This window comes from Tachypleus tridentatus, chromosome 7, assembly GCF_004210375.1.
Source record: "Tachypleus tridentatus isolate NWPU-2018 chromosome 7, ASM421037v1, whole genome shotgun sequence".
NCBI classification, from domain to species: Eukaryota; Metazoa; Arthropoda; class Merostomata; order Xiphosura; family Limulidae; genus Tachypleus; species Tachypleus tridentatus.
Genome location: NC_134831.1, coordinates 119,572,628 through 119,644,716, shown reverse-complemented (window position 1 = coordinate 119,644,716; position 72,089 = coordinate 119,572,628). Strand labels below are relative to the sequence as shown.

The 72,089-nt window shown below is 34.6% G+C and overlaps 1 protein-coding gene across 1 annotated transcript; it reads right to left on the bottom strand.

The window, feature by feature from the left end:
- Positions 1-33,110: 33,110 nt before the first annotated feature.
- On the bottom strand, positions 33,111-43,577 carry LOC143258093 (diuretic hormone class 2-like). Its single transcript, XM_076517112.1, has 4 exons — positions 43,447-43,577; positions 37,422-37,506; positions 34,179-34,277; positions 33,111-33,402 (listed from the first exon to the last, which is right to left on the bottom strand). The coding sequence occupies exons 2-4, from the start codon at positions 37,499-37,501 to the stop codon at positions 33,264-33,266; spliced, it is 318 nt and encodes a 105-aa protein (XP_076373227.1). The 5' UTR covers positions 37,502-37,506; positions 43,447-43,577; the 3' UTR covers positions 33,111-33,263.
- Positions 43,578-72,089: the final 28,512 nt, after the last annotated feature.

Below are 72,089 nucleotides of genomic sequence, written 5' to 3'. Positions count from 1 at the left end.
TTAGGTCAGAAAATACTTTAGGAAAAGAGAAACTCAAACTTAGGTCAGAAAATACTTTAGGAAAAGGACAACTCAAACTTAGGTCAGAAAATACTTTAGGAAAAGAGAAACTCAAACTTAGGTCAGAAAATACTTTAGGAAAAGAGAAACTCAAACTTGGGTCACAAAATACTTTAGAACAAGAAAAATTCAACTTAGATCAGAGAGTACTTTAGGACAAGGACAACTCAAAGTTAGGTCAGAAAATATTTTAGTACAAGAAATACTCAAACACAGGTGAGAAAATACTGTTGGACCAGAAATATTCAAACATTGGTCAGAAAATATTGTAAATAAGAAATACTCTAACTTAGATCAGAGAATACTATAGGAGAAAAATTAGTTCAACTTAGATCAGAAAATGCTATAGGACAAGAAATACTCAAACATAGATCAGAAAATACTGTAGGACAAGATATTCTCTAACTTAGACCAGAAAATACTATAGGACAAGAAATACCCAAACATAGGTCACAAAATACTCCAATTTAGATCAGAAAATGCTGTAGAACAAGAAATTCTCCAACTTATATCACAAATTACTATAGGACAAGAAATACTCCAAATTAGGTCACAAAATACTGTTGGACAAGAAATACTCCAAATTTAGGTAGAAAATACTTTAAGACAAATGAAACAGATGTGAAGCTAACTTGTGGTGGGCAAAGCACAGGTAGCCCATTGGGGTGGGGAGGGTTTACTTAAGAACAACAACTGTTTCTTCTTCGAACTTTCTAACTAAATTTGTAAGCTGATATATTTTCGAACATAAATAAATATATATCACTACTGCGTAGAAACAACTATTATTTAAGAGAAATATTAATTAATTTATTAACTTGAGTATTTGTTTTATTCCCTAAATACTTCCTGAACCAGGAAACACTCAGTAACAGTTGTACAAGTTGTGAACTACTTCCTGAACCAGGAAACACTCAGTAACAGCTGTAAAAGCTGTGAAATACTTCCTGAGCCAGCAAACACTCAGTAACAGCTGTAAAAGCTGTGAAATACTTCCTGAGCCAGGAAACACTCAGTAACAGTTGTAAGGTAAAAACTGTGAAATCACTTACTGAAATATTTATGTTTAGTTCAGAAGATCGAGATAACATCAAAAGATCATATGAGGTTTGTTTGTTCACAGTTGTGGATTACGTCATGAGATAACAGACTTTAGGCCCAGCATGGCCAGATAGTTAAGAGACTCAACTCGTAATCTGAGGGTCAGGAGTTCGAATCTCCGTCACACTGGACATGTTAGCCCTTTAAGCCGTGGGGCGTTATAATGTGACGGTGAATTCCACTATTTGTTGGTAAAAGAGAAGCCCAAGAGTTGGCGGTGGGTGGTGATGACTAGCTGCCTTCCCTCTAGTCTTACACTGCTAAATTAGGGACGGCTTGCGCAGATAGCCCTCGAGTAGCTTTGCGCGTAATTCAAAACAAAACAAACTATAAAACATAATGTTATTTATATGACTAAGTCTAACCCAGAAGAGAATCTATATAAATATAATAGCACTGTCTATTGCATGTATATGTAATCATTTCGCAGGGTATGGATGGATCTTCGCCAAAGTTGTATAAAGATTCAATAGAAAAGTGAACTTTTTTTATTGGTCCGTTTTACATTTTTTACCAGAACTTCGTCCCTGATTGGAAGATCTTCAACAAATTCAGCATCAATGTTTGGTGGGTTCACTTCGTCCCTGATTGGAAGATCTTCAACAAATTCAGCATCAATGTTTGATGGGTTCATGGAAAGATACATACAAACTTACGGTTTCACATTTTATGTTTTTATGGATGTTTTTGCTTACAGTTAAATATAAGGGAAGCAATTTTTCTTGACGTAAGATAACCTTTTTTAATTCACGTAACTTCCGAGTGGGGGACGCGTACGCCACCTAGTAGTTAATATTTTGTTTTAGAATAGCATTTTATTCATGATTTTGTTAAAAGTTGTTAACATTGAAACAAAAATAAAAAATGACGAGTCATCTGTTTACAAACGTTGAAGCATAATTCATATCTCACTTTAGAAGTGCAAACTACGGTCATATAACAAAGTGTTATCCTATTAACGTTGCATCAGTTAGCCAGTGTATGTTGGATAACGATTGTTTGTTTGTTTTTTGAATTTCGCACAAGGCTACTCGAGAATTATCTGCGCTAGCCGTCCCTAATTTAGCAGTGTAAGACTAAAGGGAAGGCAGCTAGTCATCACCACCCACCGCCAACTCTTGGGCTACTCTTTTAGTAATGAATAGTGGGAGTGACCCTCACGTTATAACGACCCCACGGCTGAAAGAGCGAGAATGTTTGATGTGACGGAGATACAAACCTGCGAGTCGAGTGCCTTAACCACCTGGCCATGTCGGGTCCTCACAGACTAATTCTCAAAATAAAAAGAATTTATTGATCGACCAGAAGTAGATGAATGATTGTGGGAAAGTAAGTGAAACACGTTCTTAATAACCAATCAAATGCTTCATCTTCCGACAAAATATGTCCCCCCCTTCCTGGTACAGCGGTAAGTCTACTGATTTACAATGCTAAAACAAGGAGTTAGATTTCCCTCGTTGGACTCAGCAGATAGCCCGATGTGGCTTTGCTATAAGAAAACACGCACACTTCGATAAAAAAAAATTGTGGTAGAGAATAACGGAACCGCTGCCAGCCTCAAACACGTGATCCTTCACTTCCCTGGTTGATTTTGTAAATAACAAAATCTAACTGGTTTCAGGATTTATTATTTACTTGCTTATTTTTGAATTTCGTACAGAGGTACACAAAAAAAAAAGTTTGCAAATATCCGCCTCTAATTTTGAACCTACAAATCAGAGAAAAAAGATCACTATTTGACACCTCCCACCGCCCATTGGTGGGCTACCCGAATACTGTAAACTGGTTATCATTATTATAATATATCCACGCCTCAAAGTTGACTAGTTTGTTTTAACGACGACGATTATCGAACCACGAATCCTTCGATTAACGGTTCTTTTTAGCTGAAACTTTATTCAATGTAACATTCCATATTTTTCCTTTGTCATATTTTATTAAGATATCATGTTCTGTGCATATAATTATATAAACATATGTACATATATATAACAACATTACCATACTAGAGTGATAAATGCAAACGTTTCGTGTCTCTGAACCAGCCAATCACAGAATACCACGCGATTACAGTGTTGCAACTTGCACATCTAGCTTACAACAGAAGATAAGTGACGTCATAACACTCTAAACGTTTTTTTATGTTGAACAAACAAAGTTTTTACCCAATGTTAATAAAATAAAAACAAATAAATTGATATAAAAAGTCACTATTTGGACAAACTGTATCTGTAGAGACTCGATATTATTGTAAGAAAGAACGTTTGTTTCTTATCATTATTATCCCGTGATTAATTATACATTTATTATCCTTTAATGGATAACTTTTCATGTGGTGTCTGTTAAGATTGCAACCGTTAACTTAGGTGAAATTAACTAGTAGCACGAGATATGTAAACATTATTTGCTAAGCTGTATTAGACCACGTGGTGAGACGTTTGATTCGTAATCTAAGAGTCGTAGATTCGAATCCTTACACATCAAACATGCTTGCCCCTTTTAATCGTCGAATAATAATACCACCTTCAATTTTACTTACAATAATAAATTAGAGAAATATCTCTCATCTAGCTTTGCGTGGAATTCAACAAATATATTAATAATTTGATTTTCTTCTATGTTTTAAGACTGATACGTCTAAATTGGCCATACACATTAGAGTCACTGAAATAAAGACATGTACAATTAAACTATTTCTGATAAACAAAAGTCGCTAGAATCGTTTTTAGCGCTTGTTTCCAAATACTTAGCGATTTCAGTGCTAGAAGACAGTAGCGGTTTCAGTTTAGATTGACTTTTCTCCTTGTGAGAGAAAAGAGGATAAAACAAATATTTGGCGCTATCATTTCTTTCCTATCCAGTTCTTTTCGGTGGCGATATCCGTCAAAAAGAACACTAGAAAGTATCTACCATGTATTTGTATATCTATTAATATGTAAAGTTATAGAGAGATTGAAAGTTTTTTAGATGTCATTTGTATCTCCTATATAACTTACAGTTTTATTGTAAGTAAATCATGAATGTTTATATTGTACTTCAAACCTCGTAACTAACTTTCCCTACTTTACTAGCTAGCATCAACCTACTTCCTTGTAGTCTTTACTAAATAATTCATACTAACTCACCAGATGTTCTTGCGATTGTTTTTTGATCAAGAAATCCGAGTGGATCAGGTACACACTAAACCTCTACCCCTTTGTTTGTTTTAAATTTCGCGCAAAGCTACACGAGGGCTATCTGCATTAGCCGTCCCTAATTTAGCAGTGTACGACTAGAGGGGAGGCAGCTAGTCATCACCACCCACCGCCAACTCTTGAGCTACTCTTTTACCAACAAATAATGGGATTGACTGTCACATTATAACGCCCCCGCGGCTAAAAAGGCGAGCATGTTTTGTGAGACTCGAACCTGCGACCCTCAGGTTACAAGTCTAGTGCCATTGACCACCTGACCATGCCGCGCCCTACCCACTTTGACTTTGGTTCACTTGCTTGATTTTGTTTAACAAATCCTACAGTTTTCTCCGCCCAGTCTGTTAAAATCTGTTCTTACAACATGTTGCCACTGCACGCTGTATAACTTTTAATAGGTTGTCGCATGCGCGAGTAACCCTTTTCAGGCCATTTCCATGAGCGTCAAACATGGTTTCTTTGCTTGTTTCTTTTCTATTTTTACCAGAAAATATTTCAAATTTTATCGTTCGTTATGAGTGTATAGTCGTGTTCTCTCAAACAGTTCCATAGTTACAGATAAAACGTGCAGCACTAATTTCGCATTGACATAAATACCCTTAAAAAACAACAACATTATTTCTAGATATCGATTTGCCTAGTAGTAATTAGGTTATACAACGAGGTTACTAGATTTATTGTGGGAAAAAAACTAAGGTCTAGGTTCATTATGCGTGTTAAAGTTTTCCAACGTGTTTAATGAAGCATTTTTGTTCAGATTTTTCTTGAAATAATCTATTGAATTATTAACAACTCTGTTTAGCAACATACAAATATTTACATAGTTGTGTTTATAGTTCGAGGAACTTTGTATGTTATAACGATTATTGGGTTTTGTGCTTTCTGCAGTTTGTTTGTTTTTGTTTCAGTTACATTTAACTGCCCAAGACAGACAAATCCTGCTACTGAATACATTTATACAGGTTTTATATAATTTTAGTATGTCTTCAGTTGTCGTACATAATTAGATCTTTGCAATATTTTGTATTTCAGAACGGCTGGTATGGGTATTAACAGTTTTATTGATAAGGAGAGAACTACGTTTCGACCTTCCCAGGTCGTCTTCACGTTAAGAAAGAGAGAGTTTGAATGTGACCATTTACGGACACATGTCTTAGGGACGAGAGTATAAACGAATACGGGATTGTAGGGGGAGTTGCAAGTGGATGTTAGGTTATTAATTAGTATTGGTATAAAGGTATTCCTTTATATTAACCCTCTATTTAGAAGTGAGTAATTTCTCGAGATTTGCAACTGTAATATAAATCACTTTCAAGAGTCAGACCCCAAATATAGTCTCCCATCATGTTTTCGTTATACGCTCCTTGGTAGCAGAGTTCCAAGTCCAGTATATCTTGATGGAAACGCTCGCCTTGCTCCATTGAGTGTGATCCCATGTTTTCCTTGAATTTGTCAAGATGAGCGTCAAGGTTATGGACTTTCAGGGACATCCTGTAGCTCATTTTGCCGTAGTTCTTCACCAAAGCCTCAACCAGTTCCACATAATTTTCGGCTTTGTGATTGCCCAAGAAGCACCGAACCACTGCGATAATGCTGCCCCAACCTTTTTTTCCCTTCCTACTGAGATTCTTGGGGAATTTTGTGGTGCACTCCAGGATCTTCATTATTTGTTATCCAACAAAAACATCACCTTTGACCTTTGCCTCAGACAACTTAGGAAAGAAGTCTCGAAGGTACTGGAAGACTGCAGACTCCTTATCAAGAGCTGTGACAGATTGTTTTATAAGACCCAATTTTATGTGCAATGGTGAGAACAACACCTTCTGAAAGGCCACTAGTGGCTCACACTTGACATTGTGCCTCCCCATAGAGAACTCGGTCCGTTGTGGCCAGTGCTTCCTGCTGCACCAAAGGCAAAGATAACAGGGAAACTTGGTAAAGCCTCCTTGGAGACCCATCAGGAATGCCACCATTTTGAAGTCTCTGATAACCTCCCAGCCATACTCATCATACTTCAAGACTTCTAGCAAGGTCGTGACGTTGTTGTATTCCTTTTTGAGGAACACCGACAGGTATTTACATTTTAAAAGGTATAAAATTTGTATAATATAAAATCTTACTATTCAAGCAAGAAAATATTGCCAGTCTTACCTTCTAAAGTTTTTTCTGCAGTGGTCGCAGGTAAAATGACGTTTGTCTTTTGTTGACTTCACACATTTTAACAGATGCTGTCACAGAGTACTTTTTCGCTCTTGTTTTGATAAATTAGCCACATACATAGCAGAGTGCGTCTGAAGAATAATGCCTTCTCTGATAAAATCAGATAGGTTTATGTGTTCACTTAGGCAGCTAAAGCTAAACGGAAGTGGTGGGTGGTGAGCCCCTGTATATATATTACTATGGAGAGTTCTAGAAAATTCTGAAACGTTTTTGAAAATTCTCGTAAGTTCTACAGCATTCTAGAAAGTTCTTGAAAATTCTTGTAAGTTCGAGAAAATTCTCTATCAGCTACTCAGCACTGAATCTACCCGAAATGTTCTGGAAAATGTTTAAATTTGAAAATTTCATTACCCAGGTCACAAAAGCAGAGTTTGAAGAGAAAAATAGGTCTCTTCCATTTACTTTAGACATAAGCAATTGGGAAATAACAATTTCTGCCCAGGAACAAGAAAAACTAAAAATTTTGTTACATAGTGTAAATGATAATTACTGCAGTACAGTCACACAGTGCCTTGTATATGATAATTACTGCAGTACAGTCACACAGTGCCTTGTATATGATAATTACTGCAGTACAGTCACACAGTGCCTTGTATATGATAATTACTGCAGTACAGTCACACAGTGCCTTGTAAATGATAATTACTGCAGTGCAGTCACACAGTGCCTTGTATATGATAATTACTGCAGTACAGTCACACAGTGCCTTGTATATGATAATTATAATTACTGCAGTACAGTCACACAGTGCCTTGTATATGATAATTACTGCAGTGCAGTCACACAGTGCCTTGTATATGATAATTACTGCAGTACAGTCACACAGTGCCTTGTAAATGATAATTACTGCAGTACAGTCACACAGTGCCTTGTAAATGATAATTACTGCAGTACAGTCACACAGTGCCTTGTAAATGATAATTACTGCAGTACAGTCACACAGTGCCTTGTAAATGATAATTACTGCAGTACAGTCACACAGTGCCTTGTATATGATAATTACTGCAGTACAGTCACACAGTGCCTTGTATATGATAATTACTGCAGTACAGTCACACAGTGCCTTGTAAATGGTAATTACTGCAGTACAATCACACAGTGCCTTGTATATGATAATTACTGCAGTACAGTCACACAGTGCCTTGTAAATGATAATTACTGCAGTACAGTCACACAGTGCCTTGTAAGTGATAATTACTGCAGTACAGTCACACAGTGCCTTGTATATGATAATTACTGCAGTACAGTCACACAGTGCCTTGTATATGATAATTACTGCAGTACAGTCACACAGTGCCTTGTAAATGATAATTACTGCAGTACAGTCACACATTGCTTTGTAAATGATAATTACTGCAGTACAGTCACACAGTGCCTTGTATATGATAATTACTGCAGTACAGTCACACAGTGCCTTGTAAATGATAATTACTGCAGTACAGTCACACATTGCTTTATAAATGATAATTACTGCAGTACAGTCACACAGTGCCTTGTATATGATAATTACTGCAGTACAGTCACACAGTGCCTTGTATATGATAATTACTGCAGTACAGTCACACAGTGCCTTGTATATGCAGTATATTATCCGACACTAGCTCAAGTTATTTATGGCAGAATATAAGAAACACCACCTGGTGCCAGCTCTTGCTTTATTCTTTTACCAACTAATAGTGAAATTGATCGTCACATAATAATGCCTCCACGACTTAATGACGAGAATGTTGGCCGACCGAGTGCTTCTACCGCAACCTTCATATTGTGAGTCAAGCTTCCTAACCACCAGGCCATGCCAATGCCTCACCAACAAACATTTCTTTAAAACTGTGACACTAGTTGATAAAGTTTCCTCCAACTACCTTGTGATGTCATATAAACTTACACATCTCTTACCTTTGAATGTGATGTGAAACCCTACAAACATCTATAACATAACTTAAAGACTCTTATGGGTCAAGTGTAGTCGTGATTGAAAGCTAATAACATTTAAATACTGGTTAAGTTACACTGTACTATGCAACATCATACCGTATAGGAACATTCCTTGTCAAAAATACGTAAACTTTATGGTATAGTGATTCCTAATGGTTGGTATGATTTTGCTTTTATAAAGAGTGCTGTAAAAATATATTATAATTTAATGACACGTAAATTCCAGATTCGAGCACGAATTAAGATATAATATATTGTACAACTGGTTAGTTGCTGTATGATATAATATACTGTAAGAAATAGAGCTTAGATCACAACACGAAACGTTCCAGATCCTTAAGACGTTTCTAAATGATGCCGTGAAGTTTAAGTTATGTAAATTGGGAAACAGTTTATAAAAATTTGAAATATCGAATAAAAATTGCAGTTTAGGTTGACTGATTGTTAGGATACGTTAACTAATAGTTTAAACAAACGCTGAATATGATGGTGGTCAGATCTAGGTAACCTTTAATCTGACACAACGTTGAATCCATTGTCCAGGTGATGCTTGTTAAAGTCGAATATTAATTAGTATTAGGCCCGAAACGTTGTTACTAATTATATTTTTCATAGATTTTATTAACATCGTATCTATTTATTAAACTTTTTCTTAGATTTTTGTGTAGTTTATAATTTAATATATTTTGGTTTTAGTTTCTGTTATGCGTTAAATAATAATCTACACTGAAAATCGGTTGTGTGCTGTTAAGCGCAAAACTACACAATTGACTTTCTGTGCTCAGTCCACCACCGATATCGAAAATCGGTCTTTAGCAGTGTGAGTCCGCAGACAAACAGTAGTACCACGAGGAGGCATTTAGCCTTCTGAAATAGACCACTGAATGTAACTATGTGTTTTAGAGTTAACCTTCTAAAATACACCATTGAATGTAATTATGAGTTTTCCATTTAATTTTCTAAAAAAATATCCTAGCCAAGAGGAAAGAGATTTCCTCAGTAAGAGCCCGGCATGGCCAAGCGTGTTAAGGCGTGCGACTCGTAATCTGAGGGTCGCGGGTTCGCATCCCCGTCGCGCCAAACGTGCTCGCCCTTTCTGCCGTGAGGGCGATATAATGTGACGGTCAATCCCACTATTCGTTGGTAAAAGAGTAGACCAAGAGTTGGCGGTGGGTGGTGATGACTAGCTACCTTTCCTCTGGTCTTCCACTGCTAAATTAGGGACGGCTAGCACAGATAGCCCTCGAGTAGCTTTGTGCGAAATTAAAAAAACAAACAAACAAAATCCTCAGTAAGTGCTGTACTTTACGAATCGGGAGGGGAGACTACAACAACAACGTAGCTGCAACTTTTAGTTCTTAAACTTGTTTCTAATTCATCTATATAATTAGCATTGTGTACAACGTACACGACTTTTTCAACGTCCTATCAAGAAGGACATTAGTTTGTGAGATTGTGAAAATGATATGTGACGATAATTCTTTTAGTATTCATTTCCGGATATTGTTACTCGTTCAAATTACGAAAAAAACTAAAATAAACTTAAGGAAATGTGTCTTCTTAAATTTATAACAGACACTACAGAAGGGATATTAAAATATGATTGATGAAGACCATTTGATATAAGACACCTGCCTGCCACTCTTGAGAAGACCCAAAATTACTCGATTTTAAAACACTAGGCCCTTCTTAATCTTTAGGTATGAACTTTAAGTATGAACCTCATCGTAAGAATATTGATTATTTTCCACTTGAAAATATCTTTAGTTATATTAATTATCTGTTTCAAACAGTGTTTTACTTGTCGTTCTTGATAATGGCGTATTTGGTGTGTAGAAATGATTAGGCATTTTATATGGTTAGGGTGTGTCAGATTTAATAATGTATATTTAATATATGTTGCCTTTTATCAAATACATTTTTTGTGCTTATAAATCTTTTTATTTTTTGTTATCGTTCAGCACAAATTGTCCTAGAAACTTTATATTCTCGTCATACTTGTTAATATGCGAGTGACTGGGAGTGGCCTAGAGGTTAGTTTCTCGAGCCTGTATTAGCTGTGAAGGAGTTATAATCGTAACAGTCAGTCCTGCCATTCAGCTAAAAGCATCCCTTTAAGCCCCCAGCATGGCCAGATGGTTTAGGCATTCGATTCGTTATCCGAGGGTTTCGGGTTCGAATCCCCGTCACACCCATCATCTGGGGGGGCGTTATATTGTGACGTGTGTATCCCACTATTCGTTGGTAAAAGAGTAGCCCGCGAGTTCGCGGTGGGTGATGATGACTAGCTGCCTTTACTCTAGTCTTACACTGCTAAATGAGGGACAGCTAGCGCAGGTAGCCCTCTTGTAGTAATACCCGAAATTCAAAACAAACCAAACCCTTTAAGCGACGAATGCTTTAAATGACTTTCTTCTGGTCGACAATTAATTAGGGATGGTTTCGATTAGATATTGGAGTCTACCAACTGACAGGTTGGTTCATGCATTGCATACGATGTCTTTATGATTGAAAATGCCTTGTACTCAAACTTGATGAAGAGTCTAACTGAATGAAGTACACGCAAACACGTTTTAAGCTATTAAACCAAACTTCTAAATAAAAATATAGGTTTATATTTAGGAAACGAACATCCAAAATTACAGCAGACATCACCCATGGATGTGACAACACTGAATCTTTAATGGGCCTGGAAAGCCAAAAGCTTTGGGGAAACTAGTTTTCTTTCGTTAGAACTCTGAGGTCGCTTAAAGTGATTGAAACAGAAGGCAAGTAGAATCAAAATTTAGTTTGGTTTTAACTTAGTTTTGTAATTACTCGTAAAACTCCCTTTCGGAAGGAAATAGAATTATTTAAAAAAGTTCAGCCAATGTTGAAAGTTAACTATGTTAGGTTGAATTAATTTTACTATTAGTAATCTGTTTTGAATGAGTATAACTTATGAACGCTAGATCGGAGCCCTTAAACTGATAGGTATGAACTGTGAAAAGTAGGAGATCTGAAGAAAAAATAGGACTGGGGAAATGGTTGGACGCTCCCTCCCCTCACAGGAAACGTCAAACACCTGACCAGTTTTCTTTTCAGGTAAGTATTGATTTTCTAACACACCGGACTCAACCAATTTTGTAATTAAGCAGTCAAGAAATGATGTAAATTATTTTTATAGTTAAGCAGTCAAGACGTAATATAAATTACTTTGTAATTAAGCAGTCAAGTCATGATGTAAATTACTTTGTAATTAAGCAGTCATGACATGATATAAATTACTTTGTAATTAAGCAGTCAGGACATGATATAAATTACTTTGTAATTAAGCAGTCAAGACATGATATAAATTACTTTGTAATTAAGCAGTTAAGACATTATATAGATTATTTTGTAATTAAGCAGTGAAGACGTGATATGGATTACTTTGTAATTAAGCAGTCAAGACATGATATAGATTATTTTGTAATTAAGCAGTCTTTTTCGTCAGCTTGACAATTTGTTTTATTGGAGAAACCCTCAATAACTGTAGCTTTGTTGCTTTTGCTTCTGATCGAAACGTTTTACCTTTATTACGTTATATTTACAAACATTATTATTATAAGGCTAGTGCTGGGCAGTATACTCATATATACTTTGCTTTGCGATTACTTAAAAGGCTTTAACAACGTCGCTCATTGAAAAAAAAGTGTTTGCTTTTGAGCATAGTCACATTGGGCCATCTACTGCAGTTACTGCGAGAAATCGAACCTAGGATTATAGCGGAGTAAGACTGTAGACATGACGCTGTCTCGTCGGGGGAACAGCCATTACAAGGCTTTCAGTTAGATGCAGCGTTTTAATCACGCAACTAAAACCAGTGTTAAAATAGTTATCATTGTTGTTATTCGACACACACTGGGTAACAATTTGATTGTTGTACGGTCAGACGAATTGCAGAATAGAAATTTGTTTTACAGTGCGCAACCTGAGACCAGTCTGACCATGCACTAATGAAACGACCCCGTACTGGAAATGGAATATTAACCATAATTCCAAACTTGCTATGTGTACCGATTAGAAATTTGGGTTTGTGTTTTTGAAATATACCAAAAAAAGTTATTGATTTCTATGAATTTATCCAAATGTATGTGTGTATGTTGGTGCGTGCGCATATATAAACTGCTCAAAAAATTAAAGGAGCAAGTCCGTTTTATTATATAATTTATCTCGATGTTCCAAATGTGATAATATTTTTATTTTTAGGTAATATGCTTCATTTTAGTTCCACCTGTATACATTTTTTAACGTGTGGTGATGAACGGTAAAACATGGAGAAATACATTTTTTTAATGACCAATATCACTGAAACTGATATCCCATAGGAAACAATAGTTTAACAGTTTACATGCGTTTATTCAAGAAATGTTTGAAACATTCAATATCTAGTGTGATCTCCAAGCGTCCACTTGCACAATGTTACAAGCGGAAAATCGCTCTCCTCACTCTCGCACGTCCATCATCACGAGGCACAGTGAATCTGCTTTCGTCTGTCCACAGCACAGTTACCCATTGAGGAATTTCCTAGTTCAAGTGCTTACGAGCAAACTCCAACCCTTGCTGCACGGTGTCGCGCTGTCAGAATAAAACCCCTTGCAGGCCGTCTGGCCCTAAGGTGTCCTTCGTGCAGACGATTGCGGACTGTTTGGGTCGACACACGGGTTCTTGTGGAATGCTGAAGGTCATTTCGCAGTGACCGAGCCGTAGCTAACCTGTCCCGCAGAGCGGTAGTCACCGATGTAGCGGTCGTCTCTGGCTGTTGTGCAATGATGACGGCCTTGACCGGGCCTCCTGCCATAAGAGTTCGTCTCCTGGTAGCGTCGCCAAAGTCGATTGATGACGCTTGGTGACACACCGACGCGCTGTGCTACCCTCCTTTGGGTCTGGCCACCCTCCAGCATCTGGACCATCCTGGCCACCTCGTTCTCTGTCAGATGGCGCCCGTCTGCTTAGGTACACGAGATGAAGGTACACACTGACAAAACGAGCCGCAAAATATTCATGTTAGTGTTTCTTTCGAGATTTAATGATGAATGCACAGTTTCACGTAACAGCCTTATATAGGATACCTTGAGTTGTATTCTCCTCGAGTGAGGTGAGTTTCGTTTGAGTTGCTTCAAACTTCACTCGCAAGCTTAAAAAATACACTTGTAGACAAACGGATATATTTTTCATACATAAATTTAGTTAAGATAGAGTATAATAATCTAACTGTTTTCTGTTTTTCTGTATTTTCTTTCAGAATGTTTTTTTACTATTCTGGAGAAAGTCAAATATTCCTTGACTTTCCTTATTTTAAGTTGATGTTTTACTTTAGTTATTAAACCCTAATTTCAAATAGTCTATTTTTAACGGTTTAACTGTTTTCCAAAAACTGTATATTCCACGTTCAATGAAATTTACTTTTGTCTACAATTTGTATTTCTAATTCTATTGTAACTTTCTATGCTAGAGACTCTGTACACGTAAAATTAATCGCTGTACATGGAACGTCCTTCAGGAGCCAAGATGTGTCTTTACACTACAGTTCGCTGAGAACGTCCTTCAGGAGTCAAGATGTGTCTTTACACTGCAGTTCGCTGAGAACGTCCTTCAGGAGCCAAGATGTGTCTTTACACTGCAGTTCGCTGAGAACGTCCTTCAGGAACCAAGATGTGTCTTTACACTGCAGTTCGCTGAGAACGTCCTTTAGGAGCCAAGATGTGTCTTTACACTGCAGTTCGCTGAGAACGTCCTTCAGGAGCCAAGATTTGTCTTTACACTGCAGTTCGCTGAGAACGTCCTTCAGGAACCAAGAAATGTCTTTACACTGCAGTTCGCTGAGAACGTCCTTCAGGAGCTAAGATGTGTCTTTACACTGCAGTTCGCTGAGAACGTCCTTCAGGAACCACGATGTGTCTTTACACTGCAGTTCGCTGAGAACGTCCTTTTGGAGCCAAGATGTGTCTTTACACTACAGTTCGCTGAGAACGTCCTACAGGAGCCAAGATGTGTCTTTACACTGCAGTTCGCTGAGAACGTCCTTCAGGAGCCAAGAGGTGTCTTTACACTACAGTTCGCTGGATATTAACAGTAAATTCAATCCTAAACTCCCAAAGAGGGTAATTTTGTACGTATCTTTTCGAGACAAGATTTGTTTGTTGATTGATAAGTTGTTAAATAAAACACAGTGTACTAAAGTCTACATACTAGTCTAAATGTACCAGCTGGTAGTAAATTCAGTGTTTATCAATAAAGCTACATTATCAGCATCATTGATTAATTATTTGTCAATTTATTATGCTTCTGCTATTACCTCCTTATATTTAGCTTTCAACTGATATAAGAACAATTTCACCCGAGATTCTGTAGGGAATATCAAAATATCACGATAGTCAGCAGTGGGATAAGCAAACAGGAACAATTTGAAAGCAGCTACAGACATATTGTATTCTGCTTGCAGCACAGTATGTACCAAGGTGGTTCTAAATTGTTCCTGTGTGTTATTTGGATACTTATACGTTTCTTATGGTTGGTCGTTAGGTTCGTGATGCACTGACAGATTTCAGTTACCTTATTACTTCAAATCACTTGTAGCCCAAACGCTAAAAGAGTGCGGGAAATTTCAGTTCAAATTAAGATAAAACGGATTTGGTAAAAGATTTTTTTTCAACAAAAATGTTCTCCACTGGCAAATTAATATTAACTTAATATTTCCTTACAAACGTCACAGTTTTTAAAGGTTTGTCGCTCCTTGGGATTGAGAGTACATTTGAATGACTGAGTGTACAATTAAAGTACAAATGTAACTTTAGAATATCTAAAGTGTAAACCACTAGAATTATTCATGATGTGCTAAAAACACGTGGGTCCAAAAAGTCTCGATAAAACTGAAATAGAAATTCTTATAACCCGAGCGCTTCCGAAAAGTGGATCTTTATTCTTCAGGGGAAATCTGGGAACCACTAGAGTTATTTATGTGGCTCATACAAATTCTACTCGATTACGTAAGACGCTTTTTAAATTGCCTGTGGATAGATGATCTGTTTGGCTATAGGGTATCTAATAACACAGAAACACTTACAAAACATTTATATTATAATTAAATGTAGTAACTACATCTGAGCCTCATCATTGTTTTACATATAAATATAATTATTTCATACGTTGTTATTTCTACAGATGTGAGTGTTATGACAGATATGAACAAGGAAATACTCAATATATCAGAGTAAGTGGACCTGTACGATGGGGTCCCGGCATAATCAGGTGTTTAAGGCACTCGACTCGTAATCTGAGGGTCGCGGGCTCGAATCCCCGTCACACCAAACATACTTACTCTTTCAGCCATGGTGGCGTTGAAATGTGATGGTCAATCCCACTAATCGTTGGTAAATAGGTAGCTCAAGAGTTGGCGGTGGGTGGTGACAAGCTGTCTTCCCTTTAGTCTTACACCGCTAAATTAGGGATAGCAACACAGATAGCCCTTGTGAAGCTTTGCACGAAATTCAAAAACAACCAAACAAACCTGTTCAGTAGCAAAAGGTATAAAACCAGTTCAGTGACCTGAGGTCCAACGAAAATGAAACTCCAACTGGTAAATGTCTCGGACAGTTTGACCAAAACACTTGCATGAACTTTCCTTGCCTTAATTTTAGAAATATAAACCCTCTTTGTAAACTTACTGTTGCGTGACATCATACAACTCAAAACTAACATTTTGAACTAAAAACGTTTTAAAACTACTTTTTTATTGTAGGAATATTTATTAATTAATTCATTATGTAGTTTCAAGCCAGCTGTTAATCAATTGTTTAGAAACGTTAACGTCAATAATGATAAAAAACTAATTTATTAATAAATAAATGAATAATCAGTGTTATATTAATTCATACCTTATTAATGTGAAGTTAATAATAACTACCATTCACTCGTTTACTCTGAGTAACACCATAACATTTGTTGCTCAGGCAAACCGATAATTATAAAGCGTCAAGATATGTTTTTTTATTTTTGTTTTGGTATTTTGAGCAAAGTTACATGAGGGCTATCTGCGCTAGCCGTCCCTAATTTAGCAGTATAAGACTAGATCGAAGGCAGTCTAGTCATCACCACTCACCGCCAACACTTGGGCTACTCTTTTACCAATGAATAGTGGGATTGACCGAACTTTATAACGCCCCCACGGCTGAAAGGGCGAGCATATTTGTTGTGACGGGGATTCGAACTGGAGACCCTCAGATTTCGATTCGAACGTCTTAAACACCTGGCGTTAACAATATTACTATCAATATTGTTTTCCAGCTGGCCTAATGAACACTGGTGTTCAACAGAAAGGCCTTGTCGGCGTTCGATATAACTGTTGTAGTGTGGTTAACATATAATGTGTCTTGCGTCCATTGATAAGTTTTTATAATTAAGAGAGAGCTATATTTTCTAGAGATTGTTATTTCCATAACTTACTTACTCAAGTTTTGATACAATGAACCAGATTTATATATATTCATAACTATTTAATCATAGTTGACCCTAATGTATCCTGTTTTTGTCTGCTAGCTCCACATTACATTGTCTATTTTGTAAATTAACTTCTGTTTTTCTCTATCATTTGTTAGGTTTTCCAATGCACTGTTTCTGTAGACATAAAAATGTTGTATTTATAACCACGTTTCAAAGGTAAATTTTTATTAAAGTAACACAAATGTTTGTACGAAAGCTTTCTTCAAGGGGTAATGACGATATCGTTAACCTCTACCCGGTGAAATCAGTTGACACTATTGTTTTGGTTTCTGTCTTATAATGTAATAAATAAAAATAACAAAAAAATCAAATTTGAATAACCAGAAGCTGTGTTGGTTCTGGTATATTTTATATAACCAGAAGCTATTTTGATACTGGTATAGTTTGAATAAACAGAAGCTGTGTTAGAACTGGTATAGTTTGAATAACCAGAAGCTGTGTTGGTTCTGGTATATTTTGAATAATTTTTATTTGTGTTGGTTGTGACAGAACATTAAAAAATCAAACAAGTGTATAAACCGATGTTATTTTTTACATAGGTTCTTGTTAGAAATAATATATATATATATACACAATATTGTTGACAGTTTGAAGATAAAAGTGGTTCTTGAACCAGAAATATCGAAGTATGAAATTAACCACCAATATAAATATGAATTAAAAATTGTGATTAACGTTGTTTTAGTTTTAATATCATTTTTATATAATTTATCACAATTTATCTCATTTGTTTAAAGTAAAGATTCGCTTTGTGGAAGCCGTTTGATGAAACTACTGAACGGTGAATGTTAGTTATGTAGAAAATTAGTTCACTTGAATTGTGATAGAGGCCAACACAGTCGCCGTGAGCTTAGTTATCTCGTGGAAAGGAGAAAATAATGTATAACAAAATAATAATAAAACTGTGTTACCTGTCATACATTCACGTTTATGGTGTAGTGTGTAAAATTACATAAGACAAAAACAATTAAAATATTTAATGCATGTTTTTAAATAATATATTTTGCAAAGAATAGTTAATGTAACAGTAAAAGAACCCTGTTTATGGCGTTTCCAGTATTTTCCTGTGCAATGCTACGTACCAAACTATGTGCTGTGCAATGCTACGTATCAAACTATGTGCTGTACACCCATCTCGAGTAATCGAACCCCAGTTCCCAGCTAACGAATAGCACAAATATTTTTCGGGCAATAAAACTTATTAGCAGGGGTGTAAAAGCGTTTTTGCTACAGAATGGAGCAAATCTGCTAATAAAAATAATTCAGTATATTTTATACATTGTATTATCTGAGTATTACATCTATGTTTCCCCCCTTAGGTTCAGCGGTACAGAAAATATGATATTCGATATATGGTAACAATTGTCAAATAGTCTGGTTTAGCAGGCAAAGCTGTTTCGTCAATAACATTTCACCAGACCTTGAAATCAGAGCACATCAACACTCCGCCGCTCTTGTTCATGTAATGCTTTTAAACTGTCACAAAATTCGTTACGCTGGGTTTTCGATGCGTAAAAAAGACAGCAAAATGTTGATCTCCGGTAGCTTTGTCTGTCGCGTGGACCAATCAAATGATGGACACTATAGAAGTATTCGACTGGAAATAACTTTCCGGACGAGCTCGTGGTTTAAATGCGATGTTAAAAGACAAATGTGAACGGAGGGGTGTTACTTAACATAGAAGTGTTTTATCAAACGTTAAAATTCAGCAGTTTAATTGAAGCCTAAGAACATAATTTATGGCGTAAATATTGAGATTGTTATGTTAATTAAATTTCGATGAAATGTGTACTAAAGAACACACACATACGTACGTCATAACAAACACAACTGCAAACAAATTATACTTATTGGTACGTTATATATGTCACAGGTTATAATAAACACTGGTACAAACACAGTCGCAAACAACTCACACTTATCAGTATATTATGTATGGAATAGATTATAACAAACAGAAACAAGTCACAATTACTATTACATTCTACGATATAGTTCATAGCTAACCTACACACACGTACAAAATCAAACCAAAGAATACATGGAGTAGCTACCTGCTTCAAAGACCTACAGACCAGATGATTATGTTAAGCATTACAAATAATATATCAGTGAACATTGTAATTTGTATCAGACAAGTCATAACAAAATTTGTTAGGCATAATTATTACGTAAAAAATTATCCAGTCATAGCTTAAGGTGCATATATGAAAGTGTACGTTTCGTAGAGACAGTTACACGGTCATAGAAAGGTTAAAAACAGTTATAGAATCGCTTTTAACTCATAACTACCGGTACTGGTGCACAAATAAAATAGTTATTGTTACATATTCTCACATATAAATGTCTTAGTTAACATACATAATTCATGTATAGCTAACAGATAGCAATGAGTAGGATATATATCTAATTAAAGGTAAGGCAAGGAACAAGTGACTTTTCATTCGTTGTAGCTAAGTAAAAATTAGTACATTGCTTTATCGAATTTATTTCAAAAACTAAATAAAGTGTTTAGCAACCAATGTAGATAATTAAATATTTCTGTGGCGTTTACTGGCTTGTCCATGGCTGAATTATTTTGAAGGATGAATAACATATCTCAGGGTCGTCGTGGTACTATAACAATGAAAGATGAATATTGGTTTTGCTCATTTATCTTACAGCTGACGTTTCTCAGCCTTGCTTTTGTTCGTTCTGAACATCTGTCTGAGGTAAGTAGACTAAACTACATTCCATCTAATAACGCTGGTGTATTTAAAGTATTAAGGAATAACCATTATCTGAAGATGAACGAAAGTTAAACAAGAGTTAGTTGGGAGTTTGTATCTTTTCCTGTCATCACTGCTGTAATGCGGGAGAAACGCTTTGTCAGGGGTAAAACTTTGCATTAAAATGAAAATATTCATTCTGTATTCACTGCAGTGCTGTAAGATTAGCTCAATTTTTGTCATCGTATTTTAGCTAATTACCTTTATTGTGTATGGGAATAATATATTTAGGTGATACTGAAATAGATAAAAATTTATACCAACGTTAGAAATTAGTATGAATTACTCTCCTTTTGGTTAACAATGAGCAAAAGAGAGATCTGAAAAATGTGACCGATTCAGTCAGCTATTATAGCTATATGAGACGTGTAGTAACATATGTATATATTTACAATAGTACGATTCAAGCTAACGATGATTTTATCCAGTAACTATTTACGTTAACGAAGGATCAAGATAAGTGAATCGAACATCGCACGAATTAGTGATTTGTGAGATAGTTTAAACACAGACACCATTGTGTATCTAATTATACGTTCTCTCCTCACAATTTGAACAAAAGATGAACATTCGAACAAATTACCATAGTAAAATGAATCAATTTTATATTTATTCAATGACGTCTAACTTACCAGGTAAATCTCCGAACTTGTTTTTTTAAAGCTTAACGGCGTCTTTATGGCACGTGTGCTGAAAGTGGATCAGGTGTGGGCTAAGTGATAACTGAGGATAGGAAGGTCCAAGGTTCAAGACATAATGCCACTGAAAATGTATCGAATCTTCAGCTGCGGAAGATTTATAGCAGTGACAGTTAATCCTATTTTTGGTTTCGAACGAGACAAAACTATTACAGGGAAGGAAGTGCTACCAAAAACTGCTCTCCTTCAAGTCTTTAGCTCCAGTTCGGTGATATCTATACCTAGAATTTTAATTTGAGTGCTTATTTTAAGTGCGTTTAACATGCTGTTTAGGGTAATCTTTCATTAAAATACGCAGGCTTTAGAATAGAGTAAAAGTCTATGTCTTTTAATATTCTGAACATTATTGTATGCATTAGCAACAAATATTACTTGCGTAGAATACTTCAGTGTCGTTCATTATGGTCAATGGGAACCTACTAGAAAATGTCACTGAATTGTTGGTAAATAATAATTACTGTGTCTCCTGGAATCGGTTAAATTTGTCAAACTGTTGAAATGTAACATAGCGTAGTTAGTAGCAGTTTCTTTTAGTCTTCTTGCACAGTGTGATTAGCCTAGAGATTTCCAGAATACCTCGAGTACTATTGTTATTGAATTTGTATTTTATACATGACAATTTTTTTTAATATTTATGTCAAACTACACAAGGATTATCTGCGCTTGAACATCGCTAACTTTGAACTGATAGAATAAAGAGAAGACACCCAGTTACTAGTACAAGTACTTGTCCTAAACTCTTGAACTAGTCTTGTCTGGCCGAATATAGGGACTCGAGTACATTTTATTAAAACTGTTTTGGCCTCACTACGTCTTTATAGTCTACGTCGCCAAATTCTGTCATCCTCTATTTGATAACAGTGCATCTTAGTAACGACATTTCATTGTAATTTCATTACGAAATGTTCCGCAGCAAAACTATCATGTCCAAAGCACGTCACTCACCTCAGCTTGCTTTTTCTAATTCATCCATTGAACAACTACAAAACCTTCCCAAGATAGAAATACAAAAGTGCAAGTCCAGCGGGCATCTTAACTGATACTTCTTCGTACGAAACGACACTAATACCCGTTTTAATCTTCCAACTACTTGATATACAACGGCTGATCGGAAGGTATGACTGATAAACCCATGCCCTGTGCAAAACCGGTACTCTGTTGTAGCACAAAGGATCCATAACATAAGTCTGATAATAAACAGGCTTCACTTTGACCTCTCTACTGAACCCTAACTTGTCCTTGGCGCATTACCCGTTGATCGTTACGAATCCCTTCGAAAATATTTTGCGACATGCTGTGTATCACTTCTGGAAACTGACTAGAAGAAATGGTACACGAAACGTTACAGTTATCAAGGTATTCACCTATTTTGTATAAGTTTCGGCTAGCTAACAGAAGTTCATACTGTTTTTTTATACTACGCCGTCATTTCTTTGGAAATTTCGTGGAGCTAACCCTTATCGCTATTCCAGACGGAGATCACTGCGTTGCGCAATGCTTGGCTGAGACAGGTGAGCGTTCACGGATTCCTACCTTTCATAAGATATAGCAGAAATGTTCTATATGGCAATAATTTCTTTTTTATGTTTGATCATTCTTGTTCAAGTCGTCTTAAGAGCTACAAAATATCATAAATAACACAGACTACCAATCTCATCCGCTTAGAGATGGTTTAGATTTATAGCTTTGTACTAAAGAACAAAGTTAATGCATCATTGAAATATGTTCTGTTTTCCTAAACAAACAAACACCTGTATATCAAATGCCTTTATTTTTTATTTCGGTTAAATAACATTTATAGGAACAACAACAGACCTGCAACTACATTTGTTATTATAAGTATGATTGTTTGTTTGTTTTTGAATTTCGCACAAAGCTACTCGAGGGCTATCTGTGCTAGCCGTCCCTAATTTAGCAGTGTAAGACTAGAGGGAAGGCAGCTAGTCATCACCACCCACCGCCAACTCTTGGGCTACTCTTTTACAAACGAATAGTAGGATTGATCGTCACATTATAACGCCCCCACGGCTGAAAGGGCGAGCATGTTTGGCGGGACGGGGATGCGAACCCGCGATCCTCAGATTACGAGTCGCACGCCTTAAAACGCTTGGGCATGCTGGTCCCATAAGTATGAAATTCAGTGGTTATTTTAACAATCTCAAATAAATGCTTCATAATCAGAATTGGAGTAATGTGTTGCTAACATAATATTTAAATTAGATAGCTTCGTTCAACATTTTGTTAGAACGCCAATTTTAAAGACTTATGACACTCGTATTCGAGGTTTCCAGCGCTATTTGGGGACACATCACACATAGCCCCTCTATGTATTATTTAGTAACAAGTAACTAAGCAACAGACTCTGTGTGGTCTAGTGGTAAATATGCTATGATACTGGATTCAAGATTTTACGACTTGAGTCACATTGTCACAAAAACACGCTCCGTGACAACCCTATTTATGTCATAGTGAAATCTGATTTCTCAGACTGAAATATGACACTTGAGCGCTACTTTTTGTCTAGTTTTCCAGCTAAATCGTGGCGTTTGAGTACCACCTTCAATCTAGTTTCCCGGTTACAATTAGGGACGACTACACGCATGTAGCCATCGTCTAGCTTTGGGTGAAGAGTTTAAAACAAACAAATTATCAGTAACTCTATACCAATATCTTTGTCTTATATATTTTGGTAATTGTACTCATGCGCAGTGTATAAATGAGGTCACGTCATTAAAATCAAAGAACATTAAATCGACGTGGTTATTGCCTTATTATATATCTGTGCTACAACTGAATTCTAGTTCTTTTAATGAATATAGTTTCTATATTATAATAATTAGCTGATATAAACATTCCTCACGTTGCTATTTTACAGTTGTCTTATTTATATGTGTTGAAGTAAGATCTACTTCTAGCATATTCAAGCACTGAAGTCAAAATACATGATAAAATAAAGTATATTATCCTAAACTCTAACCGTTGTCTACTATCGCAACGAAGTCGACAGTTAACATATTTACTCGGGAATGTAGTATTTGGATTCTGATTGGTGCGTTTAGAAGTAATATTGATTCTGATTGAGCGTTTAGAAGTAATATTGGATTCTGATTGGTGCGTTTAGAAGTAATAAAGTACATATTTGTCTGGTGTTCTCTGTCGAGTCTTACCACTAATTCACCTTTCATTTTCTGGTAAGTAATAATATAAAATTGTAACAGTTTGTATTAGGTGTAACTAGAAGTTAAGTTCATTTAACGTCGTTATGTTTTATGGAGACATTAATTTCGTTGTGAAAACTGTTGTAAGAGCGTGTAACTAAATCTTATTTGAGAAACACTTTAAATGGGCACTTTAATATTTGATGTGAAAATATATATGTTGCATTTGTTTCTTTTATTTCCCAATGAAAATTTTCTAAAGCAAAAAAAAAACAAACAAACAGATCTTTGAAACAACCAAAAACATTTCGTAACGTTAAGTATCCAGATTATATAACCGTTTATAACTGCAATAAAGTAACTAGATGAAGGTATGCACCTGATGTCATTCAAACTGGGAATACGACATCTTTAAGTTGATTTTATGTAAAAGAACCATTAAAATTGTAACTAAAGTGGTAATATACCGTTTGGATAGAGCTGTAAATTATTAAATATAATCTTTAAACAAAAGGAATGAATCAAAACAGATTATCAGGTCTCACGACTTGACATTTCTGTGTACAATCTACAATGTAATCTTACCCCCCACCTTTTAGAAATCATAAACTTAATGATACACTGGGAAATAGTGACGGGTTTATGGTTGAGACCACAGACAGTGGGGATAACTTTAAATTAAAGTGTATATTCATAATTTATAACTAAACATAATCCATAAAAGTTTATTATTCAATAACGTAAGTTCTCAACAGTGGAAGAATATTCATGGAAGTCAGAGAGTTAAACTGTTGCTTAGAATCATGAGAAATATTTTGGGAATGTTTATTGGGCATCACGTGTTTTATTAGGGCCTCGCTTTGTCAGTCTTTGTTCTGTATGAAAACAACGTTATACGGAACCTGCTTTTGAAGAGGGGGGAACGTTATCTAAATCTTACGAAGTAAAAATCATTTCGAAATTTTAAAAATGCGAAACCACATTACTGCAACGTACTGAGTCCATCGTGTATTTTTAATGTATTTTCATTTTCTTACAAATTTTTTTTCCAGTCGACTTCAAATTATAGCACGTGAAGAATTTTAATGAGATCATCACTGTTACGTTTTGTGTAAGAAATATCTTACAACTGTTAAACTATGGTAATTTAATTTATTATTTACTTTTCAGTAGAAACATTTATCACGTGAGGAACACGCGTTCAGCTATAACGTAAGTAATTACTGGCGCAAAAGGCAAGAAACATATTATTTGGACATTTTTATAATCTCTTTTGTTGGTTACTGTAAAACGTGTTTATGGTTACTTATATGCCAAGAAATGCTATTTTTGCGTTAGCCAAACTTTTGTTTTAATGAACTTAGTCTGAAAGAAAAAGTCTCATAAACGGTATGTTTTATATATATCTTGTATATATGTCTATATATACATATAGACAATTTTTAAAATTTATTTCTAAGGAATAATTTGCATAATATTAAACTGTGTTTTAACTTGAATTTTATTTTTGTAGTTTTAATGGACTCTCGCATTATTCATTAAAGTGTTTTATCGAAAGCCATATTCTGCGCATGTTGCTGAAATTATTTCATGTTGTATTCTAATAACGATGCGTCTCCCAATGGGGTAGCAGTAAATCTGTCCTAAAAGTTAGGACGCTAAAATACAGATTCGATTCCTTTCCAAAAGACACAGCAGAGAGCCGAACTTGGCTTTGCTTCAAAGCAATCAAACAAACAACGGATTTCTAGTCAGTTATTGATAACGTGTTAAAATTAAATGATTTTATGTTATTGTTTCAGTATATTGTTACTTACAACAGTACTGTGTTGTACACGAAACGTATGTGTAACTCAGAAAGAAACACCGTATTGTTGATAGATTTTAACAATTGTTATCCTACTTGACAGCTGAAAGGACTGGCGCACTTTATAACAAATAATACTCCAGAGGGAAACATGCAGAAAATCAGAAAGAAACTAAGGTTCTTTAAGAGAACAGCTTTGATCACACTGGTATCGAATTCAGTCGTTTATTTATTTAAGTTGTTATTGCGGTAAACGACTATTAAATTGGATGGTGATTGGGAAAAAAACTCAATTTTAGAGAAAACCTTTAACAAGACTAAAAAAAACAAAACAAAATTGGACAATTAGAGTAAAACTTTTGTTTGGCAAGACTGTATTTTGTATAAAATAAACCTGGGATCGAGATTATACACGAGAGACTAAAGTAATATATAGAAACCAAAGAGAGGAAATAATGGGTATAATGTCTCGTTAACTTGGAAGTTACTGTATATTATTCCACAGAACATACAGATAGACGTAAAAAATGCGAAAACTCGTGTATTATGTCCAAGATGTACTACAGATCATGGAATGGGCTTTCCTTGTTATGTAATATAATGTGTCTAGTCTTCATTAAGTCCTCATAAAATCAACTTTGTTCAAAACCTGTATCAATCTCTTACACTGGTATTCCTCGCTCGACATAAAAGAAAGTGTATACTGTCACAGCGAAAGTAATACGGTTTTTCCACTGTCATTGTTCTAATTGCTTTAATTATCCATTGCATTAAAGTATTTCCGTTTTTTTAATTCGAAAGCAACTCGTAATAGCAGAGATATTTCTGAATTAACGACGCATGTTTCAGAATCGTGGAGACAATTCAATAAAACTGATCCTACGAGAGCTAAGCGAACGGAAGAATTATTTAAGGCAGAAAAGCAAGTTAACCCTGGCGATTCTGATGTGTTTTAACATCGAGAGCTTACAAGGTATTATTCCTCTTAGACCATTACGTATGTACGGAATATTTAACTGATGTTATAACTTAATGATATTACTCTTATAAAGTGCGTACTTTTAGAAACACGCATTTCAGTTATAAAATGTTTGATTGAACCACGTATAGAAGTATCTGTCTTAATTATATATTAAAAGAATAACGACCTTTTGGATTATTATAATGTTTAATAAACCATTTCCATACTAAAACATTGTCTTGCAAAGTTAAGATTTTAATTCTATATACCATATATACAAAAACGTTGTTAAAGGGAACAACTCAGTATCGTAAGACTTAGCTAAGTACTTTACAGGTTATGCTGTATGTTATAAGCGCTTTGTTTATTGAGGGATAACGAAACGTAGACTACAACGTTCTAAGATCGTAAACGCGCCCCCAATATACTGAGTTAAGTATTTTAAAACAAAACTATAGTTTGTCGGGAAGACTGGTTTACACACTGCACTGTTTGGTTGAGTCTTAGGCTAAGTTTGTTTTGAATTTTACGTAAAACTACACGAAGGCTATCTGATTTGGTTTTTGGGTTTTGTATTTTGCGCAAAGCTACACGAGGGCTATCTGCGCTAGCCATCTTTAATTTAGCAGTGTAAGACTAAAGGGAAAGCAGCTAGTCATCGCCACCTACCGCCAACTCTTGGGCTACTTTTTTACAAACGAATAGTGTGATTGAGCGTCACTTTACAACGCTCCCACGGCTGAAAGGGCGAGTATGTTTGGTGTGACGACAGATGGTTAAGGCACTCGGTTGAGTCTGATCTTTGTAGTTTTTGAACAGATTGATACACACATACACGAAGATTTAATTGAAATGACAAGAAAGTGACGACTTTAAGGATTTACCAAACCATAAAGTATCGTTAGATTTAAAGTAACTGTTTCTTTTCTTAACATTATTATTAATATCAGTGTTTTACGTGTCTTGACATTATTATTAATATCAGTATTTTACGTGTCTTGTGATTGTGTGACAATAATATTGGACATCAGAGAGAACTCGAAATTCTGTGTAACGGAAACAATAAAAACAACTGAAAACGTATTATTCGCATCGAACCAATCTTGAAAATAACCTGGTAATGTTCCAACTATAAGACAGCATCTTTGATTACGGCTTGTGACCATTTGTGCCGCAAACCAATTTGATGGTTTGCTCACATTTAGACTGGACAAAATGTTGTTGAAGGCTAGAAATAAAATGGCCACAATTTTTACTAATATGGAGTAATAAGTGTTTGATCATGGATTATTCATGTTTTGGGGATACAGAAATATTGTCCACAATTCGTATAAATATGGAGCAATATGTGGTTGGTCATTATTTCTTCACACTTAGTTGAGAAATGTCTGTGTGTTTTCTTATAGCAAAGCTGCAGCTGGCTCTCTGCTGAGTACACCAAGGGGAATCGAACCACTAATTTTAGCATTGTAAATCCGTAGACTTACCGCTGTACTATCAGGGGATAGTTGAGAAATACGTTGGCTACAGTTTATCGTAATTGAAGTAATAAATGTTTGGCTGTAGTTTTACGCGCATATATTAAAGTAGTGTTGACAACAGTGGCCTTCTAAACTAGATATACGTTGGCCATAGTTTGTATACAGAAGTGGTTGGTCACGGTTTTTAATAATACAAAATGATAAATGTTCGGTCATGGTTTCTTCTCGTCTGGATCAAAGAATCACTGGCCAATGTTTGTACAAATGTGGAATAGAAAAGTAGCTGCCTGGACGTCGCTAAGCAATGTAAACATTTGGCCAACGTGTAGAATCATCTAAGTTAGACACATGGATAATACGATATCAACTCTAAGATAAATATTTTAATAAAACAAGTGTTTGGTATTTAGAACATATATCTCTTCAACCACTTAACTTTCATAAATTAACCTATCAAATAACTAGAATTATTAACTATGAAAGATCAAATAGCCATAATTATGAGTTTTAAAAGACTAAATAGATAAGATTATTGATTTTGAAAGATCAAACGTGAACTAACATAAACGTGTCATGCATAGTTCTTTGCATTTCAATATAATATTAAAACTGTAACTATTTTTTTCCGAAGGCCCGGCATGGCTAGGTGGGTTAAGGCGTTCGACTGCTAATCCCAGTGTCGCGGGTTCGAATTCCCGTCACACCAAACATGCTCAACCTTTCAGTCGTGGGTGCGTTATAATGTGACGATCAATCCTACTATTCGTTGGTAATAGAGTAGCCCAAGAGTTGGCGGTAGATGGTGATGACTAGCTGCCTTCCCTTTAGTCTTACACTACTAAAATATGGACGACTAGCGCAGAAAGCCCTCGTGTAGCTTGGCGCGAAATTCAGAAATAAAAACAAATTTTTCTCCCTTTCTTTTAAAGACTATTAAGATCAAACTTGATTATTATTATTATTATTGATTTATTTGGAATTATAGAAACTTTAACTTACTTAATCAAGCCACGGCATTTCTTTGAAATTTGCACAAGTCTAGAAAACCCAACAGACGTATACCTCATTTTAAACACCCGCCCTAAACGTTGTCTTAAAATATAAAGACTAACACACGTTTAAAATCTTGTGATTTTCCTATCGAGTTATAACACTACTTGTAAAATCTTTATTCTAATAAGTGTTATGGAGTTAAAATGACTGCAGTTTCTATGAGTCCCTTAAGTATTTCTTTGAAAATTTAACTTGCTTCTCGTAATTTAGTGGTAATTTCATTATTTTAGAAAATAATTTCACTGTCTAAGAATGGACCGACATGGCTAGGTGGGTTAAGGCTCTCGACTCGTGAGTTGAGGGTTACGGGTTCGAATCTCCGTCTCACCAAACGCGCTCGCCCTTTCAGTCGTGAGGGCGTTATAAAGTATCGGTCAATTACACTGTTTGTTGATAAAAGAGTAGCCCAGAGTTGGCGGAGAACGGTGATGCCTAGCTGCCTTCCCTTTAATCTTACACTGCTGGGCCCGGCATGGCCAAGCGTGTTAAGGCGTGCAACTTGTAATCCGAGGGTCGCGGGTTCGGATCCCCGTCGCGTCAAACATGCTCGCCCTTTCAGCCGTGGGAACGTTATAATGTGACGATCAATCCCACTATTTGTTGGTAAAAGAGTAGCCCAAGAGTTGGCGGTGGGTGGTGATGACTAGCTGCCTTCCCTCTAGTCTTACACTACTAAATTAGGGACGGCTAGCACTGATAGCCCTCAAGTAGCTTTGCGCGAAATTCAAAAAACAAACAAACTTACACTGCTGAATTTGAGATGGCTAGCGCAGATAGCCCTCCTCGTGTAGCTTTGCGTGAAATTCAAAAAACAAACACTCTCTAGGAATGATTAATTATATAACTGTTTATAATACGGCTGCTATTCTGTTTGCATACTTGAACAGTTTCTGAAATATTTGAATTTTCCCAAAACGGCTGATATTTTTAAAATATTCCATTTCTATGTCACCTGATTCTGTTATCTTACCGAACCCTCGAAGTTGGAAAACAATAAGACAAAAATACTTCAGTTACGCACAGTTCATTGTTAAGGATTGAATGTGTTTTTATAAAATGATTGGTTTGATTTGTTTTGAATTTCGCGCAAAAGTATAAGATGGCTATGTGCGTTAGCCATCCCTAATTTAGTAGTGTAAGACTAGAGGGAAGGCAGCTAGCCATCATCACCAACCTCCAACTCTTGGACTACTCTTTTACCAACGAATAGTGACTGTACATTATAACGCTCCCAAGGCTGAAAGGGCGAGCATGTTTGGTATGACGAGGATTCGAACTCACAACCCTAGGATTACGAGTCTAGTGTCGGGCCATTATAAAATGTCAGAATCGCCAAATAGTGACAGATATCAACCTTTGAACAATGCGCTACCTACTGGTTAACTGGGCAAACTGTTAATAAGAGATTCGGCGATTCGCGTTCGTGACGAAAAAAACAAAGAACTGTTCTCCAAAATTTAAAGTGATGGGTGCATTATAAGAGCGAAGGACAACTCTCACTATCCTGTCTGACAAGAGTATGCCAAAAGTTGACGGTGGATGGTATTGACTTCCTTCTAGTCTACCACTTGCTAATTAGGGACGGTTAGCACATATAGCCCTAATATAGTTTTGCCCTTGAGAATTCCACTAGAAATACGTAATGTTACAGTTACAGATTAAAACGCGATAAAATATGAAACTAGTTTAGTTCACTTAACAAAGAACTGAACGTAAAACCTGATGGATGTACTCGGTTCAACATCAGTTGTAAAACTACTTATCAGTAACTTTGACGAGAGGCCCAACTATGGATAATAATAATAATGAGTTGTTATCCCAGTCACGGAAAGAACTTATGTACTTCAAATAAATTAATAAGTAATAACCATGAAAATGTAACTAATAAAGACAAAATAAATATAGATAATCTAATAGGAGTTTTACCCATTATGGGTACGCTACATAATATATTATTCAAATCAGGTAAAAGATTAAAACAACGCAAAATTATTCTACTTGTATTCTATTTATAATTGTAGTTTCTTAAACTCCTAATCTATATCTTATTAAAGATCTAATGACTCCTTACATTTCTTTAAGAAGTTAAGCTAAAACCTGCCATTATCGCGACGTCCTTTTCTTAACATGTTACCATGCTACATAACTAGCCAATGTGGTAGGCTGAAAAATAAACTTTATTTTGTTTTTTCTATTGACGCTTAGCTTACATTTCTCGAACTTGTACTAAAGTAGAGCTCTAAATTTCAAACATATCTTCTACAACCAACGATAGGTGGTGTGGTAGAAACTAAAATGCGGCCGGCCTTCTTGCGCCATCTTATTTGTCGATAACGTCGGTCGTTTATTGTTTTTTTAATATCGCGCAAAGCTACACGAGGGCTATCTGTGCTAGCCGTCCCTAATTTTGCAGTGTAAGACTAGAGGGAAGGCAGCTAGTCATCAACACCCACTGCCAACTCTTGGATTACTCTTTTACCAGCGAATAATGGGATTGACTGTCATATTATAACGCCCCCATGGCTGGAAGGGCGAGCATGTTTGGTGTGACAGGGATTCGAACCCTCAGATTACGAGTCGAACGCCTTAATCACTTGGCCTTGCAGGGCTCGATGACGTTGAGAAACACAATTATGTAAAACCACTGCTACACCAATAACCTTGATTTCTTGACTCAGTACTTTTATCCGTACAGATGACAACAATTCCAGTTTCCTCCATAACATATATTTTTATTGATTAATAATGGAAACACCTTTTATTTTTAACAAACTATTTAATATGACGACATCACCTTATAGTTACATTTATATTCTCGGCATGGTCAGGGGGGTTAAAGCGATCGAATCCCCGTTACATCAAACATGTTCGACCTTTCAGCTGTGGAGGTGTTAGGTATGTGACGGTCAATCCTAACATTCGTTGGTAAAAGAATAGGCCAAGAGTTGGCAGTGGGTGTTGATGACTAGTCACCTTCCCTGTAGTCTTACATTGTTAAATTAGAGACGTCAGGCGCAGATAGCCCTCTTGTATCTTTGCTCGAAATAAAAATAAACAAACGTTACATTTACATACTGACTTGTCACTTTATTAAGATTTACCTCACCTTCGAAACACATGTGTAGTGCATAACTTCAGGTTTTCAACGTGTGATATTTGACACTTTTGGCTGTTTCACAGGACAATGAACATAAAATAACTTTACGGATACTGTAATAACTGTAAAATGTCGTCACCTGCTTATCATGTACTTCCTGTTTATTAACAGTTGAAAGTATAACAATTCTGCTACTAGAAAGAGCTGGTGTCACCTCCGGCTGAAGACTGTCAGAAGGGAAAGCTGGTTGCACCCACATGTAAGGTGTAACTAATGTCAGGCTGTATTACAGCTGACCGGTTCTTTCAAATGATGACCAAGGCGGACTATCTTCAAGTGTTCTGATGGAAGGACATTACTAAGATTGTAATACGACGACATGGAACCAGCCCAGTAGCATTTCACCTTAGATGTAACAGAAAAGTAGGTTTTGTTTTCGCATATCATAAACTACTGTATGAATGATTAAGTAGAGATATAAAGACAATAGCATAAGACGTTTGTGCATTCTACGTTTCTTGTTCCGACAGTATAAAACAAGCAAACTAACTGAGACGTATGGAACATTCTTACAACAGAAGCTGTGATATCTTTAGAACAACAAATCCAACCAACAATACGACATTTCCACCATGATACAATGACAGGAAATGGCTCTACCAAGACATTAATGCAATAGTACGCTACACTCGAATTTCCAAAATTGGTTTAAAAACTATGGCGTTGACTTTATTTGGTCATCGCAATCAACTGCGGGATCGCAATTGGTTTGATCATTTCCTGGATTAATTGAACATCGCATTCACCGTCATAATTATCTTATGACATCTATAGAAAGTACACACAAAATATACTTCTCTACAGACGGACAACGATCACACAAGCCACCTTGTATCGTCTTGCAAGCTCGTCCACCTAGTTATTGTTTTCTTAAGATTTAAATTAATAATTTAATTTAATAAAGACTACTCATCACCGAGATAAAGATGTGTTGTGTTAGTTTAGAAAATCACTATAACTTTGTAAATAGAGATTCGAAATAACTCTGGATACAATATTCTAGTGCAGAAAGTATTTTATTGTTATAACGAGTACAACGATTCAAATATTCATTGTGCAAATTTCACTGCGAGTGCGTTATTTCTATATTTATATACTAGTGGCGAATGAACATTAGCGCCATCTCTACTGGAAAACATTGGCATTCCAATTATTCTTCTTCGCCGACGTCACGACGCCGTCTACCGGGTCCACCGGCAAAGTTGGCTGCCGCTAGTCCCATCAAATGTTTAGCAGCTTGACTTCCAGAAAATCCACGTGACAGTCCCAAGTCCAGGCCTCGTTTATCACTACAGTTGAAACATGCATTAAAATGTCATAAAAGATGAAACTGTGATTTCTTCCAAATAAATTACAAATTAAACATGATAAATCATGACACCATCTCATTCAAAATAAGAATACCTCGGATTTGTTTCACTGGAAATTGACATAAATATTTCTAAGGTGGTTAATCACTTCTTTTCGTTTTTCTACAACAATAGGAACAAACTTTGCAAACCGAGACACTCCAGCCGTTCCTTATAATTTCAAAATGGTTGTGACAAATGTGAAACAGTTTACCTTACATTAATACTGTTGCTGTTTCCAAATTAATTTTACTACTTTCTTGGTGATAGACACATATTCACCAACTGCTACAGATCTACCACAGTACCAGTAACTACGAAACTTGCCCAGTCCTGGGTTTCTCACCACGCAAAGAGGGAACTTTCTATAATGTTTGGCAGAAGAAGAGGACGTGTTATAGCAACGAGCTAGTCAAGTAGACCAATTAAATTCACGATTCTCTGTAACTGACGTTCTGATTCATTTATCATGGTATATACCAAGAATTTTTCTCGGAATACAGGCGCAAATTACCAATACAAAACGGGAAATATTGGGGCGACTGGTAACTCTAAGCAATACCTACGTGTTGAAATGGTGAATGAAACTTTATAGGTCTTCTTTCAAACTGGCATTTTTATGTTGTTAATTGTTATTTTGAAGATTATAGTTCGTTTTCGTTTTTAATAAATTTAGTTATGAAAGAAAAATGAAACAGCAATCTCGGGATACTTACGTTTTACCACTCTCGGAAGAAATCAAGCTATCCATTATTCCGGACAAAACACGCATCACTTCATCTGAATCATCAATTTCCACCAAAGCACGCCTGTACCTAAAGATTAGACAGTATAAAATTATCTAAAATCTATATGGCTAAATCAGATTTAAATATGATTTAAGCTATTATAATATAAATATAATTACAGTATAAAAATGGGAAAAGCTCTAGAATGCGCCACGGAACTAAGAAATATAGGCCTCGAGCTTCAATTTGATCTTTAGAAAAGAACCTAACGTAACGTAAGTAAAATTCGGTCATATATAAATAGAGATCGTAGGAGGCACTGGAGATTTTATCCTAAAATTATTGGTTGATGTTCAAGCAACATACAATAAAAGCAAATAAAAATGGTTCATGTTTTTTGCGCTGAAACAATAAAAACAGTAACGGTCTTCTAAGGTTTTACTCAAGATATTTTCTGTTCCACAGCACCCTTGTTTCTTTCAAGAGTACTTTGATGCTAGACAGAGAAATAAAGAAGCATAGTCCATTGGACTTATATATATTGGAACCTTTTTTAAAGTACTCTCGAACTAAGAAGCTCACTTTCTTCTGACTTTGGTCAATGAATATAAGCCCTATTAGTAAATCTAGCGTTCCCTTTTTGGACAGCTAAATAAACAAAACATAGAAGTCACGATTTCTTGGCACGCCTGCAGAGCAAATCCTAGCACACTTACTGGTATGCTATAAATTTCTTCCAGCAAAATAATCTTTTATTTTACTCGAGAGCTCTTGGTCTCTTCCAGTTACTGGTAGCGTCTTCAGGCTATATGTTGTGGTGATTGATTCACCACTCATACACGTGTTCCCGAGGCTTAGAATTAAAAGAATGGTGTACTATCATTAAGCTAACAAAATACTTGCTTTCAGAGACTAAGTGCCGCTAAATTTGTTTTGTTTTGAATTTTGTGCAAAGCTACACGAGTGCTATTTGCACTTGCCTTCTCTAATTTGGCAGTGATAAACTAGAGGAAAGGCAGCTAGTCATCCCCACCCACCGCCTACTCGTTTACGAACGTCGCATTATAATACCCACACGGCTGAAAGGGCTGGAGCGTATAGTGACGGGGATTGGAACCCACGACCCACAGATTGTGGGCCAAGCGCTCTAACCACCACACTATATGGATAAAATGCATGTACACCAAAGTACTAGTTTATGAGGCGAAGCCCCCTACTGGCATTCCCCGCTGGTACAGCGGTGAGTCTAAGGATTTACAGCGCTAAAATCAAGGGCTCGATTCTCCTCGGTGGACTAAGCAGATACCCCGATTTGGCTTTGCTACAAGAAAATACACATACACACACCAATGGCAAAGTGGTACGTGTTTCGATACCCGTCGTGGGCAGAGCACAGTAGTTCATTGTGTTGGTTTGTGCTTAAAAAAAAAAATGAAGTGAAACATTGAAACAAATACTCTTTTGTACATAACTCATCTCATTTGTGAGAAAATAATTTTTTTTTAAAAGCTCTTTTCAACTTTATTGTCTTAGTCTATCTGGAATCTTTGAGCAGTATTCAAGTAATAAAACAGTGCGTACGAAGTCAACGCACTATTTAATTTTTAAAATATACACCTTAACCAAACCAGTATGCTAGAAATATTTGTTACTTACGCAACGTAGCTGGCTTGGCTTTGAAGAAAGTAAGGCCTAGCATGGCCTAGCGCGTTAAGGCGTGCGCTTCGCAATCTGAGGGTCGTGGGTTCGCGCCCGAGTCGCGCCAAACATGCTCGCCCTCCCAGCCGTGGGGTGTTATAATGTGACGATCAATCCCACTTTTCGTTGGTAAAAGAGTAGCCCATGAGTTGGCGGTAGGTGGTGATGACTAGCTGCCTTCCCTCTACTCTTACACTGCTAAATTAGGGACGGCTAGCACAGATAGCCCTCGAGTAGCTTTGTGCGAAATTCCAAAAACAAACAAAACAATTGAAGAAAGTAACCGAATAAAATAACTAGAAAATCAAACTGCTAAAAAATATCGCGTTTGCCATCTCTATTTTATGTTGGTAAGAAGTGAAAACAGATTAGCTTACTAATTATGCGGAGTCAATTAGCAATTATTTGCTACAAGTGGTGATAAAAGAATAGAAACAAAATAAAATAAAAACTAAAACTTAATAATCAGAACGTATTGCGCTTAACAACAAATACACAATACTACGAAATTATAGAGATGTTATAAGATATTGGTTCACGAAACAGCTTAAGTATGAAATTACATCTGTTTATAAAATTAATCAGTTATTAGAAAGCACTGTTTCCTATAACGCTGGATATCTTTTTAAATAAATTGTGTCAAAAACACATTAAACCTAGCTGTGTTGCTTGACGTTTGCGTAATTAAACAGACTCGCGCCAAGTGCCTTTGACGTCGATGCATCATAGCTATAGTACATTTTACTCGCATAAGAGTGGAAAGTAAAATAAAACCGTTTAAAGTTTATGGTGAAAAGGCTTAATCTGTACCTTACTACAACGATTCTCTGTTGACAGTAACAGAACGAAATTTCATCCATCTTCTTGTCATCATGGTTTTAATATTTATAGGTCAATAATCCGTCTTTTATCTGTAACAGTTTCATCAGCATTTATCATGTGAAAATGACGCGTCCAAGAACAGGGACCTTATATTTTAACTAGTGGTGACACCTGTCTTACGAAATATGGAAGGTTTGTAAAATAATCAAGTTTTTTCCATTTCCTGCGTGTAATGCAGTGTTTTCATGCTTGACCAACTTTCTGATACGTGTTTTAATTTCTTGGCAAAATACATTTTAATTATGAACTGAGAGATTAGAAGGAAAGCATCCAGTGAACGCCATCTGCCCTGGGGTTGCTCTTCATAAACGAGGAGGGGTGTTGATTGTTGCATTATAACGCTCTCAGGGATGAAGCGGTCAGTAGACTTAACACCAGGATTCGAATCCGCGACCTGCAACTTATGAGCCGATCGTCATAACCACAAGGTTATGTTACGCCTGTTTGGACATGGTATCACAAATGGATGTGCAATTTTATAGAAACTGGAGGAAGAAGTGTGAAATCAAACACACCCGGAGACACAACGAACTAAATACGACACATCCGGAGACAATATGCACAACGAACTTAATGCGACGAAACTCAGCTCCAACTTATAGGAAACTTAAAAACTGAAACAAATTTTGGAGCGTAAAATATTTAACTTACCGAGGTTGAGGCAGAGAAGCTGACAAATTCACTGACAGGACTGTCATTAGAAGTATTACGGTGACGAAAACCTTGACCATTGTTTCTAAAATTAAAAAAAAACAAAACAACGTATAGACTAACAGTATTCTGATTAGAAGTTATTAATTGAATTGAATCTTAATTAATTAAAATATTTTTGCTGAGCAAAGTAATATGGAAGTAAAATAAAATAAATATTAACCGATTGTGACGAATTTATCTATTTTTACACGAATATTTTGGTTGCCGGAAATGAGAAAATAAAAGACTATGCTATTGCAAGTCGTACGTGTATAAATGTATAAATGATAGTTTTCAAAGAAACCCTCGAGAACTTTTAGCATGAAACGGTCTATGTGCCTTGTAAACACCTTTTACTACAGGGTGTTTGGAAAGTCACTGTGCACTTATATATTTATTAACAGGCACGTTTCAGTATAGAATACAGGAGGTAACTATGAATGACAATTATAAACAATGCTGAAAGTGACCCACGTTGGCATCAATACAGGCCTGGATCCTTCTTATTTTGTTTCTAAACACAGCTAATCAGTTGCTGGTTTGAAATAGTCTGAATGAATGCTGTTATCGCTGCTTTCAAAACTGCACAGTGACTTTCCGAACACTCTGTATTATACGAAGTGTTAACATAGATAATTGCCTCGATGATTATGAAAAGTGCTAAGTGTTTATTCTTTCACAGGGTCGCCGTCTATATAAAAAAAAAAAGAGAATTCTTATACGAAATACCTGGGTTCTGTATTACAGCTTGTCGTACTATCAATCCCACTGTTTGTTGGCAAAAGAGTAGCCAAAGAGTTGACGGTGGGTGGTGATGACTAGCTGGCTTCCCTCTAGTTTTACACTGCAAAATTAGGGACGGCTAGCGCAGATAGCCCTCGTGTAGCTTTTCGCGAAATTCAAAACTAACAAAAAGTCAAACGTTGCTCATCACAAAATAAATCAAAACAATAAAAATAACCATGATAAAATATCCCCGAAGTGTCGAAACAGTGGATACTTTTACAGTACGTGGAATTATATAGCATCGTTGTTGTTTTTTTAACATATTACTACCTAGAGTTTACTCTTGTTAGTTCTAATAACACAGCATGTATCCCAGGGAAACACTTTTCCACACCAAGGAATACTTTAGTAAAATAGACACCAAACAATAGATGTATTGTTTAAGATAATCATCACATGAGATAATTTAATATATATATATATATATATATTAAGGAATATTTTGTGCCTAAAGAGAATTAGTTTCTCACTAAACTTTTTGACATATTTGTAATTTTAAATTTAAGCTAAAATATTTCTACCTAATAGAAAACTTTATGTAAGATTTTTCTACGATAACTAACAATTTAAAAAAAAGTCTTTTGTAATTATAAATAATTAGAAAATTAATCTCCAGAAAAAGTTGTGGATGTTAAAATCGAGAATAAATATATTAATAAAACTACTGAGCGCTAATCTCTTCTCAAGATGAATTTAAACAGTTCCATCGATTTAGTTTCAGATTCTGGGAACCCTTATTTGCATATACGTAAGAACTGTGTTGATACTGTTATAGTCGCGTGTATTGTTCTATAGTTTATCATGGTATCACACTAAAAATTAACTTCAGTATTATAAGCATAAAACTTGCAAAAATGTGGTAATATGATCTATCAAACTAGATAGATTTAATATAGTAATATGATCTATCAAACTGTCAAATTAGATACATCACATTCACCTGTTACATGTCCAGTAATATGCGTATAATGTTTCGTACACTTTTAATAGAAAGAAGAAAAACAGAATGAGGATAGAGTCAGGAGAAATATGTTTTAAAATCAGAGGCTTTTAAAATTTTACAATTAAAGAATCGTAAATTAAAGTTTAAGGCGTTAACTTGTACGTTGACAATAAATATCTGACATTTGAAATCCAAGGACTACATATGAGATATGTTTCTGACTGAAAATTTTAGACAAAATAAATAATCCAAACCAAAATAACTGCAAGAAATTGTAAACATCTTTAGAGTGTACGTAACGTTTCTCTTAGTTGTAATGTAAGAGACATAGTTATTTATGTAACGTTTCTCTTAGTTGTAATGTAACATGGTTATTTAAGTAACGTTTCTCTTAGTTGTAATGTAACAGACATAGTTATTTATGTAACGTTTCTCTTAGTTGTAATGTAAGAGACGTAGTTATTTATGTAACGTTTCTCTTAGTTGTAATGTAAAAGACGTAGTTATTTATGTAACATTTCTCTTAGTTGTAATGTAACATGGTTATTTATGTAACATTTCTCTTAGTTGTAATGTAAGAGACACAGTTATTTATGTAACGTTTCTTTTAGTTGTAATGTAACATGGTTACTTATGTTACATTTCTCTTAGTTGTAAAGTAAGAGACATAGTTATTTATGTAACGTTTCTCTTAGTTGTAATGTAAGAGACGTAGTTATTTATGTAACGTTTCTCTTAGTTGTAATGTAAAAGACGTAGTTATTTATGTAACGTTTCTCTTAGTTGTAATGTAAAAGACGTAGTTATTTATGTAACGTTTCTCTTAGTTGTAATGTAAGAGACACAGTTATTTATGTAACGTTTCTTTTAGTTGTAATGTAAGAGACATAGCTATTTATCTAACTTTTCTCTTAGTTGTGATGTAACATGGTTATTTATGTAACGTTTCTCTTAGTTGTGATGTAACAGACATAGTTATTTATGTAACATTTCTCTTAGTTGTAATGTAAAAGACGTAGTTATTTATGTAACATTTCTCTTAGTTGTAATGTAACATGGTTATTTATGTAACATTTCTCTTAGTTGTAATGTAAGAGACATAGCTATTTATCTAACTTTTCTCTTAGTTGTGATGTAACATGGTTATTTATGTAACGTTTCTCTTAGTTGTGATGTAACAGACATAGTTATTTATGTAACATTTCTCTTAGTTGTAATGTAAGAGACACAGTTATTTATGTAACGTTTCTTTTAGTTGTTATGTAACATGGTTACTTATGTTACGTTTCTCTTAGTTGTAATGTAAGAGACATAGTTATTTATGTAACGTTTCTCTTAGTTGTAATGTAAGAGACGTAGTTATTTATGTAACGTTTCTCTTAGTTGTAATGTAAAAGACGTAGTTATTTATGTAACGTTTCTCTTAGTTGTAATGTAACATGGTTATTTATGTAACATTTCTCTTAGTTGTAATGTAAGAGACACAGTTATTTATGTAACGCTTTTAGTTGTAATGTAAGAGACATAGCTATTTATCTAACTTTTCTCTTAGTTGTGATGTAACATGGTTATTTATGTAACGTTTCTCTTAGTTGTGATGTAACAGACATAGTTATTTATGTAACATTTCTCTTAGTTGTAATGTAAGAGACACAGTTATTTATGTAACGTTTCTATTAGTTGTAATGTAACATGGTTAATTATGTTACGTTTCTCTTAGTTGTAATGTAAGAGACGTAGTTATTTATGTAACGTTTCTCTTAGTTGTAATGTAAAAGACGTAGTTATTTATGCAACGTTTCTCTTAGTTGTAATGTAACATGGTTATTTATGTAACGTTTCTCGTAGTTGTAACAGACGTAGTTATTTATGTAACGTTTCTCTTAGTTGTAATGTAACAGACATAATTACTTATGTAACATCTCTGCTACTTGTAATGTTACAGACATAGGTATTTATGTGACGTTTCTTTTAGTTGTAATATAATGTAGTTATTTATGTAACGTTTCTTTTAGTTGTAATATATTGTAGTTATTTATGTAACGTTTCTCTTAATTTTTATGTAACATGGTTGTTTATGTAACGTTTCTCTTAATTTTTATGTAACATGGTTATTTATGTAACGTTTCTCTTAATTTTTATGTAACATGGTTATTTATGTAACGTTTTTCTTAGTTGTAATGGAACCCATATGGTTGTGCAACGTTTCTTTTAGTTGTAATGCAACAGACATAGTTATGTAACGTTTTTTTTAGTTGTAATGTAACAGATATAGTTATTTATGTAATGTTTCTCTTTAGTTGTATTGTAGCAGACATAGTTATTTATGTAACGTTTCTCTTACTTGTAATGTTACAGACATAGTTATTTATGTAACGTTTCTCCTAGTTGTAATGTTACAGACATAGTTATTTATGTAATGTTTCTCATAGTTGTAATGTAAGAGACGTAGTTATTTATGTAACGTTTATCTTAGTTGTAATGTAAAAGACGTAGTTATTTATGTAACGTTTCTCTTAGTTGTAATGTAACATGGTTATTTATGTAACGTTTCTCTTAGTTGTAATGTAAGAGACAGTCATTTATGTAACGTTTCTCTTAGTTGTAATGCAACAGACGTAGTTATTTATGTAACGTTTCTCTCAGTTGTAATGTAACAGACATAATTACTTATGTAACATCTCTGCTACTTGTAATGTTACAGACATAGGTATTTATGTGACGTTTCTTTTAGTTGTAATGTAATGTAGTTATTTATGTAACGTTTCTCTTAATTTTTATGTAACATGGTTATTTATGTAACGTTTTTCTTAGTTGTAATGGAACCCATATGGTTATGTAACGTTTTTCTTAGTTGTAATGTAAGAGATATAGTTATTTATGTAATGTTTCTCTTTAGTTGTATTGTAGCAGACATAGTTATTTATGTAACGTTTCTCTTACTTGTAATGTTACAGACATAGTTATTTATGTAACGTTTCTCCTAGTTGTAATGTTACAGACATAGTTATTTATGTAATGTTTCTCATAGTTGTAATGTAAGAGACAGTTATTTATGTAACGTTTCTCTTAGTTGTAATGTAATTCATAAGGTTATGTAATGTTTCTTCTACTTCTAATATGTAAACAACAAACGTGTGTAGCATTTTTTTAAATCATAATATAACCGACATTGTTTTGTAACATTTCTCCAAGTTGTACTGTAACCTTTTGAATGGAAGAGTTGTCAGTAACTGTTAGGTTATATCGGACATCCACCTCAAAAACTAATAATAATTCGACTTTATAATAATTTCGTTGTAATTTTAGATAAACCAAAAACTTAAATAATTAAAATTCGTGTTTATAATTGAGTGTGAAAAAATTATTTAACAAAATTTATGGGTAATAAGCACTCATAATAAGAAAGTTTAGGGTCAATGTGTGGGTATAATATTAAACGTGCATTAATACCAAAGTCCAGGAAATATGCGAGTTACATATTCGTTTCCAATCAACACCTTTTGTCATCTCAATCATATGTGATTTAATTTCTTACAAGCCCTAGTTTTTAAACCGCAACTTTATCTTTTAGAAACTTTTCGTGAAAAAGAAGAAAAAAGTATAAAAAAACGCAAATGATAACTGAAACGTATTTTTCGCGATACAAATAATTCACAAAATAAATTCACCCGTATAGTTCAAACACACTGTTCTTTCTGCAGCACTTGGAACTTGTGTTCGAAACAAAATGACTGAAATGAAATTTCATCTACATCCCAATTTTACACGAATATTTAAAGAAATGTTTTTTGTAACTGTAACTGTGAAAATTAAGCCTACAGTTGTCCAGTTGGACAGTTGAAATTATTTTCTCTTATAACTGTTTCTGTGAAAATTAAGCCTAAAGTTGTCCAGCTGAAGAGTATTAAAAAGTTTCTTTAAAGCTGAAACGAAACCGAATAAACAAGGTATATCTACATTTATGTAAATCAGATTTTCGGATAACTCTATACGAAATAAATTTAAATTGTAGAGGTCGCTACTAGACGTTCTTATAGTATTGAATATGAAGAAAACAGTTAAATCTTAATTATAATATTTCAACTAATTTTCATTCGACTGGGCCTTACTTCAAATTGTGAAAACTTCTGGCTGAGTCCCAAAATATCGTTTAACATACTTTTTTGGTATCTATAAGTGGAGCTATTGAATTACTTTTGGCACTACCCATGTGAGTTACGAGGATATATGTTTAACAAAATCTAAACTTACCACTAGGGCGATGCAGAGACAAAGTTCAAAGTTATTCTTTTGGGTCAGCTAGTTTCCAAGTTCTGTTTCTTAGAATTGGAGATGCTGTGTCTTCGTCTGTCTGAATGACCTGATAGGCTGGCAGCTTTTATACAAATACAAGCTGGCGAAATTGCTGAATTGACGTCTGTAGTGACGTAATTGCTGACACTTTTCTCATTGGTTGGAGATCTTGCAAGAATATTTAGGGCGGGGTTGTTTTGACAACTTGCGACGTTTAATATAACTCAGCAAGAAGTTAGGTGACAGAGGTGCACAGAATTAAAACACGAAAGAATATATTTTTCTGTAACGTAAGATTCATAAACTTTGAGCTTTTCTTGTTTTTATTGAAACGTGAACGACAGCTTTTAGAAACTGTGTCTAATAATAATATATTTTTAGGGTACAATAAACCTTATTTATTCATGAAATATACATATTACGAGAGTTTAGAAATCTATGTACTTGTATTCAGTTATTCCACAATATTTTAACCAAATAAGAAATCCCTACTAATTCTAGATTCATATGTATGTTGCATGATCTCATTATAAATCCCCACTAATACTAGATCCATATGTATGTTGCATGATCTCATTATAAATCCCTACTACTCCTAGATCCATATGTATGTTGTATGATCTCATTATAAATCCCTACTAATCCTAGATCCATATGTATGTTGTATGATCTCATTATAAATCCCTACTAATCCTAGATCCATATGTATGTTGCATGATCTCATTATAAATCCCTCCTAATCCTAAATCCATATGTATGTTGCATGATCTCGTTATAAATCCCTACTAATCCTATATCCATATGTATGTTGCATGATCCATTATAAATCCCCACTAATACTAGATCCATATGTATCTTGCATGATCTCATTATAAATCCCTACTAATCCTAGATCCCTATCTATGTTGCATGATCTCATTATAAATCCCTACTAATCCTAGATCCATATGTATGTTGCATGATCTCATTATAAATCCCTCCTAATCCTAAATCCATATGTATGTTGCATGATCTCGTTATAAATCCCTACTAATCCTATATCCATATGTATGTTGCATGATCCATTATAAATCCCCACTAATACTAGATCCATATGTATCTTGCATGATCTCATTATAAATCCCTACTAATCCTAGATCCCTATCTATGTTGCATGATCTCGTTATAAATCCCTACTAATCCTATATCCATATGTATGTTGCATGATCCATTATAAATCCCCACTAATACTAGATCCATATGTATCTTGCATGATCTCATTATAAATCCCTACTAATCCTAGATCCCTATCTATGTTGCATGATCTCATTATAAATCTCTACTACTAATAGATCCATATGTATGTTGCATGATCTCATTATAAATCCATACTAATCCTAGATCCCTATTTATGTTGCATGATCTCATTATAAATATCTACTGCTACTAGATCCATATGTATGTTGCATGATCTCGTTATAAATCCTACTAATCCTATATCCATATGTATGTTGCATGATCCATTATAAATCCCCACTAATACTAGATCCATATGTATCTTGCATGATCTCATTATAAATCCCTACTAATCCTAGATCCCTATCTATGTTGCATGATCTCGTTATAAATCCCTACTAATCCTATATCCATATGTATGTTGCATGATCCATTATAAATCCCCACTAATACTAGATCCATATGTATCTTGCATGATCTCATTATAAATCCTACCAATCCTAGATCCCTATCTATGTTGCATGATCTCATTATAAATCTCTACTACTAATAGATCCATATGTATGTTGCATGATCTCATTATAAATCCATACTAATCCTAGATCCCTATTTATGTTGCATGATCTCATTATAAATATCTACTGCTACTAGATCCATATGTATGTTGCATGATCTCGTTATAAATCCCTACTAATCCTATATCCATATGTATGTTGCATGATCCATTATAAATCCCCACTAATACTAGATCCATATGTATCTTGCATGATCTCATTATAAATCCCTACTAATCCTAGATCCCTATCTATGTTGCATGATCTCGTTATAAATCCCTACTAATCCTATATCCATATGTATGTTGCATGATCCATTATAAATCCCCACTAATACTAGATCCATATGTATCTTGCATGATCTCATTATAAATCCCTACTAATCCTAGATCCCTATCTATGTTGCATGATCTCATTATAAATCTCTACTACTAATAGATCCATATGTATGTTGCATGATCTCATTATAAATCCATACTAATCCTAGATCCCTATTTATGTTGCATGATCTCATTATAAATATCTACTGCTACTAGATCCATATGTATGTTGCATGATCTCATTATAAATCCATACTAATCCTAGATCCATATCTATGTTGCATGATCTCATTATAAATCTCTACTACTAATAGATCCATATGTGTGTTGCATGATCTCATTATAAATATTTTACAGAGAAGAAAAATAATTTGGTAATGATTAGTGTGTGTGTGTGTTTTGAATTTCGCACAAAGCTACTCGAGGGCTATCTGTGCTAGCCGTCCCTAATTTAGCAGTGTAAGAGTAGAGGGAAGGCAGCTAGTCATCACCACCCACCGCCAACTCTTGGGCTACTCTTTTACCAACGAATAGTGGGATTGACCGTCACATTATAACGCCCCCACGGCTGAAAGGGCGAGCATGTTTGGCGGGACGGGGATGCGAACCCGCGCCCCTCGGATTACGAATCGCACGCCTTAACACGCTTGGCCATGCCGGGGCCGTAATGATTAGTGACATTATAACTGAACTTTCAATAAACAAGTTTAGTTGGTCAATAGTTTAAGACCACTTTAAGACCGTATAAGTAACCACATAGTATAGGTACTTAATTTTCACATAAACCTTTTTTTTTATCAACCCTTTGTATTTACTTTTTTGGCAACCACAGCATTTCAACTGTCAGTATCTTTGAAAATCTTCCTTCCCGGCATTTCTTGTATTCTGACAGCTAGTATTGTAAGCACATAATTTAGCTAGTTAATATTTCATGAACCCCCTTTAAGTAATCACAAGATTTAGTATCCTGCTTTATTATATTTTAAGACTTTCCACTCTTAAAATAGGATAGACGTGGTTATTAAAGAGCCGTTAGATCTTTATAAATGTGGCTGCTCCTTCCAATAAAATAGCGATCAAATAACCACAAAATAACCCTGCTTAGCAGACATATTTTATCAGGACACACCATACCGTATTTAGCTAATACTTTTTGGCATGCAGTTTTAAGATAGAAAGATAAATGAATTATGGAATAAATCATAACTAACATTGTATTATACATGTATTATTTAAGCATCTTTTCTTACTAAATACGCCAAAATAAAGATAATAATTGTATTAAAGATATCTGAGTGAATACACTGTTCACGTATCACAGCAGTATTGTATTAATACCGTTATTTTTATTTATTTATGTTGTTTTGTCACTTTGCCCAGATTACTAGCTAATATAATATATATCTTCTGATATTCAAATACATTTCGCTCTTTCTAGGCTTATTTTCAACCAAATAATAAATTATAAAGTGAATCAACTATTTTAAATAAACGTGGCTTCGCACAGCCAGGAAGTTAAGGTCACTTACTCACGATCTGATGATCGCGGTTTTCGTCTTGAGGTGTTAAATGTGTCGGTCAGTTCAACTATTCAATGACAAAAGATTGGCCCAGGAGTGGTTCTTGGTGGTGATGACTAGTTGCCTTTCCTCTAATACTTTACTGTTAAATTAGGGACATCTAGCGTAGATAGACCTCGTGCAGCTTAACGCGAAAGATTAACCAAACAAAACTGAGCAAGTGCAGTTGTAATAACATTATCTTTCAATCTGTAGTCCTCTGATCTCTAAGTTGAAATGATAAACAGTACTTACTGTTTGTAGTGTATAATAATAACTATTATAATAATTTACTGTTTAATCTGATTGTTAGTTTTATTTGAAAATATTTATACATTGACTCCTATTAGCTGTCACCTTTTTTTTATTCAGTAGATTGTTGCTTTAATCGTGTGATATCTATATATATATATATTTAATTTCCCGTGAAATCGGAGCTATAATTAAAATGAATAAAGAAAGAAACATGAGTAAATATTTCTTGGCGTGCCAGAGACAAAATTTTAATTAAAACTCATGGAAAAGAGACAAAATAATCACTGGTACCGTTAGCACAATGTTGACACTATCTAATTAATGATTAAATATTACATTTATGTGTCGTAAGTAGCATAAGAAGACAACAGCGACATCGGTTAACTGCACAATCAGCTTAAATCTTTCATGGAAACAGGTGGTTGTGACGTGTAGCTAAATAGGTGTTAGGATTTGGTGGGGAATTCCAAAGGATCTGGCCTGTCTTTTGTACAATAACAGCTTTTCTTAGTGAACGACGATTTTTATAGTTCTAGTTTCCATAAACAAAACTCCAATTTTATTACCAGTCTCACTGCTTTCCCGGAGGCCATAGTTTAAACACTAGTTTTCTGAAAACTAATCCTGGAAATAAGTAGAAAGGGAAGAATCCTGTACTGCGTGATCAAAAGATATTTCGATTTTTTACATGTTAATACTTATTGAATACGAGAGACACACACACACAGCGCAATCTGGAAACCCATTTCTAGAACGAAAACAAAGGAGGGAAATTTTGAAAAAAATATTGTTGTTTTTTTCTTCTAATTTCTCTCATCCACTCTAATTAATATGAACTTTCAAAGAACATCGATTTTTGTTTCTGTCATTCATAAGGTAACGTGTCACATTTTGAAAGATGCAGATGTGTGGTTGGTTCACTAAACATTAATGAACTTGCTTTTAACTGGCCCAGAGGCATGTCTGTAAACTGATAACGCTAAATATTGGGTTTCGATACCCGTGATAGGCAGACCACTGATAACCTAACGCTTAACTACAAATAAATGATAAATTTGTGCACTTTTACTATTGGTATCCCTTAAATAATATAATTAACACCTTATAGTTTTATTAATATAACTAACACACTGTTCTTCTTATAACACCATTATCTTCTCATTTTAATAATATAGTTAACAATATTTAATAATATAGTTAACGCCCTGCCTATTTAATATTGGAGATAACATCCTACTCTTTTAACAATATAATTACAAAGTTATCTTTAAACACATAATTAACGTCATAAGCTACTTAATAAAATTAACAATCTAGTTTTCCATAACGAAGTTAGCCAGCGAAACGGAAATAATAAAACTATATACTCTAAGAAATATGTAAAAACTAGCCTGCTGTTTATCATTTAGAATGTTTTGTTACTTATTCAGAATTTTAAGATTTATTTCTTTGAAAGATACTTTATTTATTTAAAGAGTTTTCCATTAGCTTTTATGTGAAATAATGCAACTAAACAACTTGATACAAATGATATTTAAGAACTGTTTTTCGACTTGCTGCTATCAGTTAGGCTTATATTTAAATTTTTAGTTAGGCCTTTATTTACATTTGTCACTGTAAGTTAATTCCAATTTGTTGCTATCAATTTTAGTTTGTCAAATCTAACCGAAATCGTTTCTTTGTTTCACTGCATAGCTAAACAAGAGACCCTCTGCGCTCTGTCCATAATGTGGAAACGACCCCTGATTTTAACGTTGCAAGTGGACAAGTATACCTGCTGACCAACTGAAACCCAACTCAAACAACTATCACAGACAAATGGCCGACGTGTATCATCGATCAAATGTAATTAATTACTAGGCCTAATACTGTCGAGTATATTTACATCACAGTACCAGTTGTTATTAGGCCTAATATCCTTGATAACCCTCATATTAAAGTGCCAATTGTTCTTACAAAATTTAGGCTTAACATTCTTTATAATAATCATATTATATTGCCAGTTGTTATTACAAATATTAAACCTACAGTTTTCAAGACGTCTCCAGGTTTCATTGTTTAACATTTTATCAATAATAATTCTTAGAAGGGAAAATTAACCTTGCTATAGCTCTTAACAAATCATAAAAAAAATACTTCATCAAAGGAAAACCTTTACATATTTTACCGATAACTTATCATATAGTTATTTTGACATGAGTTTTGAAAAATTACAAAATTAATATATTACGAACGCACTGAAAACGAAATATTTCAAATAACCAAAAACTTAACATAAAACATGTATCGTAAAATATTAAGATGGAAGTGTTGTCATTCGCATATAAATTACTGAAAAATTAATCAATATTGCAACTCTTGAAAATAAAAGTTGCAATTTTAAAGGCAAAACTAGAAAAAAGCACGCCTAATAAGACAAATCTATTATTCTTCCTGTGTGAAACAGACTAATCTATTATTCTTCCTGTGTGAAACAGACTAATCTATTATTCTTCCTGTGTGAAACAGACTAATCTATTATTCTTCCTGTGTAAAACAGACTAATCTATTATTCTTCCTGTGGGAAACAGACTAATCTATTATTCTTCCTGTGTGAAACAGACTAATCTATTATTCTTCCTGTGGGAAACAGACTAATCTATTATTCTTCCTGTGTGAAACAGACTAATCTATTATTCTTCCTGTGTGAAACAGACTAATCTATTATTCTTCCTGTGGGAAACAGACTAATCTATTATTCTTCCTGTGCGAAACATACTAATCTATTATTCTTCCTGTGAGAAGCAGACTATTCTATTATTCTTCATGTATTCTAACACACGTTCATACGTTACAGCAAAAACACCATGCTGAATTTAACTGAGTTTGTGAACTACGAATCAGAGGTCTTCAATAGATCATAAAAGAACTATATCGATAGAAAATAACAGATAACAGTTACTGGAGCGGCAGTATATCTAGTTACTCTTCTTACTAATATTGAAGAACAAAAGGTTCAATATCTAACATTTAACTAGTTTTAAGTCAATTGTGAAAACGGTTTAGTTGTTTTCAATCAATGAAAGTAATTTTCGAGTTGTTAAAAATATATTTTACTCATTGTTTGTGTTTAGAAACCTTGCACACAATCATAGTTTTGTTTCTCACTCGTGGATCTTACTTCGATAAATCTTTAACTGCATCAAACATGGCTGATACAACATGACTAAAATGATGGACATTAGGTAATTAAACATGTTTGATATTGTTGTAGTTTCATAAAACCTTACAACAACATTCATAACTAACATGATAAGTATTGGATAAGACTTTGATAAGAAACCATAACATATATGTTTCATAATACTCCACTACAACATTCGTAACTTGTATAATAGGAACTGGATAAGGATCTAATAAGAAACCATAACCAAATTCTTACTACAACATTCATAACTAACATGATGGGCAGTGGATAAGACAGGTATTATGGTTGTTGGATAGAGTTTGTTTGTTTTGTTTGTTTTTGAATTTTGCCCAAAGCTACACGAGGGCTATCTGCACGAGCCGTCCCTAATTTAACAGTGTAAGACTAGACGATTGTTGTTTTGTTGTTTTGAATTAAGCACAAAGCTAAAAAATCTGTGCTGTGTCCACCATGGGTATCGAAACCCGGATTTTAGCGTTGTAAGTCCGCAGACATACCGCTGAGCCACTGGGGAGCCAGACTAGAGGGAAGGCAGCAAGTCATCACCACCCATCCCCAGCTCTTGGGCTACTCTTTTACCATCGAATAGTGGGATTGACTATCACATTATAACGCTCCCACGGCTGAAATCGTGAGCATGTTTGATGTGACAGGGATTCGAACCCGCGACAATCAGATTACAGCTTTTCATTCTTACTTATGGCTCATAAATAAGAGAAATTATTGAGTCTTCCTTACCTCTTACTATCTTCATTCCTAGTAACTTTAGAATACGTTTTTAAGTTCGATATAATTTATTTTTGCTACAATTCTGAAAAACACACACAAAAAACAACATAGTTTAATTTCTGTGTCGTATCTTACTGCTCTTAAAAAAACACTCCTGGAGTGAAATTTACTGAATTTGAGAACTTATATTAGTGTCAATATAACCACCATTAAAGTACAGAAAGATCTGTGTGATAATATGTAGGACTTCATCTGTATTTCTATAAATGATCTATTGAAACACTGAAAGTGGTTTTCCAGAAAACCAACTGAATTATTAATACTACAATAGAGCAACAATATACTAAATAATCCCTGTTTAAAACAACCAACAATAAGTATTTAAAATGATAAGTTCTGATAAAAGATATATTTCATTATATTTCTCTCATGCCCTATCTAATATATTCCATCTGATAAACCCTACCTAATATATCCTGTCTGATAAACCCTATCTAATATATCCCATCTGATATACCCTACCTAATATATCCTGTCTGATAAACCCTACCTAATATATCCTGTCTGATAAACCCTACCTAATATATCCCATCTGATAAATCCTACCTAATATATCCTGTCTGATAAACCCTACCTAATATATCCTGTCTGATATACCCTACCTAATATATCCTGTCTGATAAACCCTACCTAATATATCCTGTCTGATAAACCCTACCTAATATATCCTGTCTGATATACCCTACCTAATATATCCTGTCTGATAAACCCTACCTAATATATCCTGTCTGGTAAACCCTACCTAATATATCCTGTCTGGTAAACCCTACCTAATATATCCTGTCTGATAAACCCTACCTAATATATCCTGTATGATAACTCCTACCTAATATATCCTGTCTGGTATACCCTACCTAATATATCCTGTCTGATAAACCCTACCTAATATATCCTGTCTGGTATACCCTACCTAATATATCCTGTTTGATAAACCCTACCTAATATATCCTGTCTAGTAAACCCTACCTAATATATTCTGTCTGATAAACCCTACCTAATATATCCTATATGATAAACCCTACCTAATATATCCTGTCTGATAAACTCTACCTAATATATCCTGTATGATAACCCCTACCTAATATATCCTGTCTGATAAACCCTACCTAATATATCCTGTCTGATATACCCTACCTAATATATCCTGTCTGATAAACCCTACCTAATATATCCTGTCTGATATACCCTACCTAATATATCCTGTCTGGTAAACCCTACCTAATATATCCTGTCTGATAAACCCTACCTAATATATCCTGTCTGATAAACCCTACCTAATATATCCTGTATGATAACCCCTACCTAATATATCCTGTCTGATAAACCCAATCTAATATATCCTGTCTGATATACCTACCTAATATATCCTGTCTGATAAACCCTACCTAATATATCCTGTCTGATATACCCTACCTAATATATCCTGTCTGGTAACCCCTACCTAATATATCCTGTCTGATAAACCCTACCTAATATATCCTGTCTGATAAACCCTACCTAATATATCCTGTCTGGTAAACCCTACCTAATATATCCTGTCTGATAAACCCTACCTAATATATCCTGTCTGATAAACCCTACCTAATATATCCTGTCTGGTAAACCATACCTAATATATCCTGTCTGATATACCACATCTGGACTGAATAAATAATTTTGTTTTCTTTCTTCTTCTGGTAGGCCTCTGACGATGTTTCTAGAATTAACGTTTAAAAATATCTTTATCATCAGTATTGATGACAGGACTCCATATGTTAAAAAACTTCACAATTTCATAACATGAAGATTAACTTTAGCAGGTCTATTTCATTCTCTACTGTATTATCTATCTATGGTCTTTTTTAATCTCTACTCTATTATCTATCTATGGTCTATTTTAATCTCTACTGTGTTACCTATCTATGGTCTTTTTTAATCTCTACTGTATTATCTATCTATGGTCTTTTTAAATGTCTACTGTGTTACCTATCTATGGTCTTTTTTAATCTCTACTGTATTATCTATCTATGGTCTATTTTAATCTCTACTGTAATATCCATCTATGGTCTATGTTAATCGCTACTGTATCATCCATCTATGGTCTATTTTATTCCCTACTGTATTATCCATCTATGGTCTATTTTAATCTCCACTGTATTATCCATATATGGTCTATTTTAATACCTACTGTATTATACATCTATGGTCTATATTAATCTCTATTATATTATCCATCTATGGTCTATGTTAATCTCTTCTATAAAATCCATCTCTGATTAATCCAGTGTTTAAACGCAGTCTTCCTATGTAACTTACATTGGATTTCCTACTGGTTTGTTACATGATTTTTACGAGTGTCTTGCTTACATTGAATCATGTACAGTTTTGACAGGCTCTGTTGACTGTTATAGTATAATTATCAGGTTTAACACTTCATGTTGTCACTTGATTTTTCAGGCTACTACTTTAGAATGATTCTCTTTTGGTTTGGATAGCTTCGAAGATGTTCTATACATCTTGTTGTAAGATGACTTGTGGTACAATACTTTATTATTCAAATATTTTATCTTTTTTATTTTTGTAATATTGTTGCGGGTAATGGCCAGAGTTAAACAACCCACTTCGCTTTAATAGTATCACGGGTAATGGTCAGAGTTAAACAACCCACTTCGCTTTAATAGTATCACGGGTAATGGTCAGAGTTAAACAACCCACTTTGCTTTAATAGTATCACGGGTAATGGCCAGTGTTAAATAACCTCACTTTGTTTTAATAGTATCACGGGTAATAGTCAGAGTTAAACAACCCACTTTGCTTTAATAGTATCACGGGTAATGGCCAGTGTTAAATAACCTCACTTTGTTTTAATAGTATCACGGGTAATGGCCAGTGTTAAATAACCTCACTTTGTTTTAATAGTATCACGGGTAATGGCCAGTGTTAAACAACCCACTTTGTTTTAATTGTGTCACAGGTAATAGACAGTGTTAAACAATCAACTTCGTTATTGTTTCACCCGCCGTATTGGTCAACTTTAAACTCACTAATAATTTTAAAACGCATACAATGTTTACTAAGTAGTTCAGTTGCGTCATAGTAACGTATATTTAGATACGGTGTTGAGTGGAATACAAAATACAGTTAATGTTATATCTTGGCCAACTCCGAATTCTTAGCCGGTTTTTCTGAACTTTAAAAGTAGAGTTGGTAATGAATTATTGAGCAAAGCTAATTTAATATTACTCACAATAACAAACATATATTTAAAATCTTTGTGTTATGAATTTCCCTTTGGCGACTCAGCGGCATGTCTACAGTTTGGTTTGGTTTGTTTTGAATTTCACACAAAGCTACACGAGAGCTATCTACTAGTCGTCCCTAATTTAGCAGTGTAAGACTAGAGGGAAAACAGCTAGTCATCACCACCCACCGCCAACACTTGGGCTACTCTTTTACCAACGAATAGTGGGATTGACCGTCACATTATACCGCCCCTACGGCTGAAAGGGTGAGCATGTTTGGTGCGACGGGGATTCGAACTAACGACTCTCGGATTACGAGTCGAGTGCTTTAACAATCTCATCATGTCGGCCATGTCGATACTTGTGGTTGGTAGAACATAAATAGTCCCCATAGTACAGCTTTGTGTTTAACAGTAAAATAAAAAGTGAACATATGTATACATATATATATCTATATAATTTTTACTGTTAATTAGGCTTCAAATTTCAGACAAAGTCAACATAGCATTAAGATAAAATCGAATAACGTGCTAAGAAAATCCTCAATAATCACGTGATGAATATTCTCCGTTCACTAATTTTCTCAACAATTTAAAATTCACTGTTAACTACTGAGCTATATCTGCGTATCTAAGAAATATAGTCAATATATACTTATATGGATGATATATCAAGTGTCTCACAGAACACGTCAACAACTCGGAAGATGATTTGCCAGATACAGAACGGTAAGTTTATTTATTGTCAAACGTTTTCCTTCCACAACTTTAGCTAACCGAGCGGATGCTATTCATAGTGATACATAACCCGTGTTTTAGCAATTACGATCTCACTTTGTGTAATAAATTACTTTATAATCTTCATCATGACGCTTATTCATTATGTTCAGGACTCCTGGGCATGATTAATAAAAGAGGAAGATTTAGGCATAACTGAAGTGCAATTTGTAAATTATCCCTTAAATGTCAGTACCCCAATTACCCATCTCTCGGGTAAAGACTTCAATTAACATTAATGACACCATATAGGAACACGTTAACAGTGATAACTATACCTAAAATTACCTGTATTAATCATACATATCTGTCTCTCTATTCACCCGTCTATCTATCTATTTAGCCAAGTGTAGAAATATCAAAATTGTAGCCAAATATGTTAAACGTTCCAATTAAAGCCGTAACCAATCTAACCTTCGTTGCAACTAGCTAATGAATGTAATATCTGGTACAGTTCGAAATAGTCGCTGAATTTATGACTCTCTAGTTTATAGTACATAAAGTAACAAAAAGCGTTCAACAGAAGGCAATGGTAGTTTGTTGGTTTATTATTGCTGTATAAATAAATATATATACACATAACAATGTTTTTTGCGCTGGGAAAATCATTGTACAGAAAGATGACACGTGGGGAATTTAAGCAGTTAGAACAATAGACATACAATACAATCTGTATTTGACAAAGATTTAGTTCTCCCAGCATTAGCTAGTTAACGTAAGTGTTGAACAATAATTGGGCGATAAATCTGAGAGCTCATAAGACTAGAAACCGCGCTTTGATACTCTGAGTGGACACAGCGAAGAGAGCCAATTGCGCAGCTTTACGCTAAACAACAAACAAATAGTGTCTAACGAAATCTTAGGCCTCAAAAACAAAGTTGAAAATGTGGACGATATATTAAAATAAAGTATTAGTGTCTTCTTCTTATTGTAAATACTTGCTTGTCGAATTAAATCAAACAGATAAAACTCAATAATTACGTAATCTTCTTTGTTTCCTTTCGTCAGATTAAAATATGACAATGAAAGAAAATCACATTTTTTTTAATCGGTTGAACTGTTCACGTGACAAGAACATATTGTTAACAATAACAACTGAAGTCGCACATGCGCACTTACATGCATGGAACACTATGTATTAAAGTACTCTATTCTGGCAGTTAAAATCAGCTTATCAAAAAGATGCCACTAATGCTAAGAATCAGTAACACGCAGTAATTTGTTTGTTTCAGAATTTTACTTAAATACCAAATAAGGGTAATCATCGCATAGACATTTCTAACAGTGAGCTGATAGAGTAGAGAGAAGACATATATTGGACAATAGAAACTGCTCCCGTTTGGACTGTTTCTGTGTGTTCCGAAAGTATAATTTCACCGTCATTCTATTAGCGCGCACACATGGAGCTGCTTTTAGCGACAGAGGATTGCAACCTAACAATATTTGAGTTAAAAAGTCCAGACACGTTCGTCATTAGTCAACGCCTGACCTATCGCCATTGCTCGCCTCTACAAGTATGATAATTTCGTAGACTTCACTTAAATCGTGTGAGTTATGATTGTCTACATATTTCGTGCGAAATTGCTTCTTTTTATCGTAAAAAAACACTTAATTATTAAAAATCTAGATTCATTTGCTCTGCTTGTTGTCGCTGGCTACCTGTAATTATATCGTGGTAAGAACTTTACTTGCAAAACAGCTTTAGAAGACCTGTCAAAGGTCAGTGTACAGATTATTGAGCAATATATGCATGTATATGTATATATATATATGTATGTGTGCTTGTGTGCACTCTCTTAAAATAAGATCCAGAAGTACTCAAGAACAAGACACGCCGAAACAAGAGGAAATCCTCAATTGCCGCGGCTGTAAGTAGATCTCAAATCGGCCAACAGACTGAGATATGAGCTAAATGTTTTTTTTATGACACACTGTGCTGTGATCAAAAACTATCAAAAACCTGTATTGTGAAGAGCTTTTGTGGTGATTGTAAATTCTTATTTTATTATTGCGTTTTAATTATTACTATTATACATGCATTGTACATATTACAGCAACTATCGAAAGTACTTGGCTTCGAACATGTTATAAGTGTGATTTATTTTAACACGTGCATCAAATTGATCACGAATGTAAAAATATCGATTCAGTATTAAACTTACATCGTTTCTAAATTAAACTATATTTTATTACATCACCAACGTTTGTAATAATATCCAAACCTCTTTAATTAACAAATACACGATGTTAATTAACTAATATCATTATACTTTCGTTGTTTATACATTTACATTTTATTTTATACATTCAGTACACAGACTAACGACAATATTAGGTTGTACTTTTGTTGCAAAGAGATATGAAATAAGAGCTATTGTTGGAACGCATTGTTACCAAAATTGTTTTCTACGTATTAAAAACTTTTAATCTAACTGATATACTCCAGGGTATACTATGAGACGCGCTTCTACGCACGCATATCGATAGAATAAATACTAATACCCAGCTGCACACCCTCAGGGTCTACTTAGTATGGGTGCAAAATTTCAGATTTCTTGGTTCTTTCCTCTTGGAACTATATCGGTCACATACACAAACACGCTCTTTCTATTACATGTTAAGCACCTTTTTTTTATTTAAGTACTATTCTTATTTCTCGAAAACCTTAATATGTCTACTTCAACTGGAAAACGTAATATACGGCGTGAAACTGTATGAGATAAACAAACGTTTGTCTATACGTGAAGCAAGCTTAAGGTCGTCGGGTTTTATCTTACCATTTATCTTTCTTATAAACCTTGATGTAGAGGGGAAAAACACTAATGTATGATAGATTTACGAAAGTGTCAAAATGTTTTTTTTTTGCTTTTTTAGTAAAACCGTTGAATAATAAATTACAAAATAGCTTTTAACCAGGGTTGTCTTACATTGTTATAATATTTTCCTCTGTTCCGAATATGTGTGACAGATCGTAAAGAAAAATGTTACGTACCTAAATAATCGACCTTAGAAGCTTTTTGAGATGAAAAGCAAAAACTTTAGAAATAGCAAGACAAATATAATATTTATCGCAATTACTTGAAATCCTAAAAATACAGTTCAAAGAGATTTCATTTGTTTAAACTAAATCTAATTTTAAACAACTTAAACAGTATTATTGTCCTGCTAACACATTCCTTTACAACTTGAACAGTATTATTGTCCTGCTAACACATTCCTTTACAACTTGAACAGTATTATTGTCCTGCTAACACATTCCTTTACAACTTGAACAGTATTGTTGTCCTGCTAACACATTCCTTTACAACTTGAACAGTATTGTTGTCCTGCTAACACATTCCTTTACAACTTGAATAGTATTATTGTCCTGCTAACACATTTCTTTACAACTTGAACAGTATTATTGTCCTGCTAACACATTCCTTTACCATTGTTGTCTATATGTTAAACTATTTTTAACTGTTATTCACAACAATGGTTTAACAGTGTACAAGAGCACAATATTTTGTTTATTTGTTCGTTGTTAAGCACAAAGCTACACAATGGGCTATCAGTGCTGATGTCCATCATCACTGGTATTGAAACCCAATTCTTAAAGTCATAAGCCCTAAAACATACCACTGAGCTACCGGAGGCTCATCACGATAGTTATCTCCGTACCTTTGGTTCTAATGTTTAACACGAGAGGTTTGTTTAATCTTATATTTACCATAATTATTAAGTATAGCCTGAAAACATATTCGATAAAGCTAGAGAGCTTTAGAATTTGCACAATAACGATAGTAGCTAAAATATTTAATATTTATTTAGGACTTATGTATTATTTACTGCTATAAGATGAGGTTCTATAAGGAAGTATTTTTCTTTTATATTAACCGTAAATATTGTCAGAAAAAGAAATTGTCCAAACTGCAGTCAAAGGCATTCAGTTTCTCTGTTTGTATACGAATCAGTTTGTTTCAGATAAGAACGAGTTGACTTAAGAACCAAGAAAGAAAAACGTTTTCACTACACAAGAACTCTTTCAAAAGTAAAGGTCTGAATGTTCTACTTCGTATTATGAAGCACTGTGAATGTGCTTTTAAAAGAAAGTTTCCCAGGTATCTCCCTGGGGTAATAGAAAAGGCTGTACATAAAGATTGTTTTCATAAGGATTACATGATCTTTACTTCGAATCTAGTAAAAACAATTAATTCCATGATTTTCCAACCTCGTTACCAGTCTTCGAAATTATTACTAAAATATTCCTTGACGTGCTAAGAATCCCCATTGAATTTTATGACAACGTAAACAAGTAGATCTTTGTATCAAAGGATTAGTTTATTAGTTGGTGCTAAGCGAAGAGAACAATGCAAGATTACTGTCCACAAATAACAAACTCTGATAACCACGAGAGAGAGAGGAACGTGCACCCATGTAGACAGAGATCAATACATAGCAAAACAGACTGACAAATACGTAATCTAATATGTTGAAAATTGTATAAAATATCACAAAGTAAAGTTAAACATGGATGGCTGGCAGCAGACCGATGTACAGATGAAACAACGTTTCACAAAAAAAATCTAATATTTATTGCTTCGTTGTTAAAGGTGTGACATAAAATCTACAGAGGGCGACAGAAGCGTTTGCCATGTTTTCCTCAATGTTTCTATTCAACAGGAAACAATAGGAGAATACAGCTAATTATGTCCATTTCCAACTAACTACACTTTTGTGGTCACAAGACAAAAAAAGAAGTTAATTTTATTCAAGAATGTTGATTGCGTTTTCGATTGTAATGAAAGAAAAATCGACATTTTAATAAGAATTTCTTTAATTACCAAGAGTGATTCAAATAATGCATATTCACGATTTAACGTTTCAACTGCAACGTTCATTTGTTTAAGCACTTTTCAGCATCTTTGAAGCAAAAGATGTGTTGAATTTTCGAATTAGGTTCTCAAGAAAGCTTTCATCCGTGATGCTCATATCCGTTTTCTACGTAGTGGAGGCTCAGCTGTTTATCTCGCTGTCACATCTCTGTGTATTTGACAATAGGACTAACCAGCTAATACTTTTTAAGCAATGGCCAGAACATCACCTAATGGATTAAATCAGATAGTGAAAGGCGAAACTACAAACAGGGGTTTTCATGATTTTCAACTTGAGGACCTTTAGGCGTGGCAGGATGAAGTTTGACTTAAACTGTACATTAGGATTTACTGAAGTAATATTCAAAACCTTAATCCAAAATTGACTTCATTCTTATAAACATAACTGTTCTGACTTGAAGTAAAGTTAAATTTATCCAAGTTCTGTGTTCCGAATGAACTGTCGAAATTCAATAAGTAATATAACAATAAGATTGAAGACTGATAAAAACTAAAAAATCAAATGACGAAAACCTCTTTTCAAAATACACGGTACTTAAAATTTAGTGTTAGGTTAACCTGAGAAATACACGGTAGTTAAAGTTTAGTGTTAGGTGAACCTGAGAAACTTGTAGCCCTTTATTTCAATAGTTTGCCAGATTTCTAAATGAGATGTTGTTAAATCTGTTTACAGTCAGGTGGTTTGGGCGCGTGACTAATAATCTGAGAGTCTTGGGTTCAAATCCCCGTCACATCATACACGCTCGCCTTTTCAGCCGTAGAGGCGTTATGATGTGACGGTCAATCCCACTATTCGTTGGTAAAAGAGTAGCCCAAAAGTTGGTGGGCGGTTGTGATGTCTAGCTGCTTTTCATCTTGTCTTACACAGCTAAATCAGGGACGGCTAGCGCAGATAGTCCTCGTATAGCTTTGCACGAAAGTAAAGAAAAACAAATAAATCTATTTGTGGTTTATTAGTAAAAGTATAATAACATTTTCACTAATCCACATACAGTCCTATTTATAGTACAACTAATATGGTTTGATTCAAAACTTTAAAATTCTGAGCAGCTATCACGCTGAATATCGGATTTCGATACCTGACACACAAGACCTAAATTAATGTTATACCAAATGTAAAAATTAGTTTTTAAACACTTAAAAGTAAAGTTATTAATTCATGGAACAAATAACTTAATATAATGAGGCAAAGCAACACCCACGAGATAACAAAAAACATATTGTATGAAACAGTACCCCCGAGATAACAAAAACATATTGTAGGACACAATACCCCCGACATAACAAAAACATATTGTATGAAACAGTACCCCCTAGATAAAACAATATTGTATGACACAATACCCCCGACATAACAAAAACATATTGTATAAAACAGTACCCCTGAGCTAACAAAACTCATATTGTATGAAACAATACTACTGATATAAAAAAACATTGTATGAAACGGTACTACCAAGGTAACAAAAAACATATTGTATGAAATAGAACTTCCTACATAGCAAAAAAAACAACAACACAACATATTCTACATTTCAGTATGTTTCAATTCCATATGAATTATTTGATAAAATAGGATAAGATTATTCGATAAACTTAAACAGCAACACTGCGATAACAAAAAGACGTAACTCATGGTAGAATAACGTACCTAGCTAATCATATAATTCATGGTAACATAACTAATCAAACTTATCACGTAACTCAAGGTAAACTAACTTATCAAACTTATATAACTTATGGTAACATGAGTTATCAAATTTATCACACAACTTACGCTAACATAATTTACCAAACTTACCATATAACTTATGGTAACATAACTTATCAAATTTATTGCATAACTTATGGTAACATAATTAATCAAACTCATCACATTCTGATGGTAACACAAATTATCAAACTTATCACATAATTCCCGGTAACATAACTTATCAAACTCATCACATAATTCATGGTAACATAACTTATCCAACTCACCACGTTCTTATGGTAACATAATTTATCAACCTATCACAATCTTATGGTAATCTAACAGGCCATACAGTAACTTGTAGCTGAACAGTAAGTAACGAATTATAAATTAATCTAAGCTCTAGAAAAGAAACAATAAACATTATACAACCACATGTTGTATTATTAATTTATTACATGTTATATAATATTCAGTTCTACTCTATTTCTCTCCACAGGAGCTCAAACTGTGATCGAGTTCAACGTTTTTGATCGGATTTTGTTACTCGCATAATGGGCACAGCAGAAATAGGTCATTGTGTAGGGTTGCGCTTAAGAACAAACGTTTCAAACAAACAACTACACTAATATCCTTTAGATTGACCTTCTAAATAACGAATTAAAACTTTCTAAAACGTATAATATGATTTGTTTTTTGTTATCTACCGAGTACTGTTTCATACAATGATTTTTGTTATCTCAGTTGTACTGTTTCATACAATATGTTTTATTGATATATCAATAGTACTGTTTCATACAATATGTTTTATTGTTATCACAGTGGTACTGTTTCATACAATATGTTTTATTGTTATCACAGTAGTACTGTTTCATACAATATGTTTTATTGTTATCACAGTAGTACTGTTTCATACAATATGTTTTATTGTTATCGCAGTAGTACTGTTTCATACAATGTTTTTGTTATCTCAGTTGTACTGTTTCATGCAATATGTTTTATTGTTATCTCAGTTGTACTGTTTCATACAATGTTTTTGTTATCACAGTAGTACTGTTCATACAATATGTTTTATTGTTATCTCAGTTGTACTGTTTCATACAATATGTTTTATTGTTATCACAGTTGTACTGTTTCATACAATGTTTTTGTTATCACAGTCGTACTGTTTCATACAATATGTTTTATTGTTATCACAGTAGTACTCTTTCATACAATATGTTTTATTGTTATCACAGTAGAACTGATTCATACAATGTTTTTGTTATCACAGTGGTACTGTTTCATGCAATATGTTTTATTGTTATCTCAGTTGTACTGTTTCATACAATGTTTTTGTTATCACAGTAGTACTGTTCATACAATATGTTTTATTGTTATCTCAGTTGTACTGTTTCATACAATATGTTTTATTGTTATCACAGTTGTACTGTTTCATACAATGTTTTTGTTATCACAGTCGTACTGTTTCATACAATATGTTTTATTGTTATCACAGTAGTACTCTTTCATACAATATGTTTTATTGTTATCACAGTAGAACTGATTCATACAATGTTTTTGTTATCACAGTGGTACTGTTTCATACAATATGTTTTATTGTTATCACAGTAGTACTGTTTCATACAATGTTTTTGTTATCACAGTGGTACTGTTTGATACAATATGTTTTATTGTTATCACAGTAGTACTGTTTCATACAATGTTTTTGTTATCACAGTGGTACTGTTTGATACAATATGTTTTATTGTTATCTCAGTAGTGCTGTTTCATACAATGTTTTTGTTTTGTTGCTCTTTTATTTTATAATTGTGATAAGTTTCTCTTACATATTATTCATACTGGATTTTAACTCTTTTATCTAAATGTGAGAATTACGGTTCACTTGAGAATAAAATGGGAAAATTAGGCTAACAATTCATTTCTTATGAAAATTTGTTGAGAATTAATGGGTTTTATGTTTATCGTACAACACTAACTACTATAGGCACTTCTAGTAAAAAAGAAACTAAAGTCTTCATAAGACAACTTTTTAAAGTTTAATTTAGGTTTCTTTAATCCAACTTTTCACGTGTGCTATTTAGAGGAATATAACTAATTTAATATGTTTCAATATTATGATACTATATTTATTACATACCATTACTAGCAAAATATAGTTCGTAACGTAATTATGGAGAGAAAAGTATTACCTCAAGAATAAAGTTGATTACATGGGTTCTTATCAAAATCAAGAATAAAGTTGATTACATGGGTTCTTATCAAAATCAAGAATAAAGTTGATTTCATGGGTTCTTATCAAAATCAAGAATAAAGTGATCATATGGGTTTTTATCAAAATCAAGAATAAAGTTGATTATATGGGTTTTTATCAAAATCAAGAATAAAGTTGATTGTATGGGTTCTTATCAAAATCAAGAATAAAGTTGACCATATGGGTTCTTATCAAAATCAAGAATAAAGTTGATTATATGGGTTCTTATCAAAATCAAGAATAAAATTGATTATATGGGTTTTTATCAAAATCAAGAATAAAGTTGATTATATGGGTTTTTATCAAAATCAAGAATAAAGTTGATTGTATGGGTTATTATTTATATCAAGAATAAAGTTGATTATATGAGTTCTTATTTAATTCAAGAATAAAGTTGATTCTGTGGGTTCTTATTTAAATCCTTAAGTCTGCGTTTCTCGAATTTAGTAAAATTTATTTTCCTCTGAAAATAATAATAATATCAAATATAATTATTTACCGAGACTTACATATAGTAGTCTCTTATGAGATGTTGGAGATACTTATGACGAGTCTCTTATGAGATTATTGGAGGTACTTATGACGAGTCTCTTATGAGATTGTTGGAGGTACTTATGACGAGTCTCTCATGAGATTGTTGGAGATACTTATGACGAGTATCTTATGAGATTGTTGGAGGTACGTATGACGAGTCTCTCATGAGATTATTGGAGGTACTTATGACGAGTCTCTTATGAGATTGTTGGAGGTACTTATGACGAGTCTCTTATGAGATTATTGAGGGTACTTATGACGAGTATCTTATGAGATTGTTGGAGGTACGTATGACGAGTCTCTCATGAGATTATTGGAGGTACTTATGACGAGTCTCTTATGAGATTGTTGGAGGTACTTATGACGAGTCTTTTATGAGATTATTGAGGATACTTATGACGAGTCTCTTATGAGATTATTGGAGGTACTTATGACGAGTCTCTTATGAGATTATTGGAGGTACTTATGAAGAATTCTCTGACATAATGCTGAGCTTCTTCAGAGATATTTTTCGAGATACTCTATGATTTTCGTAGCTCTTAACGTATGATGGCCCGGCATGGCTAAGCGTGTTAAGGCGTGCTACTCATAATCTGAGGGTCGCGGGTTCGCATCCCCGTGGCGCGAAACATGCTCGCCCTTTCAGCCGTGGGGGCGTTATAATGTGACGATCAATCCCACTATTCGTTGGTAAAAGAGTAGCCCAAGAGTTGGCGGTGGGTGGTGTTGACTAGCTGCCTTCCCTCTAGTCTTACACTGCTAAATTAGAAATGGCTAGCACAGATAGGCCTCGAGTAGCTTTGTGCGAAGTTCAAAAACAAACAAACTTAACGGATGACATAGGAAGTGAATGTGCTAGGTAACATGTAATAATTTATAATTAAAGCTGGAAGACTTAACATCTTTGTGTTCATGAGAACACATTTTACCAGTATTAAGTGAAATCAAAGATTTCTTGTTGCTGAGGTTAAAATACTTTACAACTTTAACTAAGGAACAAGATTTCTACAAAAAATGTTCATTGTGTACTTTTTGTTGAATGACTGATTGTATTAACTATCATTAGTAACGACTTCAAAATGAATACAACATTAATAATGATACTATTAAGAATCTTATAACAACAGAAAGCGCCGTATCAAAGTCATGATTAAGCTCACTGGAGAGTACAATCTGCGTATGTTTGCACATGAAGAGAAATTTGCTCTTCTGACATGAGCACAGGAACACTTTTACAACTTCCGTACATCCAATTAATCACATCAGATTCTATACACGTTGTGGTTGATGAACCATGGCCCCTTTCTGGAGGACGGATTCACGGAGCCTGTGAACGTCCTGAATTACACTTTATGGGTTTCTTTTGTTCTTTCTAGCACATATTAAGCACACTCCATATTCTCTTACGCCAGTCAGTTCGGCACTCCAATCATTACACCCAAGACAAACTCTGGCACGCCAGTCAGCGTACCCAAGACAAACTCTGGCACGCCAGTCAGCGTACCCAAGACAGACTCTGAAACACCAGTCATTACACCCAAGACAAACTCTGGCACGCCAGTCATTACACCCAAGACAGACTCTGGCACTCCAGTCATTACACCCAAGACAGACTCTGGCACGCCAGTCATTACACCCAAGACGCAAGTGAAGACTTCAATGAAGAGAAATGATTTCTTGTTATCGATGTTTCATGTGAAGTTATCCATGTGAAGTGTTCCTGGCTGTGTGTAAGAAGAAAGATTATTCCCGGCCTCAAATCAGTGTTATGAAGCCGTCTACAGAATAAATGAGTAAACGAAATCTAAACTATATCACCTTTGGGTGTCATCTTCTCAACTGGGCAGATCTCAAAATGTGACTCAGTTTGAAAAATAATTTGTGGGGGGTTGTGACTTTTTTTCGCCTTCGTCATGATAATGATTACTGATTTGTTATTTCCCCCAAATAAGGAAACTAGAACATTGAAACACATTCAACATTTAAGGAACACGTTATCGAGTTGTCCATTTTTCAAACATCCCGATGACCACATGTTGATCTTCATTGTCACCTAAGTTTTCTCGGACTTATGATACTCAGTAACTAATTACACGTGCGCCGAATTTTCGGGGTACATCAATCTCCTTTTAGTCTTTAAAATACAGGTATCTACCTATTTACACTCTAGGCTCGTATATAGAATTCAAGAAAACACATGAGTTGCACGTTGACAGGTGGAAGGTCGTTGGTATCAGTTACAAACAGGTATTTCATTGATCCAATTTGACCAGAAAGGTTAATCCTTACAAAAGGTTGAGCATTATTTTTATCTGACAAATAATGACGAATTATTTCCACTTTAACCTTTGACTTCGCATCTAGAACGTTCACTATGCCCAATTATATTTCTGGACCAGAAATGAACAAAATGCCATTTGCTTGTTGAGACATTATCTGTATTTTCAATAAATATATTAATAATGATCTATTTCGATCATACTTGTGTTTTTTTTTTAAATAAACGTATTGATGTTAGAATTACTTCGCCTCAGATTGAGTTAATTTAAGTAACTTTCTCAGGATGTATTCATAGTTTCTTAGAGCGAGAACGTTCCAACTAAATGAAAAATCTAAATGAACTGCAGTTTAAAATCTGTTTTAAAAGATTTAACTTTTTCGCGGGATTTTCTTAGAGTAGAAATTTCAAGTAAAAAACTTTAATTTTTTTTAATAATAATAATAAAATACGTTTTAATATTTAAAAAGGTCCTCTATAGACTAAAATGTCAGAACTTCTATCTCGGTGTTTTTGTAGCTGAATAGACAAGAGGTTTTCACTTAAGCCTAATCAGAAAAGGAAAGTCTGCAACATAAAGCCTGGGAAAGTTGCATTTGGTGTTCATCGATCCATTCTCTCTATCATGAACTTATCTGTGTTAAGTTGCTTCAACTGAAATATAATACTGTCGGTGACACTTAGGATATTGTGAAGACGTTGAGAGATAAAGCAAAATTACGAAAGCAATTTAAAACGACATTTTGAAAATGATACTGCTCTGTTAGCTTTTACTTAAAAGTGAATGTATATTTTTTCCTGCCGTAAATTCTCAAGATAATTGAAAATGTGTCAATATAAAACAAGCTAATTCTATAAGAATATGGCACGCGTAAAATCAAAAATGAAATATATAAATAGACAGTTCTAAACTATGTGGAAATGTACATACTAGTTAATGGTGTATGTTTTAATACTTTACTGTTATTATTTCTGTTCATTAGTATTTTCCATTATCTTCATAATGTGTCAGTGTTTCTGGTACAACCGTAACGTTTAGAGAGCTCTAGGTCAGTCAGTTAACCGCCAGAGGATAACGTTAGATTAAGGTTACTTAATAATGTTTCATTGTTTATAAATCTACACATTTTCAATACATTGATTTGTAGCTAAACGGAAAGATAAGCGGTCATACTTAAATAGCTAATAATAATTTTTTTGTTTGTTTTTTAATGTCGCGCGAAGCTACACGAAGGCTATCTGCGCTAACCGTCCCTAAATTAGCAGTATAAGACTAGAGGGGAGGCAGCTAGTCATCGCCACCCACCGCCAACTCTTGAGCTACATTTTTATCAATTAATAGTGGGATTGACCGTCACATTATATCGCCCCCACAACAGAAAGGGCAAGCATGTTTAGTGTGACGGGGATTCGAACCCGCGATCCTCGGATTACGAGTCGAGTGCCTTAGCCACTTGCTGGGCCAGTAATAAAGAAATAACATCTAAAAGTTGGCGTTGGAATATGTTGATAGCGGATTAGTTTTAGGATAACGAAAATAATTGTCTGTTATTTAATTTGTTTATATTTTTAATTTGTTTTGGAAAGATTAATTTAGTACCCGAGATTTTATGGCTAGCGATGCCCTGGTGAGTTTAGGAAGAACTACTTCTTCTAGATTATATTTTACACCAGTTTATAATATAATGAGCTGTACACAAATTGACCCGATAATGAATTTTCCTTTAAGTTCCATTTTTTTTTCAATTTTATCTACCTTTATACAAAATTACCTTACAGTTTGTTTCTTTTTTAATTTCGGAGAAGGTTATTCGACGACTAACTACACTAGTGCCCCAACACGTCCAGGTGGATAAGGCACTCGACTCTTAATCCGAAAGTCGCGGGTACGAATTCCTGTCACACAAAACATGCTCGCCCTTTCAGCCGTGGGGGCTTTATAAAGTTACGGTCAATCCCACTATTCTCTCGTAAGAGAGGCCCGGCATGGCCAAGCGTGTTAAGGCGTGCGACTCGTAATCTGAGGGTCGCGGGTTCGCATCCCGGTCGCGGCAAACCTGATCACCCTTTCAGCCGTGAGGGCGTTATAATGTTACGATCAATCCCACTATTCGTTGGTAAAAGAGTAGCCCAAGAGTTGGCGGTGGGTGGTGATGACTAGCTGCCTTATCCTCTAGTTTTACACTGCTATATTAGGGACGGCTAGCACAGATAGCCCTCGAGTAGCTTTGTGCGTAATTCTAAAACAAACAAACAAACAAACCAAAACTAACAAACAAACAAACTCTCGTAAGAGAGTAGCCCAAGAGATGGCGGTTGGTGGTGATGACTAGCTGCCATCCCTCTAGTCTTACACTGCTAAATTATGGACGGCTAGCGCAAATAGCCCTCGTAAAAGTTTGCGCGAAATTCAAAAACAAACAAAAACTACACTAGCCGTCCATAATTTCGCGATGAAAGACTAGATGGAAGACAACTAGTGAAATTATACTGTTTTATCAACGAATAGATGGATTGGTTGTACAATTATAATTCCCCCACGGCTGAAAGGGTAAGCATGTTTGGTTGGAAGGAGGTTCGAACCTGCAACGCTCATATTACGAGTAGGGCGCCCAAACAACCTCGCCAGAAAAACCTCTTAAATATGATTCAATGCTTTAAAAGTATAAAAGCTAAGGTAATTCTATACGAATTTCATGGCTTAGTATAGCCTAATGATTAGAGCACTCGACTCGCAACCTGCGAATCGCGTGTTCGAATCTCTGTCACTCAACATGCTTGCTCCTTCAGCTGAGTGAATGTTATAACAAAATGGTCTATCACACTCTTCGTTAGTAAGAGAGTAGCCCAACACCCAATGTTCAATTTACTTACTTTGTTTAATATATCAAAATAGTAATCTGTGCTGCGGTATTATTTAAATATTGCGTGAGACAGAGCGCGGTCTACAGGTGAATGAATGTTCTCTGAGGCCTAATGTTGTCCTAAAAACGTTTATTTCAGTTTGGGGCTGTGAGTGTAAGATTGGTGATGAAATACCAATATTCAGGAAGATAAAGTCTAATTGAATTTTTTTCTTTTCTATCACTTAACATCTTTAAAATGACCTGTAATAAAAGAGTTAAAATGTGTCAGAGAATACCAAGTATTATTAAGAAAGGTGTAAGTATGAGATAAGACGTCACAGAAGGTGTACATGTGTTAAAGTGTTATTCTCAGTTATTAGCCTATGAAGTCTACCCTTAAATGAAACGTCTGCAAATATCACGCGTTTCTGGACACTTCTACTGATTGTTTTCGATGTATTACACAGTAACATACACACGCCTTAGTGAAGTCGATATTGTATATAGTTAATTGATGGGTGAAGAAAAGAAAAAAAAAACACAGCTAGTTTCTGAGAGAAGCGTTTTATGTACACAGTACTCTATGGTAGGTTTGATATACAAGAACACAGCTAGTTTCTGAGTGAAGCGTTATGCACTGTACACAGTACTCTATGGTAGGTTTTGATATACAAGAACACAGCTAGTTTCTGAGAGAAGCGTTTTATGTACACAGTACTCTATGGTAGGTTTATGTACAAAAACACACACAGTACTCTATGGTAGGTTTGATATACAAGAACACAGCTAGTTTCTGAGTGAAGCTAGTTATGTACACACTACAAAACACAGCTACTGAGTGAAGAGTTATGCACTGTACACAGTACTCTATAGTAGGTTTTGATATACAAGAACACAGCTAGTTTCTGAGAGAAGCGTTTTATGTACACAGTACTCTATGGTAGGTTTGATATACAAGAACACAGCTAGTTTCTGAGTGAAGCGTTATGCACTATGGTAGGTTTGATATACACAGCTAGTTTCTATAGTAGGTTTTGATATACAAGAACACAGCTAGTTTCTGAGTGAAGCGTTTTATGTACATAGTACTCTATGGTAGGTTTTGATATACAAGAACACAGCTAGTTTCTGAGAGAAGCGTTTTATGTACACAGTACTCTATGGTAGGTTTTGATATACATTTTATTGCATTCTGACTTTCTTACTTTGTTAATTGAATTTCCTTCTTGTAGATTTGAGTTCCGTTTATTTGTTTACTATTAAGTACAAAGCTACACGATTGGCTGTCCATGCTATGATCTCCTCAGGTATCAAAACCCGATTTCTAGCATTTTAAGTTCTCAGGTATACTGCTGAGCCGCAACAGTGTTTCCTTAGCTGAAGTACATATTTAGAGATTTAATCGTTTTAGCTGTGTATCTCAAGACGGCTCGTATGGGTATCAAAATAAAGTACAGAACAACGTTTCGACCTTCTTAGATCATCTTCAGATTAACAAAACAGTTTTACTTTGAATGGGTTTTTTCGTCACCACGTTTTAGTTGTAATCTTTTTACAATCTCTATATTTGTTTATGAGAGAAAAGAATGTTTGTTCTTTAGAATAAGCCTGGTATAACCTGGTGGCTAGAACACTCGGCTCGCAATGTACACGTGGCACGTTCGAATATTTCATGCTTTTCAGTTGTGAGAAAGTTAGAACGTAATCACGAAACACATTCTTCGTTAGTTTGTTTTGTTTTTGAATTTCACGCAAAGCTACACGAGGGTTATCTGCGCTAGCTGTCCGTAATTTAGCATTTGTAAGATTAGAGGGAAGGCAGGTAGTCATCACCACTCACCGCTAACTGTTGGGCTACTCTTTTATTGGCCGTAACTTTATAACGCCCTCACGGCTGAAAGAACGAGCATGTTTGATGTGACGGGTATTCGAACCTGCGACCCTCAGATTACGAACCGAGTGTCCTAACCACGCGAATTTCGTTAGTAAAGAGGAACCTAAAAATTATCGATCTATAGGGTTGACTAGTTGTTTTCACTCTCGCCTATCAGTTCAAGCTTCCCAGTGGCACAGCGATATGTCCGCGGACTTACATAGCTAGAAACAGAGTTTTGATACCCGTAGTGGGCAAATCGCAGATAGTCCATCGTGTCACTTTGTGCTTAACTACAAACAAAACAGACTATAACTTCAAAATTAGTGACAGCTAGCGCAAGTAGCCCTCGAGTAGTTTTGCGAGAAGTTCA

Bases quoted from the DNA above. Each gene is read 5' to 3' on its own strand.
- LOC143258093 (XM_076517112.1), bottom strand. From the start codon at position 37,501: ATGGTCAAGGTTTTCGTCACCGTAATACTTCTAATGACAGTCCTGTCA. The intron at 34,278-37,421 runs GTAAGTTAAATA...TCTAATCTTTAG, and splicing joins GCTTCTCTGCCTCAACCTCG to GTACAGGCGTGCTTTGGTGG. The intron at 33,403-34,178 runs GTAAGTATCCCG...TTTCAACTGTAG, and splicing joins TCTTCCGAGAGTGGTAAAAC to TGATAAACGAGGCCTGGACT.